Raw genomic sequence first — 72,089 nt, forward strand, 5'->3', positions numbered from 1 at the left:
AGTTTCTATTTGTAATAACTGCCTTTGTAAATTGGAAACACTACTATGAAAAAGGAGAATATCATCTCTTAGTAAAATGGAATTAAAATATACAACAGTTTGTATTTCACAGAATATAGCTAAATTTCCAATTGCTTGGTTAGTACTTTTTTTTTTTACATGAACAATAATGAAGACAAACTGTATTTAGATCATAGCTGCCTACCTAGTGTTCCATGTTATTGCAATATGGGACTATCAAGTTCATTCATGCATTCATCTTGTCAGTGACCTGTTCAAATCAGTTTTCTTACAATGGAAAGGCTTACCTTACTTCAAACTCTATAGAAAATACCCTTGCAGAAGATAATTAAGGGCCAGTGAGAGAAGAATGAAAGCAATTTGTTCTGGAGTACTTGAACTAGTAGGATACTTCAAGAATAAACAAACAAACCAACCAAAACCCAACAGACCCTTTCTGACTTGACAGTAGGTACATTAGGTCTCAACTTTGCACTTATTTCCAGGAGGTGTGACATTTGTGTGCTACTTGGAGTTAATAGGGAAAAGGGATGTTTCCTGCATTTCTAAAACAAAAGACATTTTTCCAAGTACTTTGTGCAGTTTCCAGAAAACAACATATAAAATATTAAATCAGTTATACTGAAAACAAAAGCTTGTTGTCCTCTCACACTACAAAGATGTGGCACGTTCTTTGGAGATTTTAGTGATGTCAACACATTTCTCTGATGGGTTCTTATTAACTTCGAAGTATCAGAGAGGATTGTTTTTATTTGGTTTATTTTAGAGGTTAATAGAGGCTACGAGACATCTTATACAAACTACATTAAGCAGGTCAAACTTGTGGTAATGTTTATAATAAGAAATATTAAGTTTGAGAAAGAAATGTTGCAGCTTAAAGAGATGAACTTTCAAGACACTGAGTTCTTACTGAAAGCAGCCTATTAGTAATAGACTAATGCTAGAAGTTATGCTGAAACAGGTAGTAACTAGTGAGAGATTCAAACGAATAAAGCTACTTGCTTGAAATCTTTTGGGACAAAGGATTTAGAACACTGCATGTGATATATTTATTATCTTCTACACATAGAACATTGATGATATTAGAATAATATAGAATAATTTTATTGAACCCTTTGACTGAGAAGAAGAGAGACTGTGTCGCTGTATCACTCCTGAACTGAAAACTTGGATTACTGATGATGGCTTTTACTACCTCCTCAGTTCCTTGAGAGATTATCCTTACATTATTTGCAGTAGCTATATGGTTACATCATAGTGTATCACACAGTGACTTGTAACAGCTTTATGCTAATAATAACAAAGCTTGATTGTCAAGATACCATTCTTTTTTAATTTAGGAGCTTGCTTAGTGTACAGTAACATTGTGAACAGTAGTTTTAATCTGTATGGCTTATATTGACTGTCTATGAAGTGACAGATTGATTAGTATGTTGTTGATCTTAAAGCCATAAATGGTGCACGTCATGTTTATATCAGAGTTCCCCACTGATTAGTAACTGCACATATGTCATAATGTCTTTTTATACTGTGTTCTCAGTTGGTAAATGACCATACTTATTGGCAGTAGGAAAGTGATTGTAAAAAAAATATTTTCCCCTCATGTCTTCCCTTTCTTTTTTGAAAAAGAGTTTAATATTTTTCTGTTACAAATACAATTATTAGTTCTGCATTCAATTGTTTTGATTTTGCATAGAAGAGAATTTTTCTGAATGGTTTTTCCGATTTTAGATCATAGAGAGGTCTAAGTCATATTTCCCTTCAACAAAGATCAATAAAATAATATAATTTGTTTAAACACCTGGCAGAACTTAAAAGCAAAGACCTAACGAGCCAGACAAACAATACCCTTAAATAATTAAATTCAGGCTAGCATTTCTGCAGACTACAAGGTTTTGCTCATACTTAATCAGTAAAAATTGAAACCAGAGGAGCAGGAATTTTTATGAAGTCATACAGTAAAACACTTGTTTCTGAGACATGCAGAACAAAACATTTCCTAGAAATGTAATTTTATCCCTCAAAAGAAAATCAATATTAAGTTTGAAATTTCACCTTGGAAATTTCATAAGGATTTTTTTCATTTTGAGTATATTTAAAGTTATTTTAAGACAAAAGTTGCTTGTTTAACCCACTTGGAAAAATGCTGTCTTAGAAATGGGCTCTTAGAAAGTCAAAATGCACCTCTTGGCTTTCTACTCTACGCATAATAGTATGCAAAGCACCATTTGTACATACAAAACTACAGGTTGCCTTTTTCTGGCTCTGCTAATCCTTCTTGATAGTTGGCAGTGTTACTCTTCATAAGGGGCAGATTTTCTGTAACAGTCGTAGTTCTATAGAATTTCTCTTCATAAAAATTCCATGAGTTTATACATGTGCTATATCAAGAAAGTCTGCAGATTTCGTAAGTAGCCAGGGAAGGAGCCGAGGAAAACCGCCCCCAGCACACCTCGTTCCAAACTCTCATACCAGCTGGCAGAGATTTAGAACAGTCATTGCTTCAGCAGAAGGGAAGTGAGTTTGCAGAAGGGCTGTGTTACAGCTGTACCGCATAGCTGCAGACTGAAAAGATGGGTGCTGCAAACTGGCAGGGTAAGAATCACAGGATGGATGAGGTTGGAAGGGACCTCCGGAGGTCATCTAGTCCATAGTAAACCTTAAGGGAGAAGAGAAAAGTTGGACAAGATTTTCTAAACTTTGGAAAGTGCTAGGTATGTGTTTCTCAGATCTCTTAAATAAGGCATCCAGAATAAGTAATAATTTTGGAAAATCCTGGCCCTAGCCCTTTGCCAGCTTTCTTCATTATTCAAATCTGTTGGCAATTATCTTCCCTCTCTCATCTGCCTCAGTCCCTGACGGTAAATAATAGGTATATTTTGATGGGTTGAAAAGACTTGTTAGTTTGGGCAACTGATTTAATAGTTTTGTGTACAGCAGAAGAACAAGTATGATAAAAGGTCAAATTCCACACTCTCGATAAATCTGTAATTATTATGAAGCTTTTCTACCTCTTCCATTTTACGATGTTGTATTGTGGTCCTTGATTTTACCAGTAAGTAATGAAATAATTAATGTAACAATTGGCTTTTCTTGAGCACAACAGTTTGAAAAATCAGGAAAAATACCTCCGATTTTACAAAATGTTATAAAAATCAATATGAAATATTTTTACACTTCTTTGCATCTATCCACATTTTTTCCATTCTTTTGTACCTTGTTCTTGACTTGTGACAGGAGTTTCTGTTCGAGTCATGTGTTTGAGCTTACTGCTGCTGCACTAGTGTCATCACTTTCAAGTCCTTGTTCATGGGAGACCCTTCCCTGTTGGCTGTAAAGTGGGTATTTGCTACTTTTTATTTCACTCTCATATTCTGGTTTCATTTTGAGGGTGACATTGTTCTTCCTGTTTAGCAAGATCTTAATCAGACTTACTTACACCAGGCTTACTTCTAACATTCTTCTTCCTTGGATCTTTTAGAAATGCTGTGATTTCTTCCAATTTTGGCATACAGCTTTGTAGGTGGGTTGCAATCTTAGCACAGTTTCCAGTTATTTGAGGAAGCAATTGCATTTAAATGTGTCAACACTTTCCCCTAAGTGGATCATCTCCACTGCCTCCTTTAGTAGGAAGTATCAAAAGTAACTGTCTTCGACTGATTTGCGTTTGCTGGGATTCAAAGTTTTCTTTTAAAAGAAAGTTGAACTTCCCTGCAGATTTTAAATATAGCTATTTGTTTTTGTTTTTGCAATGTTCCTTTCCATTTAACTTTGACTTCTGTTAATGCTGGTGCTGTGTTATGCAGATGTTTCCTGGAATATCTCTTTTACAAAGGATGGACTAATGGGAGTTCTCTTGAAGCACTGTTTTCAAAACAGTGTAATAAAAATATTCAACTTCTTGTTCTCTTTATCTGGCCTCGTATGCAGTATAAATACACAGGCTGAGTACACAAACTCTGAAGACCCTGTAGAATACAGTGTTTGGGTAGAGAGCATACAGCTTTTTTACATTGGAGTTTAGTTATCAACAATCTGTCCATATGCAGATCTTATTACGATGTTTTCCCCAAATGCAGGCACTGTAGAGTATACAGTATTGATATGAGCTTATAATTACTTGACTTTCTAAAAAACATAATGTCAGAATAGACATCAAATATCTTGAAAAATATGAGAATATATTCTTAGCTTTCTGTACTTAGCTTGCTTTTTTTGTTGTTTCATTCAGCATATGAGGATTTTTCCTATTTAGGTCAGTGATCTTGGCATTGAGGACCTCTGGTCCAAAGATATCCCTGACTTTTATCTAATAAAAAAATTTGTTTTTTCTGGTCTGCCTCACATCCAGCAAAGATCTACTTCATTAGCTCTTGCTAGTAACCTAGTCCTTGCAATACTCCTGGCTTCAGAGTCTGCAGACGGTATCTTTCTTGAATTATTCTACAAGAAAGTTAGATGATTCCTTTTTATTATTCTTTGCTAGGCTTGTGGGAACAGAGAGAGATTTTTCTAATAGGCTTTTCATACATGCACTGTACTACCAGCTCAGGGCAAACAGAAAATCATGAGAAATCATTTGATTTGTCTCTTTTGAGAGGAGAATAAACATTACATAACTGCATGAATATATTCCACGTGCTTAAATTCTTAAAAAAAATAATAATTACTGAGTTATTAACTAGAAAATCTGGACATTTGGAAATGCATTCGAAAACTCCTTTCTATAAGGTGTTTTGGTGGCAGATGAACAGGGGAGGCAGCTGTAGCTAAAAGTAATTTTTGAAGCCTATTTAAAACATGGTTTGTGACAAAAAGACAATCCTCAGTTTCTTCATAAGAAGGTAGTTTATGACAAAAGTAACTTTAAATCCTCAGTTTCTTCATAAGAAGGTAGTTTATGACAAAAGTAACTTTAATTTGATAATTCAAATGTCATATTAGGTATTTACACTTGTAATCTTAAACTTATTTTAAACATCTACTTAGACTCTTAATACATATCTTTCAAATCATCTGCAAGTTCAACATGTTTATACAAACCTTTTAAAATGATGCCCAATTTCCTGCTAGATGCCAATCTACCACCATGTTTAGTGCAATTTCCTAACCTGATCCAAGATCTTCCTCAAAAGCTCACACCCATTGAATTGAATGGAGGTTTTTCAGAGAATAAGGACTTCTTTTTCCTCAAACTACTAGCAAGCCTCCTGTGGGATGAACAATTAGAAATCCCCCACAACTGCAGGCAGTGATACTTAGCTGTTTTGCTACCGAACTGGAGTTGAGATTTCTAGAAATGTATCTCGTTTTCGTAACTGACAACCGCATTAGTTTTCCTTGGCTCTACTGCAGCCGTTAGCTAAATATCTCAAACACTCGCTGGCATGTCACACAGTCACAGAACAACAGGCTGGAAGGGACCTCTGGAGCTCATCTAGTCTGACCCCCTGGTCAAAGGAAGTCCAGGTAGGGCAGTTACACAGGACAAAGTCCATTTGGGATCTGACATTCTCTGAAGAAGGAGGTGCCACAGCCTCGCTCAGCAACCTCTTCCCACCTCCTTGATCACCCTCATGGGGAGAAAGTTTTTCTTACGGCTAACCAGATTTTCCCATGTTCCAACCCGTGCCTGTTGCCTCTAGTCCTATCACTGGGCACCTCTAAAATAGCCTGGCTCTGTCTTCTCTGTACTCTTCCAAAGGCAGCAATGTGATCTCCCTGTGCCTTTTCTTCATAAGGTTGAACAAATCACATTCTAGCAGCCTTCCCTCGTCCATCATATACTCCAGTTGCCTGACCCTCTTGGTGGCCCCAGCTAGACTTGCTACAGCCCTAGAAAATCCTATTCTTTGGAGATTTCCAACTGTGAGGGGGAAAAAAATGCTATTGTGGTGGATATTTATCTAAATGAGTCCAAATATATTAAATTAGGAATAGTAATAACAGGAAAATTTTACATCTTTTCACATTTAGAAGTTTGAACCCAGTCAGAGATACAGCTAAAAATACGTTAGAGATTTATAAAGAAATCACCAAGAAGTAAACACTCACATTGTATTCACTTTCAAGGGAACTTAGTTTTCTTATCAGAAGATAGATCTGAATGGTTAAAAGCAGGTATGTGGCATATCTAGGTATAAACATGGCACAGCTTTATGCCACATACCTGCTGCTAATCATTTCAGGCCTGAAGTTTTGGATTATCAGATCACTTATGCTGCCCTAGTACAGCACATTGAAATTTTAGCCGGAATGGTAACAAGCTGTGTGCAAAATAATCTACTTATGCCCTACCTGATACATATGCTGTGCTGACTCAAGCTGACTTTTTGAGCAAGACAGTCTCTTCAGCAAACATCCAGTTTTACTATTTTAGTTTTAGCTAGATACACTTTACATCTGCCAAAACATGTGCTGAGTTAGTAGGAAATAGAGTAATTCACAAACAGAAGTACTGTTTGTACATCCTCAAGTAAAAGTCAAGAAATATGCTTTTGATGATATCTTGGAGTAAAGGATGACTTCTGCAAAAGGGATTTAAGGAAGGGAAACCAAGAGAAGCTTTGTGACATGGTGAAAAAAAAAATGGATTAAATGTATCAGAGCTGTTGCTAAGAGGAACTGACAGAGCTGCTGAGATAGCTCAATGACCTGATTAAGATAGTAGCGAGAAACCATGTTCTCTGTCCATCTCTACAAGATTTTATCATAAATTATTTTATTAACTTGGTATATAGAGACTCCCTCATTAAAAGAGATCTCAGATTGCTGTGTAGGCAATCCTGAGGAATGTACATAGATACCACTAAGTCTCATTACTTTTATGAAGTTGAAAAGAATAACATCCATAGGTGTGTAGGCTGAAATTGAAAAGTTAAGAAACATTAAACTAAATATTATATAGTTGTAATACAAGAAAAAATACCCGAAAAATTTGTGTCTTCAGAAAATGCCAGATTGTTCTAAAAGGTCATCATTAAAGTGTGGAAACATCTTACACTGACTTCTGGACATACAATCATCTCTCTTACTCAATGGCCAGCATTTGCATTTATCTATTCACTCCCTATAAATTCTTTAATATCCTTGTTAAAGATGTTCAAGTTTGAGAGCAGCTTATTTTATTAGCTTATATTCTCAACAAGGTTAAATTGAAAACCCCCTATTAAACTCACAAACAGGCCTTTATATTCCTTCTTCTGAATATATCTTCTAAGAAGTTGAACAAGTTTTCTAGTTTCTATCCATTCCTATAACACACGAAATGAAGTCTTTTAAAAATATGTTCCTTTAAGAACACTCACAGCCTGGTATTCTAACACAGAAATCCTTCTTTCACTGCATTCTCAAGTAAATATTACAGAACACAGTTTGTCTTAGTGAAGTATTGTTAAATAGAATATTACTGTTACGGTTTGGGATGTCTGTATGTGACAATGTGGCAGTCTTTGCTGTTGTGTAAATCACAGCGCTGGGAAGAACAGCGGCAGAGCAGAATGGTTCTTGCCTTAGAGCTGCTGAGAGCCAGAGTCTGGTGTTTGAGCGTAAGCCAGCCTTCGCTGAATGTTCAGGCGTGACTTTTACCTGAAACAGCCAAGGCACATGCGAGTTCTGACAACGGCTGCGAGAACAGTAACCCATAGCAGAGGACTGGGGTCAGCGACGGGAAGAATTACGCCAAAGCATTGCAGTAACGCTTGTAGGGCTTGTATTTTAGCTCCCACAAACAGTGCATTTTTTCATGTAAGAAAGGATTCTTATCTGCAACCAAATTTTTCTTTTTCTGTGTGTCATGGACACTTAACCCTACTGTCCAAATCACATGTTAAAGGACATTTTATTGCAATAGCTCAGCCGCAATATTCTATACAGCAACAAAGATGCGTTGGCTTGGTCTGTCAAATATCTTTCCTCAACTTCGTCCTTTCTGCCTTTTATGGCCAACACTTTCTTACAGGTTTTCTTTTGTACAAAGTCTTTTCTTTCCCTCTATGTCTCTAAATAGTATAATATCGTTCAACTATTTCACTGTTCTTCGCTTGTCCTGTAATTTATGTCACATGCATCCAGTCCATGACACTGCATATCATTTGCTTCAATACCATGAACAGGATAGGAGCTTGACAGCCCAGCATAAAGGCTGATGAATCCTTAGTCCTATCCTCTCATTTTACTTTTTCTTTTCAAAACTCTACTTCACATTTCTCTGTTTGCATTATATGCAGCCAAAAAAGAAAAGAAAGCAGGTTTTAGTGTTTGAAGGTTCAACATCCCATCAGTAGAGTTTAGTAAAAAAAGAAGAAAAAAATCACAATGCAGACAAAGAAAGTTAACATGGAGGGGCTGAAGAGGAGAGGTGAGAAGATGTGTTGGAGAGGGGTACCCTCCTTTAGTTCTGAATCCTGTTTTACTGACTCTGTGTTACAGCTTTTTTTATTTCTGCACACTGCTTATGGTTGTATAGCTCATCAGTAGCGAACTGTGGAGAATATAACGTAAGAAAAAATATCCAGTCCACTTAATTATTTTCAATTTGCATGTGAACACATTCTGTGTACATTATTTCAAAATACACAGGGAACAGTTCTCACAGCCCTGCCTGTTAATGAATGGGTGGGAATGAATATACATCATCTATTAAATTTGCTGAAAACATGTTACAGTGTACACTATCAAAAGAAAGGTGTTTTCTAAAAAAAAAAAATCACACTCGTTTCACCGCCCGTGAGAAATTAAGAGCAGGATGGCAAAGGGTGTTTACACAGGCACCTAGCCAGGAAACAGCGTGTTTTCCACAGATACAGTCATTCAGGGAACACATCTCTGATTTTCACGAGCTCCCTCCCGCTGTTCGCAGACCTCTGTAATTATATCGAGAAATCTAGCTGTAGGTGAGAAAATACATACGGTTCCACGCAATGTATTCAAATGCTGCCTCTTTCCTTTAGGTAAGTGCTACCACACTGAGGCCATTTGTCAGCATTTTACACAGCAAGATAAACAAATGCAAAGCCCTTAAGGAAATGCATGAACTGCAGGATAGTTTCACAGTGAATCGTTACCAAAAATCTGCATAAGACGACTATAAAAGAATTCTCTATAAATCTTCTGTGAAATGCAGCGTTGTTTATTAGCAGGCTCGACGGAGAACCTCGTGAGATAGAAAGTCTTGTCACTTTATTTGTATGTGCTTTCCTGCATCTTAAGTTGCAGCTTAGGATCCCTTAGGATCATGTGAGGCTAGGTTATATATTAGAGAGCTGTGCTATAGTGCTGTGAGTGTGTAAGCCTAGCAGCTGGGTAGTGTTACGGTTGCTGCTTTCCTGTGCTAAGCTGATTTACTTGTTTAAGGTCTGACCTCATCATCCTGTCAGTATGGATTCCCACCTATACAGTTAGCAGCAGCTTAGCATCGGCTTGAAGAGCTTGCAGTATATTAATCAGAAGAGAGAGGGAGAGAGCTACCGGTATTTGTTCTTTTGTTGCCTTTTCTTAAGAAGAGGAGTTGAAACACAAGAGATAACAAAGAATCCATTTCCTTTCTAAAAGAATAGGCTTTTGTCTTTTTTTTTTTTTTTGTTTCCTTGAAAAAAATGTCAGTATCTGGAAAGAAAGAGTTTGATGTGAAGCAGATCCTGAGGCTCCGCTGGAGGTGGTTCAGTCACCCCTCGCAAGGCTCCACAGGCACGGGGGGCTGCCATCAGCAGGAAGGATATGAGCACAGAGGGACACCGGTTCAGAACAGGTTGAAGAACCACTCTCGGGACAGAAATGGGCTGAAGAAAAACAGCAGTCCTGTCCACCACAATATACTGGCACCCGTGCCAGGTCCAACCCCGGTGCACCACCGATCTATTCAAACCTGGCATCAACAAAATCTCATAGAACAGCTTCGATCAAATGAGGATTTTCCCAAAACAAGCACAGAGGAGAACGGTCTCAAAGAAGATTCAAGTAAAACCGCACAGGAGTTGCAGATGATCACAGAAGAAAATTCAGATGAATCTGCAGAGAGGTAGGAGTTTTAAAGTCTGCGCTTAGAAAGCCGTACTTCTATCCAAGTTATTCCCTAAAACTGTCTTTGTTTTTAACCAGAGTTCCTTACTGCATTAGTCTCACTTTATAAATGTGCACACCCACACTCAAATGAATAGGGACACATTCACATTAAAAAAATGAACAGGAACATTGTCATGAATTTTTGATCTCTGCTTAAGATACATCATTTCATAACTCTTCCATAAAAATAAAATCTGCCAGTTTGTCAAATATTCTCTGTTACAGATTAAGCAAATTAATGGTCTTGTCTTGATTTAGTATGTTTAAATGTAATGAAAAAATGAGCCTTCTGAAATATTGTCCTCATTCTGACTTTATCAATGGGTGCAACTTTGACAAATGGGGACTGCTGGAGGTGCACAGTCTGTGTGGTTGCCATCGGTCTGTCAAATTTATCACTGCTTTTTTTCACTGCCTTCTTTACAAGTATAATTAACCTTGAACTAAGTGGAAAGGAAGCATCATTACTTGCTTTTTTTATAGGTTTAGATGAAATCACATTACTTTCACAGCTTGTTCAGTATACTAAGAGACAAATACTTTCTGCAAGGTCAGGTGAAAAAACATTACAGCTATGAGACCTTAAAGGGGTAAGCACAAAGGAAGAGCTATTTTTAAGCTGTTAGTACAGAGAAGAAAATGTTAATATCAGTTACTTTATTAAGCATGCCTTTTAATTTTTTATGATTTTTTTCCAAAATTGATGTCAGTATTATTAGCTTATACAGCAACAGTTTTACCCCACCGTGGACTCAGATTATGCATTTATAATGTGATTGTTTGCACCATTTGATGAGATTGCCATCAGTCTCTGGCAATAATTTAGATTTCTTACATTCTATTTAAATACAAATCTGTCTTACTGAAAGTTATAGTTTCTCTCAGTAAAAACAAAGCTGACAGCCTGTGTATTTTTAACAATTATTATTTTTCAAGTTGTACATCTGGTATAGGGAACATCTGCAGACTGAAGAGAAAAAAATGCATTCCAAATTGTCTTTTTGGAGACAGTACTAGTAGTCAGTGTGTACTACATAACATCATTACAGAATAAAATCAGTGAGGTAGGAATGTGGGAGTTCTATATGTTTACCAGTGTACTAGTTTGTAATGTGTAAGAAGCATACTCTTAGTACAACTTGTTTCAAATGACAGTACAAATTTCCGGGAGGGGGGCGGGGGGGGGGGGGAGGGGGGCGGAATTTAGGCACACCTTAGAGAGAAAGTCAATTTAATTTGAAGAAAAATATGGAACACTGAATAATCAAAATAAGATTCTATATCAGGTGAAGAAGAAAAAAAGCATAATGAATTCAGTCTGGAAGGTAATAAAGCACTGTCTTCTAAAATAAGATGTGACATTTTCTCCAGCTACATATAAACTTTCTGCTAAGACCTCATGAAAGGTCTTTTGTGCCTTCCTATTCATTCAAATTTAAGTTCTGTTGAGCTGTTTAAATTTGCAGCTTTTAGAAAAGTTTTGGGAATGTGTATACCTTATAAAGTATTGTTATATTCAAAGAAGTGTATTTTCCGTAAAGTTATCAGTAAAAGCTTTTTATGTATCTTGTAGGTTAAAACCTACCTTAACGTACACCTTGAAAGGCTGAATTTGTAAGAAATTGTTTAGAAAGTGATTCATGACTGTAAGTTTCTCTATAATTAAGATTTTATTTCAAGGAAATTATTTATTTCAAGGATTTTATTTCAAGGAAATAAAATAGATCATTAAAGACACCTTAACATAACTCCAATTTCTTAAATATGTACCAACGGAAATCATTAAGTAACTCATCATTCTCTTCCCCTATAGCATCCAGCACAGGCCACACACAAATTAATATGCTAATTGATTGGGGAGAAATGAAATACTGAGAAGAAGAAATAAAGTGAAGCAGCCTTCTATCTGGATCTAGTTGTATCAAGTTGCTGGATATATTTTCATCTCTTTAGAACAATGCCTCATCTTATACCTTTGAAATCATCCTTTGAAATCATTTTAGGCCTCCTTTTTCTTTAGAAGTTCCAAATAGTCACAATCGATTGTAATCAATGGGATCTGCAAGAAATTAACACATCTGAAACACATCTGAAAAATCAGGCATTTGCAGGATCCCCTGACTCTATCTTCTTATGCTGTTACAGCCACTGCGTAATGAGCTATACAATGGTTGCAGCCATATGCTCTTTCACATTCATACCTGAGGACACCAAAGACAATCTCATACACATTTGCCTTTTATTCCCTAAAAGAAATTGTATCTTCAGAGTGGTTGTCTCTAATGCGACGAGTTCACCTCTACCCATTTTTAGCAGGACTTTAAAGCAGGACACTGCTACATGTCACTTGGACATTGAAAATAGTAGAAAAGGATAGAAAATCAGGCCTATACCTCAATCTTGACTATGAAAGCAATTTCTACTAGCAGCTTAATGCTTCCTACCAAAAAGCTTTGGAAACATGAAAACAACATTCTCAATTTCTTCAGAAAAACTTGAGGTGTCTCTCTCCAGAAATCTCAGGACTTAACGCTTTCGGTGATACAGACATGGCACCCTGATGAAATAAGGCTTGTTTATTGAGGCGGAAAGGTAAATAAAAAAGTTCCAAATAACAGTTCCGGTATCATCAATACACTTGTTTCTGCTTTCCTTAATCATTTTTGGTACTCCTGTACCCAAATAAAATTGCGCCTAAAGAACCCCTTCTGGCCTACAGGGTTGTTCCTGAATGATATCCCATGACAAATGACAGACAAGGTAAATGAGAGCCTAAGAGACCAAAATGCATTAGTTTTGTAGTAACAGTAGCCAGTTAAGACGTGACCAACCAATAAATGCTAGGTGCGTAACAGATCAATAAATTGCTTATTGGCACAAGGCTATTTAAAGCCTCCCAGCTTGCTGGGGACTGTCTTACCCAATGTTGCTAAGGCAAAATACTCAAAAGGTATCAAACAGTCTTCTAGAAGCACCTAAACTGACGGGTCTTGACCTGTTATAAGATACTTATGGAAATTGCATCTATAGTTTTGAAAAAAACATAACACTGGAAGATACGCTTTTCACTGACCTAGTCTGATTCTCACCAATCTACTCCTTGAATGAGGACTGGGACCTTTCCAGAGGTGAAAAACTGAGAAACTAGCTAAAACCTGAACAGGTACCAAGTTATTTTGTTTATTTGTATACTGTATTTCCCACTATAAAATGTTATGGTATTACTGGGATGGTCATAAGGCTAAACCGACAGAATATGGCCATGCAAATGATGAGCAAAAGCCTTCAAAGATTTTAGGTTTGGCTTAAAGTAAGAAGGAGCTTAAGTGAGCTCTGAAACAATGCATGGTAAATAAACTGTGAATTGCTTCTGGTTCAGAAGGCATAGTTGTGTACTTTTGTGCACTTTAGCTAGTTGATGATCATCCCTGATCTCCACTAACTGTCTGGACTCTGTCGAGGTTCATGCTCCTCCATCAGGGAGACCTTGAAGTGGTTCCATTTCTTTCAAAGAAAGTGATCTGGCAGTGGTCCAGAGAAATCAGCAAAAACTCGAAGGATTTGATAGCTAGATTTTGTCTGATGCTCGACAAAAACTTTGCTCTTGTGTGCAACACACAAACGCACACTTGTGCACAAACAAACTGAAAAAGCACTGGTACCTCCTAATAAGAAGAATCCATGATATTGAATTACCTTGATTACTTCCCTCGATAACGTTTGGACTCACAGACATGACTGTATTGACCTTTCAGTATGAGCACTATGCCTAGTATTTATTAACATTACGCTACTTTGCCACATCAGTTTATGCATGTTTGCAGGGAGATGTATTATGATTCTATATGTATACTGTTGAAGACCATGTGTGCTGGTAAAGCATGCGTGTACCTCTTTTCCTAGTTGCCCAAAGGCAGTTAGATTTCAATAATGAATGTAGCATCCATTCATCATTTTTCTCTTACGCATTTTTTCTAATTATGTGGCTGAAAAATTGCAGAAAACCCTTAGTTTTGTTGACAAACCCTAGTTTTGCTAAAGATATATGCTTTCTAATTTCCCATATGAGGCAAAATATACTTCTAATTAATTTTAATAGAATCTTTTGATATCCTAATCCAAGCAGTCGGCACTGATGTACATGGAAAAAGATATTCAGGAGGAGTATCCTCTTAATTGAGGCAATGCATTTTCTGTAGTGACTATTTATGACGTTCAGTTATTTTGATAGCTCATCTTAAGACATGAAAACTCATCTAATTGTCTTTTTTTTTTCCTTGTCAGCTGTATGGAAATAAGTAACAGACCATTTCCCTTACTGTCTCTGACATACACATATATACACACATACCTAGACATGACTCTTTCAGATATTATCCCCTATATGAGGGTTTCCCCGGAGTTCTATTTTTATTTCCAGTAGCAGATAATAGCCTTGGCTCATATTCCAGTGTGAAATAAAGGTAGCACAAGGAAAACATATCCCTTTCATTGTTGCAATATCCCAGAAGATATTGAACAGGTGGAAATGAATAAACCAGCGTGCGGTGCCAAACCCCAATTTCTTGCACATACGATGCCATTTTTTTGGTTAGCTCATGTGGCACAGATCAAGGACACATGCTGTCATGTTACCTTCTGCTGAGCACTTTTTCGGGGAGAGCCATTACACTACACATTCATCATGTCCTCTAAAGTTTGTAACAGATGACTGAAATGACTTCTGCTTAATTTTTCAACACAAAAGATCATTTCCAGAAAAGAAAACAAGTGATAATTTTCCTGGTAAATGGAACATATGAATTATTCTATGAAACCACTGGCCAGACCAGACTGAGGGATTTTTGCCTTAACAGTACAGTTCTGGGTATCCAAATAAGCAGAGTCCTACCACTGATTCACAGGCATGACTGATAATGAATGACAATGCATCTAGTAAATAGGACTACGAAGTAGCCTATGCAGAGAAGATGATGAAGTGCTGCATCCGGAGTAGTACATCATGACACTATTTTCCCCTCATGAGTAAGAATTCAGTTTCATGAACCATCTCTGATGCCTAAGGCAAAAGTTTAGAAATGATTCTTCCTAATATCACACAGCAGCAGCCTTTATTTTTAAATGAAAACATAACTGCTCCAGTTTTATTTTCACTGAACTTCCAACATTTTGAAAAAAAGCTTTCAAAAATCTTAACTTTAACAAATGAAACGTTTGCAAACACAACAAAGAATACTGGACATCTAGTCAGACGGCATGTCAATCCCTCTGTGACAAAGTTGGCTCAACTATATTTAGGTGCTTCCTTGGTTATCTGTAGCACAATTTAAGCTCGTTATTTCCTTGATCTTTCCCTCATGGATATAGATAGCACATTATTCCGTTTGTTCTTATTCCCACACTATTCTTCTTTACAGCATTTGTTTGTGTATTTGAAAATTGCTATAAGTCTGAAGAGCTGCAATTCTTGCCATCTTTTTTCAGAAGTTCTATGCTAGACAGCAATGATCATTTTCAGTGCCCTCCTGACTTTCTCCAGCATGTCTGTCTGTACTTGCAGTACTGTGGTCAAATCTGGATATGTTCTGGTTAAAGCCTGCCAATTCCAGTATAGAGGGCAGGATTACTTACACGTCATTTTGACTAAAACCTGTTTGAATATCCTGCTCAGTGGTTTTTTTGTCGATAGCATGATGCTATTGCTCATGCCCGGCTTGTGATTCATGTGAGCCTCCTGACCCTGTACCAAAGACCTGTTCCCTAACCATCTGTACGTTTTTGCAGTTATTTGTTCCAAAATATAGTACTTTGCACAAATAAATTCCATCTTATGTTTATCAGATAATGTCTCCAATTTTCGGAGTTAATATTCAGTTCTGATCCTATTTAATGTCTCCAATTTACTGATTTAATATTCAGTTCTGATCCTATGCTCCAATATACTTGCAGCTCTTCTCAGCTTGGCAGGATCTTCCATTGTAATAAAGTTCCTATCAATCAAAGCTTTCTCTTTATTTCCTCCTCCCTCCAAGTAATTTAGAAAATTTATGAAAAGACATAGTGGAACTTCAGTGGAAAGTTCCTTAGGAACCCAGTTTGATTTAGCTTCCTATTTATCAGTGAACCATTGATAACTACTTTAAAAGCATGATTTCAAACCAGTTTCACACCCATTCCATAATGGTTTACTCCAAACAGTACTTCAGGTTGAACTTAGGACTATCTCATATGAGACAATGTCAAAGAACATTCTCACGTCCAAGATATAACTAACAACTACTTCTTTTCTGTTCTCCATAATGCCTACTACAATCTATTAATGAAGGACGTCAGTTTATTTTGACATGTTATTCTTGCCCAATTGTTGCTGACTGTTAGTCTTCTTTTTTAAGTGCTTAGAAATAATAATTATATTACTTTTACAGAGCATAATTTGGCAAGAAGTAAGAGCTAGGAAAAGAAACTATTTTTCTATCTTGTGGAGAATTTTGCGGTTTCTTTAATACTTATAACAACTTAATATATATTCCGCAGTGTATTTTTAAAAGGTGATTTTATTCCAGTCTGCTAGGGATAGCCAAAATGCTTCATTGCTACCTCAGGGACAAGCGAAAACTAATTGTCTTTTAAAGACAACCTTTAACTAAAGGTCAAAATAAGAATCTGAAACTGGAGACATTTGAAATGGGTTATTTAAGATAGTGTAGCTGATCTCTCAGAAGCGATGCTTGTGGCCTTTCAATGCTTTAGCGCAGTGGAAGAGCAGTTTGCAGCAGGGAGCGAGGGTGACATTCTAGGCAATGATGGTTGATGAACAACCCATTGGCATCACTGAGATGCTGCATGTGCTGGTGCCAGAGATTAGTTTAGTTTTACTTAGGAACAAAGGCACCTGTAGCACATGAGGAAATTAGTGATGTTAAGCTGAATTTTAATAGCATCTTACCGAAATTCACTCACAATTGGTTGAAAAAAAAGTTCGGTGAGAGTAACCAAGAAAATTTTCCTTTGATATCTAATGTTTGCTAAGTGTAGAAAATTTGTGAAGTTATAGTAAGTGGCATCTGATGCAGGATTAAAATCTAAGGGCAGATTCACCTTCTCCCCAAAAGTCGATAATTCACAAGGAGGGATAGGACTTTTTCGGCAATTTGCGAATGTAATAAACAGTGACCAATGAAGTCATTCTGACTAAACAAATGCTGTTGCCTCATACAAGAGCTCTTGGTGCACAAATTAGAATCAATATGTCTCAAAGGCATCAGCAGCAGATTTTATTCCTACTTACTTCTTCTACCATGACATCTCATGAGAAACTTGAAAAGGGAAAAAGTATGTAAAATTAAAGTGGATTGAAACAGTTATTAAAGAATAAATTAAGTAGGTTTGTATTTTGAAATTAATTTTATATTTAGCCTCTGGAAGGAGTGGATATTTATTCAAGATTTCTTTTTCATAGCTGCATAAATAGATTAATAGAATAATTTAAGCTGAAAAAGACCTCTGGATGTCATCAAGTGTAACCTTGTCCCTGACCCCCACCAAGAAGGCTATGAAAAGAAATAATATGACTTACTAAAACACACAAAATTTTAGACTTATGTTTAACGTGCACAGCTTTCAAAGATGAATTATTATAGACAAGGGAAAAAAATACCATTTAATAGTAATTTAAGAAACTAGGGCAATTCCATGCATTTCAAAACAATTTCTTTATGATGCAATTATCTTCTCATTTCCACTCCATACAGCTTGCTCTCAGCAAAGACAGTTGTTAAATTACTTTTTAAAGTGTTATTACTGTTCTTAAAATCACTTCTTAATGTCTCCAGAAAAAGTTAAGGAGATGATTAAACACACGCGACCAATGCAGAGCAGTTTTTACAGACATACTGAGCATAGGCAATTGTAAAATCAACAGGGAATCGTATGGCTGTTGAAGCATTCTTGGAAAACGGGAAGAGAGTTTGCTCGATATGAAAGTTACAGCTAGACAGCAGTCTGAAGGAGATGAACAATTTATTTTTACCATTGTTTTGTGGCTGAATTGTTTACTTGGAACTATTTGAAATACTGTAATGACAAGCTTTACTAAAATCTTTCACATTTAAAGAAATAAAGAGGTATGTTTGTTATAGTCAGACAGCTGAGTTAGCCCCATATATGCCAATTTGGTTTAGCTCCTTTCATTCTGTTAGAATAAAATAAAGATCCTATATTTAGAGAATGACTGTATCAGGGGATAAATAAAGAATATGGTTTGTGTGTGGCATACCTGTAGGTATGCAAGCTAAATGAATACAAAATGAAGCCAAAGTAATGTTGGGATTCAACGAAAGAGCTTAAGGTAAGTATAGGAAATAAACTTAAAAAATAATCTCTGAAACAAAGCTATAACAAAATTTCTTCCTCCTCTGTGAAATCAGACTCCACCTCAGTGACTCAATCATCAGATACACTGGCAAGAGAACTTCCCGCACGGCTCTGATGTCTCCCAGTCCACCCCCTTTCTTCCTTTTCCAAGCAAATGCTTAATAGTCAAAACTCAATTCAAAGCTAATTAAAATAGATAGTACAAGACCTTAGAGCCTGGCTCTTTCCAACAAGTCCGCCCACTCAATAATTATTAGCATAAAACATCTTTCACTTCATTCTAGTAACTGTTTCCATTCTATAGGATAAGCCAGGATATTTCACTAAAAGTCTGCCTGCTGCTCAGAGGTAACAAGAAGGAAAACTAAAAGTATGTAAAGGAACACCCTACCTTGTAGCCATTACTTCATTTGAGGGTGACATATATGATATGGTATCTAAATACTACAGTTTAAAAATGTCTTGTCAGGAAATACGTACTGTATTCTCATGCTGTGTTCTACTGTTGCACAAGGCTGCCTTATTTAGAAATGAAACAGCACACGAAGAGTACGTGATTAAACATTTTCTTCAGTGTTTTCTCAGCTAACACCCATTTAGGCTAAACAAACATATTTGCTGGAAGAGAAAGCAACGTCTGATACCTGGTTCTTTCTTTGGTTTTGCTATGTATATTTTGAAAACCTTTGGATAAGAATCTAGATATCTTACCTGTATATTAACATTTGATTTAATCAAATTCAAGCCCTCTCAGCCAGATTCTAACTTTTTAAATGTATGACTTAATGACTAGTTGCATTGGACTTGATGATCTTACAGGTCTTTTCCAACCTTAGTGATTCTGTGATTAAGATCTGAAATATCAGTATCCATGGCTTCTTTCTCAGATTTGTTGCGTGCTTCTTATATAAATTCAGGGAAATCGCTTGGACTCTTGGTATCGCGGTTTCCTCATGTTAAAGATAGCATTTGATACCTGTTTTCCTAGGGACACAATAAGAACTGAGCAGTGTTTTCAAGCACCATAATTTGCCTACAAACTGCTACTAAAATGCAGAGTGGAATGCATGTACATTATCACTGAGGCATTGTGCAATATAGTTGCATAGCTTATCTTGTCATGATAATAATATCACAAAGTCTACTGCTTTAACTAGAAGTTTCTTGTTACAATAAGCAGTAGAGACCACCAAGACTCATAATAAAATGTGTTGAACAGCAAACATAAAGAGAATATGTTTGATAAAGTGGACAGCCACTGTCACCATTTGCTATACTTCAGTTTACCTGATGGATTAGAAGTCAAGAGGAAGGGAGGCGTTCTTGCAAGAAATGAGCATTTTCAAAGCTTGTTCGTTTTAATAGAAGTTGAGAAAATGAAGAACCTTTTTGAACCGGGCAAATATACCTTGATTTAAATGGAAATTGTGAGCAAACCACTAAGAAATCCTAGGAGCCGGAGAAAAGCTATTTTAAGCTATTACATATGGTTTGCGTTGCTAGGGAAACCTGTTCTACAGTGTTCATTTAGCACAGATGCTCAGGAAAGCTCTGTGACTCCATGTCATAGCATTTCAGAACGCTTCAGAATGTGAAGAGAGAGAGATGCACATATACACACATGCAGACAAAAATATCTCTGTAATTTTATCTTAGTCATGTTCTGTGTCTTTGGTGGAAGTTAGTTCTTTCCATTTCTGCCATGACCACGGTGATAAATCAAAAGATTTGTAATTAAAAACCTCTGTTTCCAGACTGAGGATATTTGGTCAAACGTTACCTTCAGTTTTGATCCATTTGGGTTCATATTTTAGATAGTCCTCTATTTAGAGCAAAAGATTTGCCTTTGCCATACACATAGTGAAAACGCAAGGAGAAAGACAAGCTCTGGTGACACCATTTCTGGCCCATCCTTTTGACCCTAGGGCAGATGTGACTTGCCAAAACACATACAACCTGCTCCATGGAGGTTTTACTGCCACAGTGTTCTGCATTCTCCCTTCACCTCTTTAGCGCCCGGGTAGGTGACAGCCTGGAAGGCAGTTGCAGTCTGCCATGATCAGAGACACCCCTGCCTCGCTGTTGAGCGGGCAGGAGGGCTCAGACCCTGAGCATGAAAATGTAGGCTGCCTTTTCTTTTCTTTTTCAGAGAGCAACAGCTCCAGGAGAGGATTTGAATTATTGAAAAAGGATTACTTTTTCAAATTTTGCAGTATTTCAGTGTCTCGGTTTTAAGAGACCTTGTTTATAATTTGGGGAATGGCACAGTGTTACTGTATACCATTATCCACTCTTGGTGCACTCTTGGATCCCACTACAAAGAGGGTGCACTCTCACTGTCTATCCAAGCAAGGTACTTCAAAATTGCATTAAAAGTACACATGAATTCAGCTATGAGAATTGTAACCCCTGTGCAGGATGGACCTGCAAATAAATGCAGAATCACATTTTGGGGACACGTGTACATGCAGTCACGTAATAGGTGTCTAACTGGTCTCACGAGTATGCTGCAAGCTCAGGAAGCAGCTTTTGAGAGTTTTTTTTATTGGACCATATGGTATGCCAGGAACCGATATTTTGAGTACTAAACTTCTACGGCCTTGAAAGTTTTACTTACAGTTTAACAACGAGTTGTAGTTTGAACCCTCCTCAACAAGATTAAAAAAGCCAACAGAAAATTTTTTCAGGAAAACATTTTTTAGAAAGCTAAAGATTAAGCCCATCTATGGATGTGCTATTGAAGGCACCCTGTAATACGCTATTAAAGGCACTTGACTTTTATCTATTCAATCCAAAATACAAAGAATAGACCAAAAAGATACTTGCTGATAAAGAAGAGAATAAAGATATACTCTGAACAAAAAATATGGTGTTCTACAGTTTGAAATTTTGTTTATAATGAATCTATATTGATCTAACCAAACATTAACAGCTGTAGAACCCAAACTTGCCAGCATTACCTATTTGTGAACCATACTGTTATTTACCTATCAGAAAAATGGATAGCTAGCAGGTTAGAGATTAGTAGAGTCCTTGCACCACTAAAATACATTTAGACTAGGTAGGAAAGAGGCAGAAATTGATTCTTGCTACAAAGTAATTTAATTGGAGTAATGAAACCCGTCAGTTATTTTGGACATCACAACTACAGCTTTCTGCCGAAAGTTCTCTATTTTGTCCAATACACTGGAGAATTTTGTGCTTCTTTTCTGAGTCATGCAGTGTAATTCAAAACATATGTAAACACTGAACTATGATTGTATCAAGAGTTTTAAACCAAACATACATAAATATCTTTTACCACAATACTTTGTAAAAAGCATTTCAAGACTGAAATGCTTGTTCCGAGTCATGATTTTCATGACTGTCTCACAGAGGATATTCACAGAAGATTGCCTTCAGTCTATCCAGCTGGTCATTCAGTTTACAGAAAACTACATGTAAAGCCAGAAATTCCCTCCTATGCCATTACTTACACCCCCCACCTCCCCCTTCTATGTGCTAGTACAGTGGCTTAGGATACACTTTTTGATCTTTCTGTCTGAGATGCTTGACCTAGTAAAATCATCCAGCAGTACGGCCAACTCAGTCTCTTGCTATATCTTGTCATAGTGGATTTACAAGCAGTGTAAGACAGCTTCCTGGGAAGTTACAGCATTGTGATCATGTAGGAGCCCAACTGTTCAATCTGAACACAACGAAGCACAGAAAGGAACAAGGTTGTAAGTCAGGACTAATTTTTTTGTCTTAATTTGGTTTTTTTTTTTTTTTTTTTTTTTTCATTCACTTAAAAGATCCCAAATTAATCTATAAAAGAAATTTAGAGGGGCTTGGTGTTACAATATGCCAATAAAGTTGCTCAGCATGAAGATCCCATGGGGTGCCACAAAGCAGTAGAGCTCATATGTGCCTCTTACTTTGTCATTCAATATGTAGCTCAATTACTAGTCAGTTCTTTAAAGGTTCCTTATACTTTTTCACTTAGTGTTACAGTGAATTTGAACCTGAACTTAACACAATTAGTAAAAGAACAAAGTCAGGCCTGGAAGGACAGTTTGGCCTGTTCAGTGGAGCAATAAAGCTCTGATGTGTTTCCTAGCCAGCTATTGAGTTTTATTCTTCATCTGGAATCCGGATTTATTTCCTTATCTATTTCAAACAATACATCAGGTTGATACTTCATCTTTGAATTTTCACAAGTTGTTTTCTTTTAAGTCTCTGCAGTTCCTAAAACATCCTTTGTTGTTCCCCATATGTCAAGCCATTAAGTGAAAAGGCTGTTACTTCATTTTTACTGGCTGCTGGTGTGACATTTCATGAATCAGCTGATGATAAAACCCACAAATTTTTACCTTTTCTAATAAGTAGCTTTCAATCATAACCATATTTTAAAATAATTTTGGAAAATAACATAGCTGAAATGTGAAGCTTCTAATTTCTAGACTCACAACTTTCTCTGCTGTTACTTTTTTATTCTATAAACTGTTGCTGAGGTCTTTTGGTTTTGCTATACCCCAAATACTCTCTCTCAAATGGAAGACCAGTTTGTAATGTAGATTATTTGGACTTGCAATATATTAAGGTGATCTGTACACTCATGGCAGGATAGAAAGATAAGACCCCAGCAAAAAAGGGGCCTGACCCAGAAGCAACATAAACGTAAGTTTCAGCTGTGCCTGTTCAATTTAATACATCAAATTTCACATTGAATTTGGGGGAATATCAATTTTATTAAATAAAGAGACGTTCAGCAGACAGTCTTTAGCAAAAGGTGATCAGGAGAGGCTGACCTGCCCTTAAAACATTTGATTAGTTCTCATTTGATCTTCTCGCTGGTGGAAACATGGTCAGTAGGAACACAGTAGAATATACGTTATGATATTGCACAAAGATTAAACAACTAATAGCAGTTTTCTACAGTCATAAGAAAAAACTGTGTGAGAAACTGAGCAACTTCCCAAAAGAGAAGCTAGATCATAATAATTTCCAGAGAGGGATCAATGCTTTCAGGACAACCTTAAAACATTTACATGCTAACAGATAAATGTTTACATTAACCTACTTAAAGCGTTTTTGCTCTGCAACTGAAATCCTCATTAAGTATATTATTACCTCCTTCCAGTTTTTCAAATTACCAGGAATCAAAGATTTTAATAGATCATAAGATGACAGGATCATTTGGGTTGGAAGGGATCTCAGGAGGTCGCTAGCCCCATCCCTGCTCAAAGGAGGGTCAGCTGTGAGATCAGCCCAGATTGCTCTGGGCTTTATGCAGTTGGGTCTTGAAAACCTCTAAGGATGGAGACTACATGAGCTGGTGAATAGTCTTGAGGCGCACCTTGTACCATATTTTCACTGAAACAATACAGATTGCAAGGAACCTAAATAATCAATTCCTTCTGCAGGAGGTGGCAAACAAATCTAAGGAAAGATTTGGTTTTTCTATCAAGATTAACTATGATCGCATATTATCACATGCTTCATTTAGTTATTGTTATATTACAACCTCAGCCAAAGTTGTAATACATATTTTATTGCATAAATGTGATAAAATTGCTCTGTTATTCTTTGTAAGATCACATTACAATGCGATTTTGCCTCCCTCCAGCCTAGAATAGCGAATAGTACAGGCACTCCAGGAAAAAATCTGTCATAATAATACTATAAACAATATTTTCTGCAGTTCATATCAGTTCCATTTGTACTTTTCAGCCTTTCTTTATATTTCTTTTGATTTCATATACTACTTTTATTTAGATTTCATGTTTTTATTCCAATTCAATTACAGCGAGCTGACGTTGACACAGATCCTGGCTTGTTGGAGCAGTTATCGCTATTATCTGCCAGGATAAATGCCAAGTCATCAACGGCATCAGAAGTGCAGGTTTTCTTAAGACATATTGTCAGAAATAGTGTTAATTACACTTGATACCATCAAATAAAAGTAGACCTAATAGCCTATCTGTAAAGGTTGTAAAGACAACTCTCTTTCTGTCTTACAAAGATGCTACGGACTCATGAATAGAGGTTTCCTCGATAAGCAATTATTGTAAGTTGCTGTCTCAAACCCCCACTTTTCTGAGGAAGCATACTAGATGTTCAGGGGACAGTAATTTCTGACATTAGCAAAAATGCATATAATAATGACTACTGAGATATTTCTCAGGTATTATAAAAGGAAAAGTCAGTGACCAAGGATAAGAGCAGGAGATAAAGCACAATAGTCTACATAATGTATAACATTAACAATTCCTTCCAGTCTATATGGAAGGGTGTTCAGTGTATGCTGTATTTATTGTACTGAATTCAAAGCAAATCCACTCAATTGAGCCAGCTAGGAACACAGCAGGCTAAGTTATTTTAATACCTTTCTAGACCTGGGATTGAGTTATGTTTTCTGACCCAGAAAACCAGAAGATAACTAGCTGGAGAATACTTTGGTATCAGGATATCCGTACCTATGAACACATAGAAATATTTGGCTGTAAGAGAGGGAAACACTCAGGGTATAATTACACAATTAAGAAGAGGGAGGAATTGATGGTGGATAAAATTATGTAACTAACAAAACCTTATAGAATAGAGAACCTCACTCTACGTCTCAAGTGTGCTTCCTGTCTGTGAGACTGACCATACATTTATACACATTCTCGCTCACTCTTTTCTAATAAATCTGTGATTATGATAAGCTAAAAGGAAAAGTACAAAACCAAAAAGTCTGAGGATCCCAACATGAAACAACCTCGGGTCAGTAGTAAGAAGAGTCTCACCAAATAAGTAGGTGACTTTGGTTTCAATCTCTTCGTTGTTGTATCCTCTGTTAATCCTGAGCTATAGATTAAGAGAGTAATAAATGTTCCCTTTCCCCTTAACTTGGAGAGAAAGAAAAATCAACAGTAGCTTTGAGACTGATCTGTTAACTAGTCTTACAGCCCACCTGTTTAACAGGGCACACTGGCTAAACAGGTTAAGAATCAGACTTTTTTTTCCTATTGCAGTAGTGTTTAGCCTTGAATGAGGTATCCAGCAGATCAGCTGAATCAGGTGAGGAGATATTTTGGAACAAGCCCATAGAATTTTACATTACTGGGGAAGTGTCATGTAAAATGAAGTGAAATTTAAAGTGGTGCCTTCAGCTGAAGTGGGGATTATCACATTTTCCCATTTAAGTGAGACATAAGGCTTGTTATTGCTTAGTTAGAATCTAAACAGATGAACGTAGAAAAGAAAAAGATGCAAAAATTGAAATGGTCATGGCAAGCACAAGAATAGAGTCCCTTTGCCTTTGGTGAAGGACGAAAAAGAAGTGAGAAGCATGTATTAAGGTACTATGGTAGTGGTTTGAGTTTTCATAAATCAAGATGTCTTAAAAAAATCTCACAGCAGTATCCATATCTGATTAGCTGCAAGACTCAAAACGATAGGGGCAAGGATAGTTGCTGTTGAGACTGTTACTCTCTGGCTTTTCAAAATTCTGTTCACTGGAGACAGAACCACTTCACATTCATTTTTTCTTATACTTCTACCTCCCAAGCTCCCCTTTGTTCCACTTTTGCCAACAACAGTGAAAGGGGATAGCATAAAGCAGGTCTTCTTCCCACAATCTCTCCTATCAGGAGTCTTTCTGAAAGGTGCTTAATGAAGTAAGAAACATGGACTTAATCAGTTTCATCTGGCAATAGTCGTGCTTGGATTTAAAACAAATTTTTTTGCCGGTGGCTTGTACTTTTTGTGTGTGTCGTCTAAATAAAAATGCCACAAGCTCATGTCCAGCATTTAGTCATTATTTTTCATTTTGTACATTTTGACAGCTTGAGACAGTGCTATAGCATGCCTTCTGGTCATGCCATTTTTTGTTCTTTAGAAAGATGCTATTAAATTATCTAACAATATTATCACTAGCTACAAGAAAGTTGAGCAAGAAGTAGTCAACCTCTCTGAATTCCTCCTTCATGACTTTTAATTTCCCTCCAACATAATCATGTAATATAAACATTGGATTAGAAATCGTGCGTTGCAGTGACGACTGCAGAATGCTTCTTGTACTGTTGGAGTCTGTGTTAATCAAGACAATGAAGTATTCCTCATAGCTCACATTGTATCACGCCTTGCACAGTAAATTTCAATGTACAGTGACTCAGTATTGATTTTCTTGTTTGTCTTAGGAAAAGTAAATGTTAATTAAAATATAATTTTGTTTAAAAATGAGTTATACAACAATATTCACCATACCAGACATACAGTATTGCCATGCGGGGAAATGCTTCCTTCTTCTACAGGAAACGGTTGAATCAGCACATTAGTGGTTAAGCGTGCTGGTTCAGAGAAAAGGATAGGCTTTTGGTTGCTATAATAAATAGTAACTACAGGTCCTAATCATCACTGGTATAAACAACATCATGGCTAATGTCTTCAGTTTCTATGAAGTTGCAGCTTCCTACATCAGTATTTAACCTAATATTTTCTAATCAAACTTTTAAGTTAGTTCAAAACCATCTATTGATATCAATATGGAAATTGATTCTACTACTGATGAACCATAGTTACAGCGCAAGATTCAATTTTTGTGATTTCCTTGTCCTTATGTGGCATCTGCTTAACCCCGTGTAGTTATCAAGGTAGTTATAAAGGAATGGCATGCAGACTTTACATCTGATTAATTCTAACGTAATTTTCAGCCGTTACTTGTAATCTCAAAATACCTACTTTAAAACTTACTAGCTGTGAATGGTAAGATGATAGCTTTTATACACATGCAAACAAAGAATAAAAAGTCAACTCAAGCATTGTTTATGATTTGAGAAAAAAGGCACTTGGGTATTTGAGATAAGTATCTGCCACTACATTTGGCATTATCAGAACAAAGGTTAATTTTAAGATGGTAATATACATACTCCTATCTTTTTACCTGAAACTTTTCACTAGTTATTATTCTCTATTATGTAACGTAAATGAATACAGTGTTAATTCTCTGGGAGGCTAATGTTCTTGAATGGTGATGTAAGATGGCATTAATTTAAATGATTTGTCCGAGACACTCACTTCATCATTGAATATAGACATATATCTATTGTAATAAAACACTCATGAACGTACAGGCAGTGTGCTCTCCAGACTGATTAGATCTTGCTAGAGCTCCAATTTTTAAGAAAGTATCTTATGCTATGGAAGTAAGTGTCCTTCAGTCATGCTGTTATAACATTTATAGTAAAGTTTCAGACTCAGATTAGTCTGAATGAAGAAGAGAATCATTATTTAAATTGAAAACTCCTGCTATATTACAAATTTTAACACTGACAGGTCACTGTGATAAAGTCCCTACTTATACTGTGTAATCCAATGGCCATCGAATATTAGAAGTAAGGTTTGCTGATTTTTGCTCCTACAGTCCTTTTAGTGAATTCTACAATTTACACGGGCTCACTAGAAACTTGGCTCTTGGGCATCTATCGCCGAGCTGTGGATTTTACTCCCAGTGGAGCTGCACTACAGCCCTAAGTCCTTTTAGGAAGGTGGTCTGGGGTGCTGCACGCAAAGCCTCAGAGGCCAATGGGACTCGCCTCTGTGGCCTTTCCCAACCTATCGTTCTGATTTAAGGGAAGTGGAGGCCAGCTGACTCCCAGTTTTAATGTCTCTTGAAATTTGTGAATGGGTCTGCAATAAATTGCTGAGCAGTTTTCAAAACTGAGCCCCAAAACTCAAGAACAAAACCCCGTAGACAGTGACTCTTGAATAGGCATTTATATAATAGTGAAATTTTTATATGTCTGTCTTCAGCAGTTAAACAAAAACAATTTACATAGTGCCACCGAAGAAGATCTGGACCAGATCTTACTGTACTTTTACACAGTAATAAATTACAGAAAGTACTTTCTATGCAGATGGGAATATCCCATTTCTTAATTATCTGTATAAAGCAAATTGTGAGCATAAAACTCTACCGTGGACACAAGATGCCAATAAAGGAATGCACAAAGCTTTCAACAAACTATCTTCCTAGCAGCAAAAGATCAACAACTGAGGGAGTACATGTGCTAATAAGAACAATCTGCACTGCAGTGAGCCTGGAAAACAATTTTATAATTAACCTTCTCTGTTAAAAAAAATAAATACACAATTTCCAAAGGAAAACAGCTTACTGGGGAGAGTGTTTAGATCTACCTCTCTTTGTAACATGAAATCATGATTTGCCCACAGCTGACACCAGCATAAAGGACTGTACAGGGCTCAGGGGCTCTGCAGGCTGCTTGGAGCCTCTGTTTTCCAGTGAATTACCCCACCGAATACGTGCTTTCCATTCATAGGAGAATTCAAAATATCCTAACCCAAATTCATCCTGATAGGAATCATACTGGCATTCATCTGTATATTATCATATCTGAGGGAAGAACAAAACTCAGAAGAGCTACAGTACTTTCAGGGGTATGCTGATGCTCCTGTGTCTAATGATATGCACACTTATACTTGTAATCCCAGGCGTGAAAAGTTATTTTAACTAATGCCAACTGAGAAAAGTGGCAGGTTTATGTTAATACTAGCAATAAAAAATTATTAAAACCAGACAGTTTCAAGAGCTCCAAGTTCTAAAGGAACTGTCAATATGAACTTTCAATTTAGATAGGTTAGAAGTCAGCAGTCTCTCAATCTGCTTATAATTATACATTTCAATTGCTTATTTCTTCGTTTGCTACATCATTTTCCATCATTGTTACTACCTCAGCAATCATCAACGTATAGTACAATTTTCCATACTCTTTTGGATCAAAGTTTTTTGCCCATACCCTAAAAACTTCAACACAATCTTTAGCTGTTATATTTACTAAGAATAAACAGTAACGGAGACAATCGCAATAGAAATGTTAAGCAAACGTTTGGACAATTACTGATGTGGCGTAATTATATCAGCAAGCAATTACTACAGGTGCATCAGCTTTATCATTATCTTATCTGTGTTCAGAAATTTCTTCCTAACGGAAATATTTTTCTTATTTCTCAGCCAACTGATGTGGTGTATCTCTAACAGATGCTACGGTCCTATGATTTGACCTAGGAAAACAGCATCTCTCAATCTCCAACCCCACGACACTGCCCAACGGGCAGAGGGTCAGAGCTCAAACAGCTGCGTGGGACAGAGTCCGCCTATGTGGGGGTTGACTGCAGTTTTCTTGAATAAGCAGAAACAAATGAGAGAAAAAAAAATGATGAGTTGCATTGTAAATATTGCTGCACAAACAAACTGAATTGATGAAGTTGCAGTTTTGTCTCATTCCTTGTCACTGCTAAAGCACATCGAGTGCACCGCAGAGCTGAAGTCACATTGGTGTTTTCAGCTCTGATAAATTCCTTAGGATGTCTAACATCTCTAACTGGTATCCAGTTTGCTGCTGCTGGCTGGTATGCTTTGCAGTGCAGAGGTAAGCTGATCCAAAATCAAAATCTGTGACACTGATAACTGAACTGTTACTTGATTATACTAAATTTCACAAATATTCTAGCAGGTTAAGTAGGTACATTCAACAAATATCCAAAAGAGAAGAGGTCACCATGAAAATATAAATAATAGCCTTATCACAGAAAAACAAAATTAAAATACTGCATTTCATCACCTGGTTCTCATGCAATACTATGCTTCTAAGCTTCCTTATCATCAGGTTTACTTTGCTGTTTTTGGCCATAGGCACACCTAATGACACACCTTAAGAACACACTGAATTTTAAAAAGGACATGGCAAATAAATGGCATTTATGTTTTATCATGTTCTAATTAGATAAGGAGGAAAATTGAATTCGTCCTTTCTATACGGATTAATGAAGAGTGCCGTGCTGATTAATGAAGAGTACTTTATGAAGACAGAAAAGAATTTTAACATAATTCAGAAATTTAAAGAATCATAGGCCTGGAATGAACCACAAAACTCATCACAACAATTCTCCTGACCAAAGAAAAGATGAAGTTTTACCTCCACAACACCATTTTTGAGTCACATCCTGTTTGGGGTCCAGTATAATCTAGCTGTTAACTCAACCATCATTTCTTAGCCTGTGTTTCATTCAGGTAATTACCCACGTGCAAGTGTGAGCAGGTCTTTGAAAAGTAAAAATTTGCCTGAAGTTCAAAAAGGACAAAGGCAAAGATGGCTCTCTGAATTTAAATTCTGTTCCAAAAAAGTTTGTGACTTGCTATCATATATCGATGTAACAATTAAACCTCACTTCTGTCTTCTGCTTGTCTGTAATAAAAACATGGAGCAGCATCTGAAGCAGAGTTTGCCTGGAACGCAATCAGCACATTGTCTGCCTTTGAAAGTGAATCCCTGATAAATTTTCAAGAGTAGCTATACAAGTTTTTCATATCTCTTATATTTATTACACTTAAAACATGCCATCGTAGCTCAATGTTGAAAATGTCATGTGAAATAGTGTCAGAAGTCATCCAGAAGTCAAGATGACTTCTGACAACTAATGTAAGCTTTGTTATCTTGTCAAAAACAACAACAAAAGAAGTTATGACATGATTCATTCTGAACAGCCATGCTGGCTGGTATTTATCTCCTTGTTATCATCTAGATGCTTAATGCTTTTTGATTATTTCTTCAAGTTTTCAGTTCATATTGTCTGTTTCAAAATTTCATGTTGCTTCTTTTTAAAAGTGGTACTATATTTTCACTATCCTTCACAAATCCTTACAGGAAAAGTCTGAAATTATGTCACTTGGCTCTCTACCTAAGATGAAACTCACAGAGCTCAGCTACTTTGGAATCATTTAAATATAGATTTATTTCTGCTTTCTCTAGGCTAATCCACGTTCTTAAGCCATTTTTACTAATGCTAATGGTGTTAACACAACTCAGCATCCTAGTGAACACTAACGAAAAGATGACATTAAGCAATTTGGGTTTCTGATTCTTCAGAACAGTTCATTGATAATTTTCCCTCCCGACTGAGTGGAAAACTAATTCCTTGGTCATCGCAGGGCTAATGCACTTTTGGAAACTTTTATTACCCCATATTCAGATTTTGTTTGTCCAAACTTGTACACATTTTATAAAAAACAAATATTTCTCCATCTTCTACATGCTTCCTTTCTGAGCACGTTCACATGAACCTTGAGTTCTCCCAATGTGTTGTTCTCAACACGTTCAGCCATACCACGTAGAACAAGACATGACAGGTAGACATATTCATACATTCGCAGCTAGCTTGCCCATCTTTGTACTACAGTCCACAGCATTCCCTATTACAATTCAACATATAAAGGCATCAGACTCAAGGTTATTTTTACTGACTTCTTCTTCAAGGTACTTTAATCTCTGTCTTCTTTAGTTCACTGATCCCCAGTACTACATTCTGAAGGTCAATATTCGAGTTCTCTGCAGGGATAGTCATCACTAAGGAAATACGTAAATGCTTATCTTTCAATTTAATTTTTCCTGTCCATAATAGACTATAGCTACCATTTTGAATCAGCTGCTGAAGATAAACTAGCAATTATAATATTAATATTAACAAAGTTAATGGAGCCCTTTTTTCCCCTTCCAGTATTTTTCAGTCTCTGAAGACCTTTGTCTTTGAAATAATTCATTATGTTAGTGCTATTTCTGCTGTAGTTAAAGGTCACTCTACAAAACATGTGAAAAAAGTAGCCAGGACTGAAGGAAATTCTTAGACTTTAAGTCCCTTTGGAAATATTTGCAGCTTAAAAATGATTGCTCTACCTGCAAATATATACACACTATGGGAAATTATTTATTTCAAGAAACTAGTACTATGCATTTGCAATAGGGATGGTTGAGTATTATTTTAGTCGATTTCTGCAAACATCAAGGATAAGTGCAATTTAATACTTAAATACAATACTTCGAGTGGGTATAATGAATCTGAAAAAAGATATTTTTTAAAAAAATAATTTTCTGAAAAATGTTAAAGAAAGCTTAAGAGGTAAATAGCAAAACATGAATGTTACAGAGTATGAATTTGGCATCAAGTAGCTGATGCAAAACTAATGAGCATATAATCCAATTTTGCAGCTTCTTCATTTTCAATGAAGCATTGAAGGAAAACAAATAAAGTAGTATAGTCATTAAACTCACTGAGACAAATTAATTTTTGTAAGCTGTAAACTACAAAGGATACACATAGGTGAACTCGATTTGCCCCTTTTTCTTTCAAAAAAAAGAAAAGAAAATGCATTTTAAATTGTAATAACGAGCTTCAGAAGAAAGCTAGAGAGTTTATTGCACTGATTTGGTACATCTTAATGTGTTTGCAATTAGTAGTATAGTCTGAGGTTGCCTAGACAGAAACACACGTGCACATACTGTGCACACACGCAGTGCATCTGAGGGTTTCAGATGCATCAGGTCTGCTCTTTCTCAGGTGACATATACATACACCTCAGGGCTGACATACCTCAGTTATACCAGAAATAACGTGTCTCTGCGGACTGTAAATGTTCTAACGTAGCCAGTGGGTCTGGCAGGACCAGGCCTGAATGAATATGTTGAACTCAGGTGCATCTGAAAGGCATCAAATACACTGGGGAGCCGAAGGCTTTTGACATACCAGTGCCCAAAAGATGCCATATTCCAAATGGGCTGTGGGATGTCTATAAATGCAATACAGAAATCCAGAAAACAGACTGATAGATTTTCAGATGGAAAAAAGATATACATCTGGAAAAACCCAGACACACAATAGCCATACCAACTGTGATTTTGCTCTGTACCATCCTGAAAAGCACTGGTGTACAGTAACTTCCTTGTATTGCAGAGGGGATGGAAAACTCTATCGTGTCTCAATTCAATATCACATTATAATTTGATTTCTAATTATTGCCTTTGAATTCCGATTAGCTATTTAACGAGGTACGGTCTTTGAAAATGTATGACCTAACTTATCTCTATTTTCTGATAATATAACTCATTCAACCTGATTTAGCCATTTTTATTTCTATATTTTCTGAACTAGATGTTCAATTGTGAATGTAATCCAATATTCTGCTAAATTTAATACGTTAATTTCATGAAGAGATGTTATCTCTCCTAATCATTTATGAATATGCATTAACAGTATCAAAGACAACCAGTAAATTTAGTCAGCCAGCTGCCATTATTTCCTAGCTGGGCTTGGAAATTTAAAAAACAGGTGCTTTACATTTTAATAATATATGATATTAAACTGAGAAAACATTTTTCTAAAAAAATCTTTAACTAAAATAGTGTTGAAGATTGCAGCATTTTCAAGATACAGGATATACATGTATAGCAACAAATGCATTACTATTTTACTAAAACCAGATGAATATAAAAATAAATATTTTTCCTAAGAAAATATCAAAAAAGCATTTCAGTCTGCATCATAATCCATATTAAAAGGCAGTAGGAATGATGTCTTAAAAAAACCACTGAGATAAGGGAAATTGTGTATGTAGTTTTTATGGGTATAAGTGGGACAGCTAACAGAATTCCAGAGTGGGAGGAATATATATATAAAAATGTATATTTCCATGAAAAGGCAGAGTAATTAGTTGGTCCTTATTTTTTGCATTCAGATTCTAAAGGCTATATAATGTTCTGATTTCACCAGCTTTTAGTTTGGTAGTTTGTCTAGAATTACACGGTCCTTGTCAAATTGTCCTCTGATTCATTCCCATTTAGTAACCTAACTTAATGTACAAAGTATGAAGAGAAACAGAAATAAGACCTAAAGACATGTAAAATCCAAAATTTCATGCCCCAAGTTATTTTAGCTATTAGTATTACAGGAAAATAAGTTTGGTTTTTCTGTATTCTGCTTGTGAATGATCAGGAGGCTGCATTTATCACATATCAACGCTGTGCAAACTGTGCATCATTGACACAACACTGATAGGAAGTAGAAAACTCAGTAGCACCACAATTTACGTGCAGTCTTACAGATGAAAACTTGCAGATACCAAACAGAAAAATAAATGGAAGAAGGCATATTAAGACCAGGATCATAAGAGCTTTATAATTTTAAATATTTCTGTAATGCCATTTGGACGTAATCACCATTTATAATGCTACACTCATCAGACCGCCTCTTTCCCTTGCAGGCTGTCAACGACCAGCAGCTCACTGCTTGGAATGAACACCAATGGCTCAGATGAGTATTTCCAGTCTACAAACCACGCAGAGCAAACTTTCCGCAAAATGGAAAATTATCTGCAGCAGAAGCAGCTGTGTGATGTTCTTCTTATAGTCGGAGACCAAAAGATTCCAGCTCACAGGTACATTCCCCAGTATTGTTTACATGGCTTCAAAGCCTGAAATTTCCAAGTGTTAGGTCAATTTACGCCTGCCCTGTTTAGTTATGAATGAAAGGTTACTATAATTAGGACATCAACTAACCATAGAATAAAATTATGTGATCAATGTTTCATATTCCTTATTTCAAATAGAATGAAATTCAAATACGAGCCATTGATACTGCCCATCTTCCCTTCTTGCTGCTGTCAAACTATAGCGAGATCAGTGAAGAAAATCTGCCCAAACAAGCACTATAGGAGAAAATTAGATTAGTAATTACCCTTTTAGCTTTATTGCTCACTGCTATAAGATTTGAATCCTATGCAAAAGATGTTTCTATTGCACACACAATTTGTTATATAATAATACTGAATTTCATGCTTGCTATTGAGATTATGAAGTAATTTGCAGTCCTTGTAAAATGCTTTTATTTGAAGGTTGGTTCTCAGTGCAGTGTCTGATTATTTTGCTGCAATGTTTACTAATGATGTGCGTGAAGCAAAACAAGAGGAGATCAAGATGGAGGGAGTAGACCCTGATGCGCTGAAAGCTTTGGTGCGCTATGCCTACACAGGTAATTCTTTCTCCATTACCCACATCATTGTTGTAAAGGAAGATAAAATCTATTCAATGCATACGTAAACGTCGCTTCTTCCATTTCATATTAGTACATAAATACATGCATAAATCATGCATACGTTATGTAAAGCTTTCTCTAGAGAGGGTGAAGAAATATTACTGTTTTATATAACTTATTCTAGAAGATATGCAGAAAAGTTAACATAAATTCATATTGGATAACTGTCTCTAACTAGATAGAAATTATTTTCAGAATTTTAATGGGAGAAGAACATATTTTGCCTGTTGCCCACCTCATGTAGTGACATGGAAGAGTGTACTATGAACCTCCCTGTCATGGGTGGCTGTAGAAATGGTCTGCCTGGGTAGCAGTTATTTGGCTCACTCAAGACTCTTGAGTAGGAATAACCAGAGGAAAACAGGAATACGATCACACCCATGAGTAGGGCAACTTTTAACAGGAGAAAATGCTACCACATTCTGAAAAAGGTTTACTTATGTTCTCTTGAAAAATTATAGAGATTTTATCTTAATGAAATGAAATATTTTATTTTAATACCAGAACGCTGTATATGTATTTTTTCCCTAATTTATTTTCTCCCATTTTCAACATTTACCCTTGTATTGCTGAATCCGAAATGGTTGAACCAAATAGCCAGAAAAACCAAGTCAGAGAACTGTGAAATCCCTTTCATCTGCTCTATAGCGTACAGGGAAAAAATGCTGTAGAACACGACCGCTATGTTAGTATATATTACAATTAGAAACATGCAGATCATTCAAACTTACGGAGATTCTGGAAGTCTGCACTTTCTGGTATTTGGCAAGCACCTCGATGCAGATGGCAGCTACTCCAGCCAGAAAGGTAAAAGGGAAACCCTTTCCCCCTACCAAGTTGTGCAGTTCTCTGACAAAAATATGCTCAAATCTCAAAAGGAGAAAATTACTCCCCCAGGAAGTAAAAACACCTAACTGACCAGAATAACAGCTTCCTGAATTTATGGACATTTGCTCGTAAACTGATCCATCCCCTCAGTTAACAGCTATTATCAATAACATTCCCTAAATCCTTGTCACCTGATGTCCCACGCAGGACAATTCTTGTTTGCTTTTGAATGAAATAACACAATTTTGATACTGAGACAGGGAGGTTGGAAGATGTAGCACAGATATCTATCGATATTTTTATAGTACTTTAAAAGGGCATAGAAGAATTTTTTTTTTTAAATCAAAGTAAAACAAAGACCTCATTATATTCACCATATTGGCATTAGCATAAATGTTAAAAATAGGAGACTTCTTCACTTGCTAGGTCAGGCACTTTGTAAATCTGGACTGTTGCACAGACAAATCTCGATAAGGATAAGCAATCTGCAACCCAAATTGGAAACATAAGTTTCTATACACAAAATAGACCCTGTTTGTGGGTACAAACAAGGGGATAAATACAGAGGGCCAGAGGGAATGCTGCATAACATGTATAATGCAGTGATACTGTGGCACTGAATTAGCATACATTACCCGAGGAAATAGATCAGTACAAGCGCGAAGAAGCTGGATGGTGGGCTGCTTATTATCCACATGTATCTCAAAGTCCTCCCACTTGATTAAATTTCATCTCTTTCAGTTTACTAAATGCAAAACCATATGAAAGCACATATATAAGACTACAAAAGCAAACGCCAGACCATGAAATAGTGTAAGTTTGCTTGTGAAATCAGGATTCCCTCTTTGCTTTGAGGCTTTATTTGCAAGAACATGTACCAATTTTGCTATATACATTCAGTAACTATTCTGAGTTGTACAGTAAAAACCCAACCCAAACAATGCCCCATTCTGCACCCTGCCAGCCCTTCCTCATTTCTTGCAGAAGTTGAAAGGTTTTATTTAAATTACAAAACAAGGGCCATCAGGAAGAGATGGGATTGTGCTAAGTTAAGACTGCTGAAGGCTGCTGTGGAAAACTGAATTTTCCTACGGCCTCTGTCACAGGTTTTCATGGGGTAATAACCTAGCCTCTACACTGAGTGCTACTTTTTTCCCAGGTAATGAAATAGAAATGTGACTGTCATAGAGGAGAGCTATAACTTTCAGAATTGTTTACATATTCTACTGAAATAAATCAGAAGTGAACTTTGGACAAGAAACCTCTTACCGTTCTACTCTGATGAAAATTTTAACTGTAAACTCTCAATACCACCCTTCTCCATCTGTTAAATGGAGATGGTGTGTATCACCCTTTCACAGAAGAAGCTAGAAAATAGATTAATGTTTCTGAGGCAATTGGATGTTGTAATGATAAATGGAAAAAAAGGAGTCATAAACCCCCCCACAGTTCTTTTTTCAGAATAGGGTTTTAGTGCTGTGTAACAGCTAGGGAATTGATCCATCCACTGAGCAACAAGAATGGAAGATCTTATTATAATAACACCTTTCAGTCTATCTATGAAGATACCAAAATTCTCATGTCAGGTAATAATTTTATTAAAAATTTAAATGCACAAGTACACGATGGAAGAAATCAGGTTTCCTGCACTCACTGCTGGAATTTCCTAGCTTTTGATACTGAAGTTCTTGTGCGTAATATCAATTTATGATGTATATTTTTTATGAATTAATATGTGAACTTTAGGAAAGGTTTTTCTCTAATCACACCTTTCCTTTTATTTTACTTTTTTTTGGGCAAAATCAGATCTAACAATGTTAAAGCGCCAATAAAAATATTCATAGAATCATTTAGGTTGGAAAAGACCTGTAAGATCATCGAGTCCAACCATTAACCTAACCCTGCTAAGTCCACCACTAGACCACGTCCCCAAGCGCCTCATCCACACGTCTTTTAAAAACCTTCAGGGATGGTGACTCAACCACCTCCCTGGGCAGCCTGTTCCAGTGTCTAACAACCGTTTCAGTGAAGAAATTTGTCCTAATATCCAGTGTAAACTTCCCGTGATGCAACTTGAGGCCATTTCCTCTTGTCCTATCGCTTGTCACTTGGGAGAAGAGACCAGCACCCACCTCACCACAACCCCCTTTCAGGTGGTTGTAGGGAGCGATGAGGTCTCCCCTCAGCCTCCTCTTCTCCAGACTGAACAACCCCAGCTCCCTCAGCCGCTCCTCATCAGACTTGTGCTCCAGACCCCTCACCAGCTTCGTCGCCCTTCTCTGGACACGCTCCAGCACCTCAATGTCTCAATTCCAGCACCTCAGTTTCTCAGCACCTCAATTCCAATCATTGTATTTAAAATCCACCAAATCCTTTCAGTCTGTTAAAACATGTGTTTAAAGAATCCTTCAGCGAGAAAGGAAAATGAATTTGTGAATCCCGAGACACTTCTTTTCAAAATTTTTCGGAGGAGAAAAACTGGGGGCTAGGAAGCTTTCAAGTAATAAAAATACAAAGAAAATGACTGAAAACATTTTTTTTTCCCCGCTATATGCAAACTGCACAGGTATTCTAGAGTTAAAGGAAGACACTATAGAAAGTTTGCTTGCTGCAGCTTGTCTTCTCCAGCTATCCCAGGTTATCGAGGTATGCTGCAACTTCCTCATGAAGCAGCTCCATCCTTCCAACTGCCTGGGGATTCGCTCTTTCGGAGACGCTCAGGGCTGCACAGAGCTCCTGAAGGTGGCACACACATACACCATGGTAAGATGAACAATCTAACTGCTTTGCAATTATAATGTTAACACCAAGTGTGAATACTCTCCTGGAAAACATATGGGCTTTGGCTAAGCAGAGCCAGCTGAGCGGGGCTCAGGGCTGCTGCTCTCTGCAAGACCGATGCAGTGGCTCTGCTCTTCCTATGCTGACAGGGTCAGTTTTGTAAAGTCCCTGACATCTCTGCCCAGCTTAGTCTCCAAAGGGAAATTCAAGAACTGTGACTGTTACGGAAGTATTGGAAGGAAAGAAAAGCATGCTTAGAAAAACAAATATTCAGTTCTGTTTCCCGTTTTGGAGTTTTGCCTTGTAGAAGGACATACTTATTGAACTTAAATTTGCAGTATGATTTGTACGCATTTCTTCCAAAAATGTAATAGGGCGTTAACATGGCTAGTGTCAAGAGGCAAACAGCAATGGCCCGTCCTTATGCTTTTGGTTCAACACAAATAAAATTCTCAAGCTGATTTTAAGGTGAGGCACACATAAAAAGAGACAAAATAAAGAACGTATGGGGAAGATTTGGAATGCTAAAAAGAAGCGCATCCCTGACTGGAGCATAATCCTCCTTTGGCTCAAAGCAAGAAATGAATATTCAGAGCGTGGGAAACAGAGAAGCAAGATAGCTTGCTGTGAAACCAAATCAAGGGATAAATATTCAGGGCAACAAGATGTGCTATAGCAACTTTAAACACAAAAAGAATAGCAACTGCTACAGCTAAATAGATATAAAAAGAACTACTTGTTAGGAGACACATGGCAGCTTTATGCTTGAAATATTAGCGTAGTATGTCAAAACCAGTTTAGAGGCTTCATAATGCTGAGAGCATTCCAGAAAGAGATTGTACCCTTCCGCATGCTGAAATAAATAAGAGTGGCATGTGCAGATTGAGGGCACTGGTTGTGCTCCTTCCTGTCATACTAATGAATGGTTTGTTTAGCAGCAGTCTAGATTCCTTTAATATTTTAAAGTTTGAAAAAGGGCATTTAAGATAGAGGTTCACTCAGCCTCTATAAAATAGTGTTGTCGTTGCTGCTGCACACCATTTTATACTCAGCCAAAATCAGGAATTTCCCCCTCTGCTGTTGCCTCTTTTCTCCCACCAGCCCTAGCAGATGAGCATCAACTTTAAGCATTTAAAATTCATGGTCCAGATTTCTGCAAAATTGAAACAAAATCATATGGTTAGACACATGATTTTATGATGTCAGACAATAAGAGAGTCTTTTTTGGTTAGATTTTTTTAACCATTTGAATCCTCCAGTCTTCCCTAGGAGTTAGACTTCTACTACTTTTTAAAACTGTGTGTCACAGAAACGACAGCTGGGTCTTTAAGAATACTGTCTAATGTGAAGGATCATAGCGAATCTATGAGACTCAGCAGTACTGTGCATATAGGCTTTACGCTATGTCTTCTTGTAAACGGCTGGGAGCATTTCCACCTCTAGAACCACCTCCTGGTATCTTGCGTGCAACACAGATTGAGAATGCTGCCATGAAAGGGGACCTTGCGTGTCATAAAACCAGCTACCAAGTTTGCAGCTACTGACAATTTTGAGAGAGAAGAGGAAATCTGCACCTCTTTGAAATGACCTTAAAGAAAATTTTCTTTTAAACCCTTGAAGTGGTATTAAAAAACTTTGGAGAATAAGAGATCATAACAATGCATACATACACAAGTGTTGTGGAAGAGGATAAATAAAACATTCTGTTTTGTTTCATGCCAACCTCAACCACTTAAAAATGTGTACCTTAGGGGAAAGGCTATAAAGTTGTACTGTAAATACAGAGACCATTCAAATGAACTAGTAGTATTTTCAGAAGATAATCAGCTATAAACACCACATCCATTCAATAAAAGCCGACACAAAGGAGGCCTTCCCCTTCAATTACTTTAGCCATCCATGCAAAATATTAACAGTTTCCTGCCTGGTATTTTTTCGTGCAGATAGAGCTTGTTCTGATAAACATCTCGTGCTATATTTGTAACTAAATGTGGACTGGCCTTCCTGTTCCTATTCTCTGAATGTCACAAAATATTAAAGCAGGATATGCATAACAGAGCAAAGTTAACATCTCCTTTAATCACTGATACTTCTATATTTACATCCTTGATACTCTTGAAAAGAGTTACAGAAAGCTAAGAAACTACTGAAAACAAATAATACAAATATCAGTTATTAAAATTTCTTCATCTGTCCTCTTTCAACCTGGTTCCCAAATAAGATATATTACTTCCACGTACATAAATGGAAATTAATATTTCAAATGCAGATGTGAACTCCTACATGCATTTCTTTTCAAGTAACATAAACCCCCCCCATCTCTCATAATAAAACTCCTTTTTTCCTTTGGAATTAGCACAAGTAAGCATACTTAATATATTTTAATATCCATTCTAATATTGTTGTAGCTTGACAGTACAATATATTATTTTTATGAAAAAGAATTCTTTGAAAGATTCTAGGGGTTTAATATTCGTGGCTATTTCTGGAGCTGGTGAGTTTTATCATAGCAATAGCTTAAAGACTAAGACCCCTTTGCTGGGACTTGTCCAATTTTCTATTGCCCAAAAAGTACTGTTAGAAAAGGGAGTTTAATTTCCATTGCTGTATTTTCTGCTACTAAGAGCAGAGACATACAGTCAACACCTTGCACAGCTCATTGCAAAAGGATTGGAAGGTTTCAATGCAATTTTTCTAAAACTTTTGGCTCTGATTGTGACAGAAGTTACACAGTTTATTTGAACGCCCACTTGGCATTCTTCAGATACACATTATATCTTCGAACTGTGTTTCCATTAAGCATCAGCATTAAGGTCGCATTGATGGACAGAACTGCCGGTGGCAAATCTCTAAGACAGGACATACTGACAAGAAGCCCGACAAACACAGCTGTAAGCATGGTGGTGTGAAGATGAGCACTAGTCTTCAGTTCTGCAAGAGCAAGGCAGCAACAAGCAACCAAAATCTCCCTTAAGTGGTAGAAGGAGATTCAGTGATCTTTAGAATATGTATTGCTTTTCCCTATACCGTAGAAGAGAACAGGAATGAAATATGTGCAAAGCCTACATTATCTAAGAAAATGTTACTTCAAGGTGTGAAAATCATCAGTGCATTGAAATCTTTTTTTTCTTTTTAGGAACACTTCACAGAAGTAATAAAAAACCAGGAATTTCTTTTGCTCCCTGCTAATGAAATTGCAAAGCTCTTGTCTAGCGATGACATCAACGTTCCAGATGAAGAAGCCATATTCCAGGCGTTAATGATGTGGGTGAGGCATGATTTGCAAAACCGGCAACGAGACCTAGGAATGCTTCTTTCTTATATTAGGCTGCCTCTACTTCCACCCCAGGTATGAATGTGAAGGGCTAACAGGGAACTTAAGTACCAGCTGAGATGCTTGCCTCGGGCATCATTTAGGCAGAGAAAAGAATTCTGTGGAAAAGTTCTGGTTTTGGCTGGGTTTTTTTGGTGGGTTTTGTTTTTGCCTTTTTTTATCTACTGTAGAGTAGATATTTTTATTACTTGTAAACACAGATAAAAAAAATATCCCACAATGCCAGTGTAATTACTAGGCTCAGAATTACCTCTATAAAAAAGTCAGTCTAACGGTATTACAAAAGTACAGTGCTTCTTTGTTGGGTAGCAATGGTAGCAGTTTTCCTCTAATAACAGGGTAACTTAGTTACCATACAAAAATATTTATTTACTTTTACCAAACTGCAGGACAGATAAGGCACAATACTTATTTCTTTATTACCACAAAAAGTAGACAAAACCAAAAGGGTCTAGATCAGTGCTGACTATTCTGAGCATCAACATTTCTTGTCCTTTAAGACTGAAAGAGACACTTCATTGAATAAATTGCAGAGATGGACATACTGTTTTATAGTAAGCTGACGCTGTTGTATCTGTGTCATAGAAGAATCTATATATCTCATGAGAAAAGCTTATATGAATATCAAGAATGTCAGGATACTACAGCTACTTTATGGATCTCCATGACAGAAGCTGCAAATATTCAACTTTGGATTAAGTGTCAAAATACTATATACATTTAATTTTAAATATATGCCTCATTTAATATATTCTAATATTCACAGAGATGTCCAGTACTATATGTTAGATTTGCTTATACTCACATCAAAAGGTGTTTTGCATTCAGAGAGAGCAGTACTATGTCTGCAATTTTAACCTTTTCTAAAGGTTAAAAGAGAGTTTTCAGTAAAAATAAAGCAAAGACATCATACTTAAAGACTTTTTTTTCCCCTACCTTTATATTGTTTTGCTCGCATTAAAGCAGAGTTTGCAGTAAAGCTTGGGTGAGAGGTGAACTGAAAATGAGCATTTGTAGTTACAAATACTTTAATTACTAAAGTACATACAATTTTAATGATTGAGATATACATAAGATCCTCACTTTCCATTTCTTAGTTACTAGCTGATCTAGAAAATAGTCCAATGTTTGCAGACGACCTAGAGTGTCAGAAACTTCTTATGGAGGCTATGAAGTACCATCTTCTACCAGAAAGACGGTCCATGATGCAGAGTCCTCGAACTAAACCTAGAAAATCTACGGTGGGTGCACTTTATGCTGTAGGAGGTATGGATGCCACTAAAGGTAAGTTCAGAAATTAATGTAATTGTATCAATTGATTGTAGTACAGACACACAGAGAATATATGACAATTATTTAAAGATTTCTGTTAGGAAATAAGCAATTTAAGGATGAAAAGAGGAAAAAAAATTGCAGAACACAATCCTATGTGTTAGATGTTCTTTCTTCTTGCAAGAACCATATGTTTTTAAATGATATACATACATCTTGAAGTGGAGACTAAAGAAGTTTGATTCAGACGGTAATTTTAAAATTAAGTTTTGTAAGAATTTGTTCGAATAGTTTGACTTCACAAATCTTTCACATCTGCAATCAGCTTATAGCTTTACACATTACACTATTCTATTTAGTAGGCACTATATGAAATCATTTTCTACAGGAACCTTAACTTCAAAACCACAGCTTGGAGCCAAAAACCTATAATTAAAGTCTAGCAACTTACTGAACAGTATTACTTTTAGCTGTGTAAGTTCACTTTTAATAGAATCACAAAGAAGCTAATCCATTTCAGGGTTTGCAAAAACTTGCTGATGACTGATTTTTCCTGTGTGAGAGATCTTGCAGTGCTCCATTACTGTCTCTATGCAATTAAATCGAGTGCAAAATACGCTTTCATTGCCATCACAACATGAAAACACTCATTCCTAGGACAGTTTAGCAAAAGGAAGTTAAATTGTAACAATTAGTATAGTTTCATTAGTGATGCTGATTGTTTATGAATGATAAAAAACAACAAGGAATTCAAGGTAATCGTTAAACTAACTTCTACGAAAATAAGATTAAAATTTTCTAATAGGTTTTTCTCAGTAAAGGTTATGCAAAGAAAGGGCTACTTCAGTCAACATCTGTGCTTCCTGTTGGTGCCTCTTTTACTTATTACCTTGGAATAAAGCCAATTGTTTGAACTTTTGCCTTTTGATGGTTAAGAAGAACAGCACTTCCTCTCCTCCCTGCTGTCCTCTACAGCTCTGACTCATACTTGGAGCCTGTGCTGGATTGTAAGATAAAGGGAACAGCACCTAAGAGACCACGATGCACTGGAAGAACAGCTCTGAGAAGGGAGTAGCTACCACCTCTGGCAATAATATGCTTTCTGTGATAAAGAAAACTCTCAGGGAACGCCAGGTTTGGCTTTGTGCTTATCTCAGGTGGTATATGAAGTCAAATCTCAAATTGAAATGATCAAAAGAAGATCAAAGAGCTACTTTTGGGCTGGTATTTTGAAAAATGTGAATGTGCCTAAACCACATTAACTTTCAAAACCCACCTTCCAGCCCCTGTAAAAGTTACAGCCTACAGGGTATGTAGGAACACACTGTTTACCTTAATGTATTTTTCCTGGTTTTTTGGTTAGTTTGCGAGATACTCCTTTTGAAGTGGAGAACTTTGGGGTACTCGCATATTAGCATAGAATAAATGAGAAGGAATCAAAGCAAAGAAGAGCAAACAGACTAACAAAATGGAAAGAACAGTCAAATCCAGTTGCTCAGAATAAAAGAAGACAGGAAAGTTTCTTTCCCAGTCTATGCATCTGGAAAAGCATGTAGAGGAAAGAAAAGATATCATGAGATAAGCTCTTATGTCACTAAATTTGTTTGTTGAGTATAGCAGATGATCTCTAGCAGATCTCTAAACCAAATGTTACTTTTCTTTTCTGTTTTATTGCGTGGTTGCTTTGCTGTTGTAAATCATTCCTTAGCCACTAACTGCCTATTATAATTCTCAAAATACTACTTCTCTAGTCTCAAATCTCACTCAAGGAACAGGCAGGAAATCAGCTCTGCTTTTCTCATCTGGTTGCCTTCAGTTGAGCTGAAGCTGAGCTCCAGGGTGCACTGTATGTGCAACTGGCAATTGCCTCTTCTACCTTGGCTGTTACTCAGCCATCTCTCCACTGTGCTAAATCAGCTCTCAAAGGAGCAATTACAGCTGCTGAGTGACTGACAGCAGCCAGCGCATGGAAAAGTGTCAGTTTTGAATGGCAGAGAGCTAGGGCCTTATGAATAGTTGCAGTAAAAACATTACTAGAAGTTCAGTGACCTGAAAAAATTGAAAATACAGCTTGTATATTACAGCAGACAAGCAGTTATTGCAAGGCTGCTGCAAAGGTGAACCTCAGGGAAGCTACCTGTGAGAACCGAGCGTGTACTCACACACAGCTCAGTCTTCTGCCTGTCTCCATCATAAGAAGGAAAATATTCAAACTAATCACGAAGATGCATGCCCAAGTCCTAAGACAGTCAAACACATGGATACATTCTCTGGTTTCGATACCGCTGATGGCTTAAGTATAAACATGGTTAAAGAGTATGTAGTTGTGAGGTACCATATTCACAAGGAATATTAAAAAAAACCAACCAGAAACCAAACCACAAAAAACCTACTCTCATGGTATTTAAATGAGTAACAGATTTAACATCTCCAAAATTTTCAGTATTAAAAAAATTTGCTGGCATTTAAGTCTGCATCTTCTTGCCCCCAGTTTATTCTCAGAGATTTGACAGTCATACACGCATGCGATTAATGCAGCTTTCTCACTGGGTTCACATTTCCTAACTGAAGTTCTCCGGGGGCCACAGTAAAAGTCCACACACAGAATTTCAGTGTTTTACAATTTAATAATGTTTTGGGTTGTACCAGCTACGGACTGCTGGGTACTGATCAGTTCATGGCTATCTCATAATACTTGTTTTTAACAGGTACCACCACAATTGAAAAATACGACCTTAGGACTAACAGCTGGATACAAATTGGTACCATGAATGGTAGACGATTACAGTTTGGAGTTGCAGTAATTGACAACAAGCTCTATATTGTGGGAGGAAGAGACGGTCTGAAGACTTCTAACATTGTTGAATGTTTCAACCCTCTCACCAAAGTTTGGACTCTAATGCCTCCTATGTCAACACACAGACATGGCCTAGGTAAGAGGTGTTCTTTCTTTGTAAATACCTTGGATCACATACAATAAATTTTGATTGACGCAAACACTGTTGACATAACTTTTTAAAGCATTTAATAACATGCAGCAATATTTGTAGACGATATTTTTCAGAGTTGCCTATCGCCATAATTTTATGACAGTGATATTTATTAGCATTCACCTAACTTGCACAGTTCTTCCAGAGATAATTTTGCTTTTAGAAAATTCCACAATCTAGGCAACAGTGAAAATAATCAACTCTTTGTCCAATTTAGTGGTCAAGAGATATGTTTGCAATACAATAACAATCTGATTTTCAGGATTTTTTAAAATTATGACTTAAGTTAAGCCCATAGGTATCAAACACCTCTGAAAATCAGATCAGAGAATTACTCACACTGAAGACAACATTGCGGTAAGGAAATAAGTACGACTTCACTAATGTTGTAATTACAAGAAGTTTTACAGAGCTCTGCCATGGCTTAGTATATATGGGTCTTTACTGTACAATAATCCTTAATATTATTCACAGTGAATGAATATTATGAATATGAAATCTAGAATTTATCTCCAGAACTATAAAAAAAGTAAGTATAAGTTTACAGTTGAGGAGACTGTAAGGGAGGGAATGTGATGATTTCTGAGTGATTTCTGTATCACAGATCTTATGAAAGAGCTGGCTACTCTTAAGTTTACAGAAACAGGTATTGCTCAAAATCATTGGTGAGTTCAAATGACACAGAATATTTTTATTTTAATGAGTAATAGAAAAAGATTGATGGAGAATTATTTGGCAAACCTTTGTGGCCTGTATCACCTTTTCCACTGCTTGGTGGTAAAGCACAGTGCTGTGTTCTTACCAGCCAATCTGTCAAATTTATAAAAGCAAATACTAGTAGGTAGCAAAGGGAAAGAAGACAAAACAGATTAAATAATTCTCATTGAAGTCGTTATAATTACCAACTGCAGGGGCATAATTCTGCCCAACAAGTAGGTCACAGCGGTAAATTTGAGTGCCCAAAGTTAGGCTTCTATCTGTGCATCAGCCGGGTTTGCAAAACTGCCTTACACTTACAGCTCCTATTAGCTTCAGCGTGATTTTGTGGAGAGTTAGCACTTTTGAAAAAAATCAGGCCATGTATATTTAGGCCTGAAAAGACAGATTTAGAAAACTTTTAAGCAGCCAGAATCAAACATTTTGCCTTGTCTAACAAAGGAAGCAAACGGCAGCAGCAGCCCCCCAAAGGCGAGGCACCAAAGCCCTTCTCTCCAGAGGACAATGACACAGGATATGTCCACACAGAGCTTTGCAGAGACAGCCAGGTTCACTCTCCTGTGCCTCAAGGACAACAGATACAAGCCAGCTCTTATCCAAAAGTGTGTTCCCCTCACAGGCATTAAAACGTTATGGTATTTTAGCTAGTAAGGACAGCCAGCTACCCACCCACTCAGGCTTCATGCCGGCAGGACTACAGAGCTTCAGCTGGCTCAGAATAAGGATAGGTGGTTGGTTTGGGCATATTTTTCATTGCCTGCCTCAACCTTTGCCTTTCTTTAAAAGAATAGCATTGTTTCTCATTTAGGGGCTCAAATTTGCTTCAGAACAAGGTCAACAGAGGTGGAAGAGATAGAAGTCCAAGAAAAGAACATCAGAACTAAAGCAGCTTTCCTATAATCTTTTGGCAAATGATAATGCTTATTCAGAAAAACACTGTGTATGAAGTATTTTGTTTATCGTTGTTTATTCTGCCAAATGACAAGGCAGCTTTCAGATAGTTTAATACCAACTGAAATTGCTTATCTGCATACAGGGAATTAAAGTATGAAGTTAATGCAATGTTGGTCACTGAAATTATTAGATACTGTAGTTTGTCCCCAATTCTATCTTTTAAGGAGTAGCAATGCTTGAAGGACCAATGTATGCGGTTGGTGGCCATGATGGATGGAGTTACCTTAATACCGTAGAAAGATGGGACCCGCAAGCACGGCAATGGAATTACGTTGCTAGCATGTCAACCCCTCGAAGCACCGTAGGGGTTGCAGCATTAAATAGCAAGTATGTCAACAGGAAAAACTCTCATTGGTTTTTCATTTGCTTCCTTCCTTGGAAATACAGTTTCTTGAATTTTCTTTTCAATCTTATAGTAATTAATCACCTCAAGAAAAAAAGGAGAAAATATAATCCACAAAAATAAGAAAGGAAAGCTTTTCCTGTCTTGTGTGGTAAATTGTTTTCAAACTTGCAGTCATGTTTTAAACACATTTCAGTCCTTTTAAGTTATAGCAATTTGAAAATGTTATTACATGCATATCAGGTTTTTACCGAGAATATAACTTACGGGGATCTAAGATCAGCTACTTAAAAAAAAATATTCCAAGTTTATATTTACATTTTAAAATCACTGTGTCTAAGGAAGCACCATTTAAAAGAACGTATACAGAAACAAAGTCATTCCTCTGTCATTTTACGCCTCCTGCATGCATCTACATCTTTAACATACAAGTTCACAGTCGAGAGAAATTTTTAAAAGGTTAAAGGTATATGGTGTGTTCAATGAAAGGAAGACCAGTTTAATAATCAGGTATGGAATAAACAGCCTTGTATAAGTCTTATCCTACCCAGATTTATTCTGCCCCTCATATGGAGAGAGGGGCATGGAGATTGTGTGTTCACCATACATTGGTTTTCCCAACAAGACTTTCAAAACTTATTTTAACATCCTCCTAAAACACTAAAACCACTAAAGCACTTTTACACGGGAACAGACACACATATGAATCTACTGTGTAATCTGTAGTGAACAGTGTGTTACACCTTGTTGCACATTCCTATTTGAAAGTAGTTGTATTTCAGCAGGAGGAAGAACAATTCATCAATTAATGCCTAACAGAATTCTGTTGTCCTTCTTCAGCAACATAGTCTGGTGCTGGAAATACAAAAGCCTTGTAAAAAGTTATGTTGGAGAGCATGGCTTGAGCCAGCCTTCCTTCTTATTTAAATCTGTGGAAAGCTCTTAGCATGACAGTTTGTAGGGGCTGGGAATATTATAGTTGCAGGCAGACAACTGCATGTTATCCTGACACTTTATCACTGGCCTCCCTGTTCACTTCTTAAATTCCAGAGAAAGAGAAGGATAAAGAGCGGAAACAAAGACGTTAGCAAACAGCTATTTGCAAATGCAAAACTTCTTCACATACAAGTCGGGGTTTTGCATTCAAACATGACATGATTTTAATCATTAACTCAAAAGTCCAAGAGAGGCAGAACTGCGCGTTCAAGTCCCTGTTGTATCTCAGAGGAAATGTTCTCAGCACAAACTTCACCAGAAACTCCTGTTGGTACCTTCCACAGCGACATGCAGGAAACCACTTTGTCAAAGAGGAAATCCAGCCTGATCCTGACTCTGTTCTCAATCACTCCTGATACAAGCTGTCTCCAGCCTGGCTTAAATCACGTCTGTTAGTCTAGTGATGTAATCTGGCATACCAGGGGAAGCCGAGATCAAATGTCCATCATTCAGTGCTACTGCTGCGGTCTAACCAAGCATAATGCTTCTCCTTTTCCTGTTTCCCTAAGTCACACCATATTTTTTTCTATTTAACTCCACCAGAAAAGGCTTTAAGTTTCTGTGGAGCGACACTTTTTGACCAATAAATGGTCTATTGAAAACATCAGTCAAAAATGGCATATTTGTTCTTTTCTGTAGAGAATGGGAGACACTACCATGTTTCTAGGCATGTTACGGAAAACGAAATATCCCAACCAATCTGTTTGTATACACAGTGATTTCCTCTCTCTGTGAAACCTGTGTAAACAAGTAGACTGTATCTAATGGCATGATGTGAAAAGAAAACAAATCAAATCCTCAAGTTTTTTAAGGGGCAAGCAACAAACTGCACAACAGAACTCAAGTCTGTCTTCCATTCACAAACATTAGAAGAGAGAGCTAGAAATTTTGTATTATTCTAACAGTAGTCAAGAATTTTCTAGTTAAATTATACATCAGAATGGTCAAAAAAATTTTCCAGTCACTGGAGAAAAACAGGCACTTCTCAAACAAAATTCAACTGATCTGTTTTAGGTGTCTTGCTCTGGACAAGTCCACGTGTTCCCTAGGTCTCTAATTAGCTGCATTGAGTAAATTCAATTTCATGGCAGTAAGTAATAGCCAGGATTTTAAAGGAACCTGAACAATTGGCACACTCAACCTCTAGACACATCTGCTATTATATCCAGTATGCAGACCATCATATTCTAGCAGCATCCAAGTTAGCTTGAAATACAAAATAAATTCAGGCTTTGTAAAATTCATTGACAAAAAGCCACAAAACCCCCATGCTTCTTAATGGGGATTTCCACCATTTCTTCTTACGTGTTGTCCCAACACAGCTGGTTTAAATCTCCAGTTGTTTGCTAAGTGCCTTTAGGCTGAACAGACAAGATGACATACATGTACTGTAACTTCTGTCCAGCAGATTTTCTTAAATACAAACACTGAGGAAAATATATTTAATATATTTTGATATATGTTTTTGATATATAATGATGTTATTAAAGTTCTTGTACATATTAACAGTATAGGAAAAATGCTTACTGTGATACTAAGATGTCAAATACTCCATAAGCCTGTCATAGGGAATAATACCCATATATTTCAAACATATGTAGCATCTTTCAATTAAATTCCATCTATAGCTCGCATTTCAAGAAGCTGATATGCATTTTTAAGCTTAATTTTTATATGTGACTGCTTGAAAATTTACACTGCAAATGAAGAATTTAACTTCCTTCATATAGCATACAAAACCCTTTCTGCAAAGAAAGTTCCAGAGTGCAGCTGTCAGATAGCAAATAATGGGCATAATGGTAATTTTAAAGTGGTCTGAATGAAGTTAACGAAATAAAATTCCTGTTAAAATGAGACGCTAAAGACTGAAATTGTTGGCCTTCTTGTGGGTATTTATCCCAGACTGTATGCTGTTGGTGGACGAGATGGGAGCTCCTGCTTAAAATCAATGGAATGTTTCGATCCACACACAAACAAGTGGAGTATATGTGCTTCGATGTCCAAGAGAAGAGGTGGTGTTGGTGTTGCAACGTACAATGGGTTTTTATATGCTGTGGGCGGTCACGATGCACCTGCCTCCAACCACTGTTCTCGACTTTCCGACTGTGTAGAAAGGTAAGGAATTTTATTTTTTTTATTTTTTTTACATTCCAGGAAGGAAATATAAAATAATGTATAGAAGCAAGGAAAATCTCTTCACAATTAGAATTTTATGTTTGTAAAACATATTATGCTTTTTAAAATAATATTTTGAGCAGAATAACTGATCTCCAATGCTCTCGTGATAACAAAACAATTAACCCGCAGAAGTGAATTCCTCCCAGCTCCCCCTTCTATTTGAGCTGTCCAGGAGCCAGGTAAAGACAACTTAACAAGTAAGACAAATTCAACATGTGACCTTTCTATTTCTCAAGTGCCAAAACTCAGGTTTAGGCTACTTGTGTCATATATTGTAGGAACTAAATACTTTTCCATTGTCTCTTTCTCCAATAATATGGCTGATACTGACCAAAAGGTTAAAAATATAATAAATATCACATATTCACACAGGCACTAGTCACTACACAGGTATTTTCTGATGGAGGAGACTGATAGAAAGAGCCTTGTTTCTGTAAGAAACTATGTTGCTGTAGAAAATCAGGCTAAAACATAGGGTAAGGATCCGATTTAACAAGGAAAAAAAAAGTAAACATGCACCAAAGCAAACTACTTTAGCTTGAATTCACACTTTAAAACTAAATAGCACATTAATACTTTGGCCTAATGATTTTGGTAGCGCACAACAACTGTAAGCAGTGAAATTTTGGTTTTATATCCATTTCTGAAAGTAATTACCTTTCTAAATGAAAATACTGCTTAGCTGGTCCTTATTTAATCCCATTTTTGTGTTCTCCACTGACGAGCACAGTTCTTAAGAAAATGCAAATATTGGACATTTCTTTTTCAGAAGTGGAAGTATTGTGTGTCAAATGTTGCTTTGCCACTGTGGTGGCACGTGGCACAATGTGGGAGGACAAGAGAACACCTGAGCCCTGGGTGAGAAGGGAACATAATGAGTGGGGACAACTCCTCTGGCTGTTTAATGGGCCGTAGGTATCCATTGACACTCTCGTGTCATTTGGGGACAAGAAAGGAAGACTGAGCAAGTATTCAACTCTGTTGTGAATAACAACGGCTAAATTTTGTTCTCAGTTAGATGGTGTAAAGCTGGAACTACCCTGGAATTCACTTGAATTCTTATGGGAAATTGACTGACTACATATCGGAAATAAAATCAATGCCAGTGTAAAGTACTGCCACACATTTTGTGTTACAAACTTTTATCAACTATATGAGATATTTAACTTCTTTTACAGTGAAATTTGCTGAAAACATTAGTACTGACAAGAAAGAGAAAACAAAAATCTTTATGGAGAAAGAAAAAAGAATATATTGAAATTAACTTTGCTGAATCAGCTGATGGCATTGTTATCATTCCCTCAGGCCTCATGTATGCTCAAAATGTATTGATTTTTTAATCAAAAAGTGAAAATATGGGCTTGAAGACCCCTCTAGTGGCTAAACTAAATATTTCATCATGTTGTTCACAATTCTCTATGCTAGTTCATGGTGTAAGCTGAACTACAATACAGGAGAAAATAAGTAATAGATGAGAATCAGTAATTTAAATTTGAAATGTGATTCTACAATGTACTTTTTCTAAATTTTAATCATAAAACATCCTAGGTATGATCCTAAAACAGATGCTTGGACAACAGTGGCCCCCTTGAGTGTACCTCGGGATGCTGTTGGAATTTGTCCTCTGGGGGACAGATTATATGCTGTTGGGGGCTATGATGGCCATACGTACCTGGACACCGTGGAGTCCTACGATGCTCAAAATAATGAGTGGACAGAGGTAATAGGAAGAATTGCCTAATAAATAATAGGAATTCTTCCTGCAGCTAGGAAGAATTCTGTCTGAATAATGGACAAAACAACAATGATTATGTTGCAAAATTATCACTGGTTTTGTGAAAAATTATGTATTAGGATGCAGCAATACTGTAGTTGGGCTTGCATAAAATATTGGTTGCCTCTCCTGGGAAATAACTGTATAAAATTTTTCAGACTAAAGGGTGGAGGCAGCGCATGGGCAAGTGAACCAGGTCGCACAAATAATTTTGTGCTCGAATTTGCGGCTGTTAGCGCCGGCATGCCTTTGCCACCAATGACCTCTACTGGGGGCACTTCAAGTTTTCACATTTATGACCATCATCATTGAGACCAAGGGGAAATATTTAAAACTGTCAAGATCCTTTTGTAGCTACACAGTCCATGTTTTTGGAACACAGGATATGAAGATCGTTTACGAAAGTTAAGGGGAACACCACCAGCCTACATTCCTGTAACTCTCAGAAGCTGCTAAAGCCTTTTCCCCAAAAGCCAAAACTGGGTTTTCAGCACCCTAGTTAGATCTAATTTTTTTAGCAGTACATTAGTTTGAATAAACAAATTGCTTTCCTTTTAATCTGCAAGTAATTTCTTCTAGTCCTATATGTAGGAGTCTACTAAAAATGTCTCCTCCATTTTCTTTTCCTTTTTTTTTTTTGTTTGTTTGTTTGTTTGTTTTGTTTGTTTTTTGTTTGTTTTTACCTTTTTAGGAAGTTCCTGTCAATATTGGAAGGGCTGGAGCATGCGTTGTTGTTGTGAAGTTGCCCTGATGACTATAAATATTGTGAAACTAAACTTTGAGTGGAGTTTCATGAAGATAAGAAACCTTTCCAGCAAGCAGTACAGACCACACACATCTTAACAGCCCTCCAGTATAGAGAATACTTATCTCTGAGCCATTATGCTATTAGAGCACAGAAGTGTCTTCCTGCATTACAAAAATCAGAGAATTTTGCATACGTGAATTATTTTATTACGCCTAATACATAAAAATTCAATCATATGTTTAAATGGTTCAGGTTTGTTACAGAAGTGTGTCTCTTATTTATAAAAGGCAGTTGTAAAGTGATAAATGGGTGTATAAGATTTCATAAACTTTTTTCTTTTCTACGTTGGCAGTAATGCTAATGTTTATAAAAAGAGCTTTTACATTTTAAGTAAATGGAAATGAGTAAGAGAGAAACACCTTCAACAGAGAACTGCACAGAAGGAAATATTTGCCCATAAATATCACTGGCAACAGAACATTCTCTGCAGAGGTAACTTCATTTCTATATTCAGAAATTAAATTACTAAATTAACTTTAAAATCAAAACAGAGAAGTATACAATTTGGTTGCTATTCAACCTCTGGCATTGCTAGTACTGTGACAGAATACCCATTTTTAGCAGTATATTAAATTGAACCATGCAAGTTAAAAAATACGAGGGCTAAGGTATCTTTATGTTATTAAGTACGTGCCAACAGAAAGCAATCTCTTTTGTCAAAACACAATGCTAATATAATTTGCAATCATTTTCACAGTGCATAGATATGCAATATTTTAATGCTGATCAGCGTGTCAGGTTACTCATGGATTTGCCTTTGCCCACTAACCATCTGTCAGTATGCGTTAAACTAATTTGACTATCCTTGGGATAAGCACCATGCATTACATTTTAAAACAATCACATAATTACATTCCTTAAACGTAACTTACAAAATGGAATTTTTATATCATATTGATATGACAGTCTTTGACCGCAGCTGAAGATTACCAGCTTTCTCTCATGTACAGTAGAAATATGGTAAGAAACCCCCCACATCTACCTTGTAACGTTCGATACCATTTATATAAGCATGTTTACGTTTTATTTGAAATTAAGGGAATGCTAGGAATCAAGAATAAACAGGAAAAGAATCACCTGAAAACTGCACATAATATTCCACATGCATGATATTTTCTTTTTGTGTGCCAATTTCTAACGAAGGTTTTGATTTGTTTTGCATTAATCTCTTTTTTTTTTTATAATTTCAAATGCTGAAAGTGTATTTTAGAAAAAGAATGTACGTAAGATATTCTACGCTGTAAAGCACAATATTTGGACAGTGTCTACTTTAGTGTTTGTTATGTTGTTGTTTTGTCAGTATCAGAAAATTCAGGACAGAGATGAAAATTTTCTGAATGTGTAGCCTAACTTTCCTGATAGAATACTGTGTTTTCAGAACTCAGCAATATGCTATTTTAAAAAATTTATAGTATTAATCCTATTGAATGCTTCTAAAGATGAAATCTCATAAAGCATATTTATAAAAAGAAAAACATTTTTAACTTTCAAAATCAATTATGTTTATATATAGCATGCTACATTCAAATAAACTTCACTTTCTCTGCTAAGAAAATTTAGACTATATTTTAACAACTTTGTGGGGTTTGTTTTCAAGAATAGAAAGCACAGAAGTATCAATCTCATTTTTGTACTCTAAAAGGACAAAAGATCCTGTCTTAGCATCTGGTCCACATAAACTAAAATTTACCTTCCTTCTAGCACTTCTTTTTAGATAAATTTCATCTTTTTTCTTTCTTTATTTTTCAAAAATAGTTACCAATACCGTCATGTCGGGAAGCCCTTTCTACGGAAGGAGCTCACACACCCAAGCCCTTGGCAACCTGGGTTGATTGCCTGCAGAGGGCTGAAAGTACGCAAAGTTTTAAGATGATTTCTTTTTGGGCCATTACATGAGGCTGCCCTACAACACAAACTTATCAGTGTATCAGCTTAGAACAACCTTCATTTAGTTGTGAATTTCTAGATCAATACACAAATCCCTTGCTAGCTTGGTGGGCCAGGAAACAGACTTTATTTCATTGCTATTTTCATTTTGTATCTACTTTTGTGGAGGAAAAAAAACCCACCCCACAAATAAACCCTACCAACCCAAAACGACACGAAGAGCCAAGCAAATGGGGAACAAACCCTAAACCAGCTAGTGGGTCACGGGTTAGAGAACTCACATCAGGGAAGGAAGGTGTTTTTATTTCCCACCAAATCAATAATCTGAAACAAATGCAAGGGGGCCAACCACCAAGCTTGACAGGGAATCTGCATAATAAGACATTTGTGAATGTGAGGTAGATGTTGATTTTATCTCTCTCTCCCCCCTGTCCTATAGGTAACCCATCTCACCACCTACCTAGAACATCTTTTTGCAGCAAATATTAACTTTAAAACATGAATAATAAAAATATAACATTTTTGCCCTATTCATGGCCATCCCAGCTTTGGTCATGCAACAGCCATGTGCACTCTTTTGTATAAATGAAGACTTGTGTGGATCAGAGGGAGAGGGTCGCTATTGCTTATCATTCAGGTTCTAAATCATGCTTTTCTCATGCTCTCCTATAACAGCACATCACCAGTAACCAGTATAGTCTCATTTATTCTACTCCTGTTTGGAAAGCACCGGTATTGAATGCACATTTTTAAAACTCTAAAATTCAAATTATACAATATGCAACTAATGTCAAGATATGTGCAAGAGGCACATCAGAAGAGACACTGATAAACTGCAATACCAACGGGTCTTTCTCACAGAGCCTTTGCATGGAAATTGAAGTTTGCTTGGGGTAAAAGAAAGCACACAGCCTCAAGTGAGAGAAAGCAGGCACGGGTCCTTAGCTGGTAGAGTGGTTTACAAAATCTAAAGCCATACCTAAAAGCCTAATCAAGTGTACAGGAAGGAAAGAAAATTAAGACTAGAGCATAGAAGAGGTCAGGTTTGAAGAACAGAAACTGTGGGTGAGTACCTTAACTCAAACACACAGGACCAGCCTTTGAGAGCTGCGTGGCTTGAAATGTTATGACTGCAGAGATGACGTAGAATTCCCCTGCCTTTGTCCCCTCCTTCAGCTTGCAAATTTTATTAAACGCTTTATCGGTAAACAAGGCATGAGACACTTAGGAAAAACACTTAGATACAAACAATCCCCTTAAACATATCTTTACATATACTACCATCTCCATAGTTTAATAAAGTCTCAAAAAGAGTATTAGAAGAAAATTACACTTTCTGTATTTCTTTACTGTTCTCTAAAGAAATCGTGTCATGAGGTTCGCTTATTTAAGAAATAGCGTAAGAAAGAAAAATTCTTTTAGCTTGCAGCTACATTTATCAGTTTGATAAATTCAGTAGCTCTTCCTACCTTGAACCACAACCACTGAGACGGGGTATGTGAATATTTGCATGTGTGTTATGTGATGAGATAGTCTACTAATTTCTATGGCAAGGCTGTGGTAACTAGCACACTTTCTAAATTTTAAGTTTAAGGCTGTATCTTATTATAGAAACAACATAAAGATAAATAGGGTTAAGGGGAAATGGGAAAAGATGGGAAGGGTATGAAGCAGACAGAAGTCAGAGAGCAATCTGAATGCAACCTTATAAATTAAAGTGGTTAGCCTGGGGAAGAACGGATTTAAAAACCATGTGTGGAGAACTAATTCTGCATGTCCCTCTCCTGGAGTGGAAACTCAAACTTCAACCTCCATCTGAAGAGGAGGTATTGAGAGGTGCTATTAAGGTACCATGGAAAGCAGAAATGATGAAATATCTTTACACCGAGTTTACACCAAAATGTTTCTTTCCGATGAGTACTTTTATGTGCAACTGTATAGCTGGGAATCAGGTTGTGCACAGACTGTCGACCCTGTTTGGAGCTGTTGATATGAAAGTTCATTTCATCTTGTAAAGAATAAGAGCAATAGTACATGTTTTAGGTTTTTTTCTTCCATATTATTTGTACAGCGGTGAAAAATCACGTGAAAGGAAACTAGCAATTCGCAAAAGGAAATTGGACACCTAACAGGAAGATAGAAGAAAAGCAAACTGGAGAGAATTTGGAGATGTTTAGACATCATTCGGTGAGGGGAAATGCTAGAGATATTCTCTGATGAGGTGTCATCCCTTCACATTTCCTCTGTTTCCCCAAACATGAGTAGGTGTAATAGTTACATGGCATCTTTGCTTATAAGGTACCCTGACAGCTGCACGCACAGCTGGCTCGCTTGCAAAGCATGGGAGGGAGCCATCCTCTCGTATCTCTGACCTTGTACCGCTCTGTGCTTTTTTATCATGACTCTCGCTGGCAGAATGATTATTATTCGTGCTACTTCTTTTTTGCCCAAATCATTGTGTTTTCTTTCTTTTTAAGCCCTGGCCCTTAAACCACCTTTTCCCTCTTTGGACTGGGTGATAATCTCTATGTGAACCAGACCAGCAATGAGACTTTGTATAATGTAATGTACGGGAAGCAGGGATACCACTTACCCCATGAAATCAATTCTGGGAAAGACTGAAGGTTCAGCTTAACCACTGTCATGTCTCCATTTACCAGCAGGAGATATTTAGTCAAAGCGCGTAAGAACCAACTAGCCCAGAAAAATCCCCTCCATTACTTCAGCAATATTACTTTCAGTAATGTAACTGCATTACTGGAGCGTTCATCTTCATAACACATCTACAGGGTAGGAAAGCAGTACTATAGCTATTTACAACCGTCACAGAAAAAATAAATTATTTCTCTGACAGCATAGCAGAAAAAAAAAAAAACCCATTAAGGGAACGAGTTAGACCCAATTAGTTCAACACCCAAATTAGCTAACAGGCTATCCTGTTCCGGACGGTATCTCCGCTAAGCCAATAAGATTCATAGAAGTTCAAAGCTTATTTGAGCTACCTAGTCAACTAGCTCATGCTGCCACCTTCTCTTTTTTTCTGCCTTCTTGGTTATGGAACTTACAAAACCAGCTTTTCTACATGCTGAATTGATTGAAGAGTGAAAATAAACCTTTTAACATGAAGAGAGACATTTGGTTGTCCATGCCTGGAAGGAACGGGCAGGGTAATTTCCTCAAAGAAGGAATCAATGAAGTGTCATATGAGGCTAATCCTATCTCTTTCTACATGTATATGTCTGTACATAGTTATTACAACATGTAATTTTTTTGTTTCCCACCTGACCTAGACTCATTTAGAGATAGGGTGCATGATGCTAAATACTGAAGCCCAGATATTTAGCATTGTATCTGACTCCTCAAAAGCAAAATCCTGCACTGAAATTAGCTCATTTTCTCTGACCCCAAATATCATAAAAATTGCACGCTGAATAAACTGCAGTGAATTTATTTGTACATTTCAGCATGAGTCCTTCCCATGGGGAAATTTCATTTTATTGATCAGAATTAATCCCTGGGGAGCTGAAACTGAACTTCTATAACAGTTACCACCAGCATAGTATTTCTAAGAGGTTGTACGCTACGAGTACCTACAGTTGATATTCAAGCTTCTCTTCTTATTCTCTATCTCCTCTTACAAGGAAAGGGGGGAATTTTATCATAACAGAAATCCTTTCACTGCCACTTCTCCTCAGAAAGATGGAGGTCTGCTTTTTTCACAGTAAAACTCTATTCTATTTATTGTTAAGATCTCTGCTGACCTCATCTCTTGACAAAGGAACCTGACAACAAAATGCTACATTCAACCATTCCCACTTTTCAATAAAGCTCTGCTACACCATTTGCACATAGAGTCATTAACAGTTGCACACCTTCTCTTCCTCATGCCCACATCTCTGAGGACGTTTTTTTCTCCATCACAATTCTACCTGTGCAAAAAGAATTAAAAACTCTGTTCTCTTGCACATGAATAATCATATTGATGGAGTGTACAGAAGAGGATAGCACTACACATAATCAAGATTTTGACAAGCTGATCATATATGACTGAGAAGAAAATATATCCTCCACTTATTGCTTGGACAACTTACTTGGGAAAGACTGTCCAGGAATGATCTTTTAATATGGTATTTTAAATATAGATTCTACTTTGTAATTAATAATAGAAAAACTATATGTGAAAGTGAGTTTGCATGTTACTCCATCAGGAAGTTTAATACAGGACACTTTCAGTTCCACTTGTCCATTTTAGTGAGAGAATTAATCTGGTTTAATCAAACTCAATGTCCAAAACAAAATAATCTCAATTTACAGGAATTGTTAAGAAAATACTCCAATGTTTAGCCCAAATTATTTCTGCATTTTGAAAGTTACAAAGAGTGTTGAGGAATGGGGAGTCGATATGAAGACTAGGATAGTTTTGGGCAAGACTATGTGCGATTGGATACAAAAATATCATCTAAGTGACTAAGAATTTTGGCTTTTCAAGGCAGGATTTCTTCATCTTATGTTTACTCTTTGTTATCCCTTCTTTTGTCTGTAATTTAGGTGGCATTCCCTAATCCACTGGAGAGGCAGCCTCTCACATTCTCTTCTTCATTAGATGTAGGCAGAAAAATATATAGAAAATAAAAAGCCCCAACCTTGGTTGAAATAATCAATTAGAGTGCCTTTGAATTTTCAGGTGACAGACTGACGTTCTGTTAACAGATTATTGCTTTATCTTCTGTTCCACAGATAAACTTGGTAAAAGGAGACTGTCCCTTTCCCTGAATAAATTTCACAACAGAAGTTGAGTAAATTCCAGTAAATCACAACAACTAGTAAAAGTCGAAAGAATCAACAAAACGCCATCTAACTTTAACTGCAGTCATCTGAAACTGAAACGTCCTCTGTTCTCCTTCTTTGAGAGTGAAGCATCCTTCAGAGAAGTTGTGTGACTGGTATATACATACATTATCAAAATAACACACTTGTAAGGCTTTCGTCTCTAACCAGGCTTTCTCTTTTCTTCTGGAAATATACCTCTCTTCTGAACTTTACAATTTCGCCTGCATCTTGTTTTCAGTTTTTATGTCTATGAGGCCACCTGAGGTAATTTTCTTGCACATGTTTTCTGGGTTTTTTGCTCTTGGTTTTCTATAACCCCTTCAATTTGTATGCACTTACAAAACTGCTACCCTTTGGCCACATCATTTTCAACCTTTAAAGCATCATAAGCATCTCTCTATTCCATTGCAAAATAGATGATTAGAAAAATATTGCAATATCCCTGTAATGTATTGCCAAATATATAGCCCAGAAAACATTTTGTGATGTTAAGTGCAATGCAGAAAATATGAAGAAAAATAACATAGGCAAAAATAGAGGATAGTTTTTCATTTCTTGCATAAAACAGTTTCTCTAAACTGCAGTCAGCGCTAGGTGCCTTAGGATTGCAGAAACCAAGGATTGAATAGCCTACAGTCAAAGCTTATAGGAACTTTGCCAGCGTTCCTTCAATCTGTGCAGTGACGTGAGATCTTTTTATCAACAGGGTCACATACACTTCATTTTCTACATAGGATTTTCTCATTGTGACTTTCCTTAGAGTTACTTCATGTCTGTCAGTGAATTTTTCAGTCAGGGAAGACATGAACATGTTAAACACATACCCGCTGCTTAATAATCCGAGTCCTCTTCCTCAGCAAACTGGATACAAGTTTGCTCATAATCTAGTGCTTGAAAAGTCAGGTATTGAACACTGAGGTTTTCTCATAGTGCTTGAGCGTACAGTGAGAGTTCAGTTTAGGCTTAACAGTTTGCAATACAGGGTGTGCTCAGGAGATGGTGCTGTGTGACAATTTTTAGAGAATCCTGGCTCTTACTGGGAGAATGTGAAGCTACCTTGTAGTAATTTTTATCCTTTCACAATAAATAAACTCTTCCCTATTTCATAATCTCAAGAGCCTACTACATTTTTTAGCGACACTGTCTTCCACTCCTCCACTTTCACCACGTGCGCAAACACACATGCTGCTGACCTCTTAAGTGCAATTTTGGAATCAAAAGTTGCAAAGTTGCAGCAAAGCACCTCTCGTAAATATTGCCAACGCAGCAGCTGGTATCGCTGTCCTGTGCCCGTCCTGTGGTTTTGGCACATTGAAAAAGTTGCTTGTTTTTTCTTTTGCTGAGCACAAATCATGAAAACCATTTCTTTACTTGCAAAGGCTCAACATGGAAAGCCAACGACATAGGGACAGACTGAGGGAGAGAAGCCAGTATTTTCCAGCTGGCCCATTAGCCCACATCAACTAGCCAGCTAGCCCACACCACCTTTCCCTGACTTAACCCAGACACATTTAAGATGCAGTCCCTGAGATGGGGTATAATCTATACATATCTGCCTTTTAGAAAAGGGACATGTTTTCTAAGCAAGTCCATAGAAGACCATAAATATAATATAAAATATTTTTTCTTCTGTTTCCCCATGTTCCATATTAGGAGAGTCATGAAAAGGGGACAGAGGTGAATACAATGCGTTTACGTGAAAGACAAGGAAACTGCACACAATCCTAACATTTCTTTCTATAGGGTATAAAGCAGGGCCTCATCCCTCCTCTGTAGCAGTGAGCAGCGAGACTGCTCCCAGATCTTCGATGCAATTTTTCCAGGGTTCTCCACCAGTCTCAGCTCATCTCACCTCTCTGTAAAACTAGTGAGCTGCAACTAAACTATTTCTCCCTATCACGTGGAATTAATACACAATTCAATGATATTACTTCTGGAATTCAGGAAGAGGTTCTGAAGTACCACAAGAAAATAGGGCTTATGAATTATTTCTTTCAGAAAAGAGAGACCAGTTCACAATCAGATTTATAAGACAGCTTTAAATAAAAATTTTTAAAAAGTATGTGTTGGGAAAAGTGAAGTATAACACCACTTTACTCTGCCATACTTTAATCAAAGTGATAACTATTCTTTACTGACTGAGCTCAGAGAATTTTGACTATGCTTTCTCTGGGGAAGTTAAAACCCAATGAAAGTATTAATAATCTCTTACGAACCACCAGTATTATATGGCAAAGTTTGCTTTTTTTGGACCAGCACACCCCCCCAAGACATTGCATCAATAATTACAACTGTGGGGCAATAGAAACCCCAAAAGGACTTGATTTCTGAGGTACAAGCAGTAGAGATGGAAAGAGATCCAAAAATCCAAATGGATTCAATGCCTCAGCTTCCCAAACTGCTCAGTCTCCATCTAGTATTTTAAAACCTAGAGCTAGTATTTGGACGCAACTATTGACATGAACAGTCTCTGTCACTGCCTTTCCCTCCCTCCCTCCCTCTCCACTCCTCTCTCATCCCCAACCAGGAGCTTTCTTCCCATTTCTTCCAAAATTTGGAAGCATCATTTCCCTAAAGAATGGCTAGGCTATTCTGCTCGTTACCTGCTCTTTATTCTCACAGACTCCTTAAAAACAAATATCCTGCCCTCAAATTCACCAAACCTCTATATGCCAATTGCCCGGGCTTTCCTACCTTTGAGTTTTGCCTTCGAAATATTTAGTTCAATAGTTATGTGACAGTGCTTACATGTCAAATCATGCAAGATAAAATAATGCCAGTTGTCAAGAAAACAGTCCAAGTAGGAAGAGTTTTAATTTCAAGCATTCAAATGTAAGTTAATCTGTCTTAAAATAAAGACAAAATCAGCACTTCTAGACAAAAAAAGCCTATGTGTACAGCTACTGAACAACTGATGATAATTGAAAAACCACATTCTGCCCAAGACATTTCTGATAAGAATTGATTATCAAAGACCTCATTAGTTTCTTTCACTCTACACTGTTTGTATTGAACAATAGTAAATAGTCTTGTGATAATTGTGTCTTTACAACTTTAAGTATTACACTGATACTCAGAAAAACATATGCTTGTCAGATTCACAATTGGGAAAAACAGTTCACCGTATAAAGAAAAATTCATTTTAATCACACCCAGTAATCAGATTCTTTTGTGAAAAAAGGGGCCTGCAGCTGCTAGATGGAATCAAACACACTTTAAAAATTAAAAAAAAAAATATCACTGTGGCATGTTTTTCCCAAGCAACATTGTACACACTTCATTAACAATACTCTATAAAAATGGGAAAGATTTGAGAGAATAGGTCAGGAGCCAAAACAGACACTAAAGAGCAGGGGAAAAAAAAAAGGAAACTAGAGTGAATAGATTGGAACTCCGAGGAACCTCTCAAGCTCCATCTCATCTTTTAAATACAATAAAATACAATATGAAAGTCTTATTTGATGATTTATCACACCAAAGTAAAAGGACCATGAAGCAAAGCAGAAGCAATGAAGCTATAGGAGTATTCAAGAGTATTCGTTACAGACTTTTTTCCTGTTTTCTTCCTGCCAACTAAATAATTTTGTCAGATCAGAAAGCAATGTGGTGTTTGGAATCTGTTTCACTCTATATTTAGTAACTTAGAGATGAAAATTGTATATATATTCATATTTCAATTATCTGACATGCAGACATAGCAATGGAGTTAAAATTCATAGTGATTAAATGCTAAGAGGAGGTTTTTATTTTATTTAGCAACAGAGCCAGAAAGCCAACCGTATCTTAGGCTGCATCAAAAGCAGTGTGGCCAGCAGATTGAGGGAAGTGATTCTGCCCCTCTACTCCGCTCTCATGAGACCCCACCTGCAGTACTGCATCCAGCTCTGGAATCCTCAGCGCGGAAAAGACATGGAGCTGTTGGAGCAGGTCCAGAGGAGGGCCACAAAAATGATCAAAGGAATGGAACATCACTCCCCTGAAGACAGGCTGAGAGAGTTGGGGTTGTGCAGCCTGGAGAAGAGAAGGCTCCAGGGAGACCTTATAGCAGCCTTCCAGTACTTAAAGGGGGCTTATAAGAAAGATGGGGACAAACTTCTTAGCAGGGCCTGTTGCGATAGGACAAGGGGCAATGGTTTTAAACTAAAAGAGGGTAGATTTAGACTAGATTGTAAGGAAGAAATTTTTTGCAATGAGGGTGGTGAAACAGTGGAACAGGTTGTCTGGAGAGGTGGTAGATGCCCCATCCCTGGAAACATTCAAGGTCAGGTTGGACGGGGCTCTGAGCAACCTGATCTAGCTGAAGATGTCCCTGCTCATTACAGGGGAATTGGACTAGATGACCTTTAAAGTTCCCTTCCAACCCAAACTATTCTCTACGAGTCTATGATTTAAGGGCCTTAACTGATTCTTGGTTAAAAACCAACAAAATCCAAAATGCGATAAAATTTCCTTAAATTTTAAACATCAGTCTCAGCCTCTGTGAATTTCACTTTACATATTTTTTATTTGTCTGTTAGCTCCTTGTATTTGTTCTCTTTTGTTCACAGTCAAGCCTTTTTTTTTTCCCCCTTTACTAGATTGTCATCATAAAGCCCTTATAATTCTCTCAGGACTGTCAAGTTTGTTCAGCCCTCAAGAGACAGATATAATGCAAGTTCCACTACGTATGCTGGCATCTTGTCATAAACATACTGTAGCTAGAGATGAAAGTAAACTTTTGCTACAGTTATTTCAGGAATATTGTTTGGAAACTGATTTGGTAATTGTCACTATCTTGAAAGGTTTATAGTGTTATCATTTATTTATATAACTTTTTTTTATTATTACTTAAAACAAAATCTTCCCAGGGAAACAACCTTGAAATGTCTTTATGTAGTTTGATCACTTATTTTCCCTCATAGTAACTACTGAGGCAACCCACCTTTTTTTCCACATAGTACATGTTCATATAATCTCAAAATAGTTGGTAAAATGGCATTTAATGTCTGTTAAGTAAACAGACATACAAGAAAAGAATTTGCTATGAGCCCCACAATATCTCACATCCAGCCTTGACCAGTGGAGCATGTTTTAAAGAAAGATAAAAAGTTAATGAGTAACCAAACTATTGTCTATTTGTTTCTAAATGTACTGCAGAGTTACAGATTTTATTTAGACAGACTCACAAGATGCACTGGAAAAATCTCAGCAGAAATTCTCGTTTGAGAACAGACACTTGTAAGGGTATAAACACAGGATCTTGTAGAATTGTGCTTGGATATTGTTTGATAACTACAAGTAACAAGCTGTTGATTTGAGTGTGCTACTAACGTCTTGTTTTTCAGATGCTAGAGTTATAGGCTTCCAGAGGAAACTGTTGAGTACATCAGAATAAAAACCCACCCCACCACCAAAAAACCAACGCCCCCACAAACCAGTCTGTAATAAAATACTGCATTCCAAATCTTTCCCTATTATTTCCCCGGTGCACATTTTGGAGATGCAACATCAGCTACATCAAATACCGCACTTGAGCACAGCGAATGAGCAGCAGTGCAATGTGATAGATGTAATGCCTCCAAAGGGAAATAGAAAGCAACTTCTTAAAAGCAACAGTTAAAAGCATTTTTTATACCTTACATATTGCCAGAATCAGGACTTAAAGGGTCATTGCAACAATCTAAAAGTGATTTGCAAATAAAAGTATACTTTCTGTGCACAGTATTAAAAGTTTCTCTTTTCTGCTGTTAAAAGTTCATTTACTCTTCTATTATAAACTGCTGTTACGTAAAATAAATTCAAGCTGTATCATTCAGGGAGAAATAAATCTCTCTTATAGACATCATACCATGCCTTACCGTTTTGGTAAACAGATTTTATTTTCTAAGTTTCATGAACTATGAAAAGTACAGATACACTTCATAAAACAGTAACTTAATTTTAAAATAAAGTACCTGGCAGACATGTGTCCTAATGTGGTGATATTTTTATTTTTTTTGCAGCCTACTGCCAGTCCCAGTACTAGGCATTGCAGTAGTAAAATAAGGAATTTGTTTATTTATTTATTTTATTTCTCAGTTTTTCAAAACCTAACCCACTAAGAAGATAAACTTGTTAATACTATGACTGGAATTGATTACAGACCAAAACTCTGCTCCCGTATCTAAGTAGGTATGGGGCTCATGTTTCCAGGTTTGAGGTATGGGTAGATTGTAGGTGTTAATTATAACCAATACTAAAATGTGTCATCTTTACTTCTGTAAAAAAAAGTTATCTGCCTATTTCGGTACAGATTAGCTGATAATAGGAGAGGGTTGTTTGGTTTCTGTGGTTGTGAACCCGAGTCATGACAACTGAGGTCTTGTGTTGTCCTTTTGTGGGGGGCAGACTAATTCTTTCATCTAATTTCCATTATTACACAACAAAACCATGCCAATTTAGTATCTTCTGGAAATTTCATATTAACTTAGGAAAACTTGAGATACTTACTAGCTTCACCTCAGTGCTTTTGAACCATGAACTGAAACAAGCAGAGCTCAAACAACATGGAAGTTTCTAACTGATCTAAAACCAAAGACTAAATACTGAAGAAACCAAATACTAAAAAAAACATCTTTCTTTAAACTGGTCATGTAGCAAGTACATACCCAAAGGGGAAGTATTTGGTGGCACTTCCTAGAGTTTGCCTCACAGAAATTGGGCGTATGTTAACACAAGGAGCTTTTCTGCCCCTAGCCAGCCTTTCTTCCCAAACGTGAGAAATTAAGTCACAAAACCGGTCTTCCAATAGCAGTGTTAAAGGACCTACTATTTTTACTAGAGCCCATACCAGTAACGATATTGTTGGAAATAATGATGTGTATGTGAGATGGGGCTGAATGAAAAGAAAAGGGAGGAACCAATAAAGCAAAATTAATGAACTGAAACAAATGCACTCCGGGTGATAAATTACCTGTATAATGTGCATATATACCTATATATTTTACAGTATAGGTCAGCGACTACATGGCACATTTTACACTGTACCATGAATGTTTGTTCTTTGTTCTATTTACTACTCCAGCATTTTATACCCTCAATATTTCTCTACTACAATCTCCTCCTCCTCTATGGAATTTTAAACACTCTTTTGAGCTAAACTTACAGTGTCATAGTTTCTATACAGATATGGAAAAGAAATACAACCATATTTTTGAATGTTGAAAAACTGGTAGTTAGATGCTATAGTTCAGTTTCCTGATTTTTCTAAAGTTAGTTTCTTTGTATTCTGATTAACATATTTTCTTTGATTTCAGGAATTTCAACCCTTCTGCAGTTTTCGTAGGAAGTGAGTGGACATTACTAGAGGTTAAATGAGGTATATTACTTCTCACAATTGTCATCAGCTTTTTCACCAATATCAAGAGCCAAAAAACAGTGGGGAGAATAAAACCTGTTTTAAAAAAAACTGTGTAAGCTCCTAAATTAAGATTATAGGCCTCTGAAACTGTGACTGCCAAAGGAACAGAAAAGTGAAACTCAGTCTTTCACTGTGGAGAACTAACAAGGATCAAACAAGAGCAAACAAGCAAACAAATTCTTTGAGAAGGATCAACAAACACAAAAATATGATATGCCTTTTGACTTCTAATCTTTTCATAAACAATACTAGAATAACCAATCATTCAAGCTGAGATAATGAACTCTATGACTGAAAGCATTCAATAAAAGCAAGAAAACACTCAATATATGCCGTAACCCTTCTGAATGAACGACCTTGGGATTTGCTTGCATTGGAGGCTTAGGAAAAGTTTGTATTGCATTAAACATTATATCTTTAAAACTCCCCACAACTTGAAACTCCTGGCATTTCATCTCTGTCTAAAGGCATGCACAATAGTCTTGTAATTCAGTACAGACAAATTTTATTTTTAGTCTGTCTCCCGCAGGTGATATCTCAGAAAGTCACACAGTCTAGCCAGTATATCTGTAATAGCACTCCAAGCTATTTTTACAAAGCAAAACAATTTTTAAATATGGTATTGAATTACAAGATCAGTAATTTAATTTCAACTTGAAAAAAAATACCACAAACAGCAGGCTGTTTGGCTGAGAGCATAAAGGAAGGGAGAGGGAAAAAACTGCATTTGAACACAAGAGAAACTGAGGTTTGGATTATATAGAAAATTCAAAATCAGTCTGAAGCAGCATTTTAAATGAAGGAAACAAAAGATACACTGTATCCCTGACTGCATATGCGTTACGTTTATGTTTTTTTTAAAGTTTAAAAGCTTGTTATGTGTCTCAATAGTTACAGATTTAACAGTAGGAAATGATATTACTGGGAAAAAAATAGGTGCATCCAGCTCTTACAAAAGGGAAGTACTGTTGGTGTATGGTAATTTTACAGTGGACTCCTATTTCTTTGAGGGAGGAAAGGGGTGAACATTTACTCAAAATGCTAACGAGGAAAGGGATTTCGTCAGCAAGATAACCCATAATAAACTTGATATGTTAATTAGGATACTGAAATGCATAACAATTTTAAGAAAAAGCGGTTCTTTCTACTGCATATTTATTTATTTGGACTGACTTCCAGTAACTGGATAACGATGATATAACTGACTAAATTCAAACTGTCATGAAATCTTTGTTGTGTTTACTAAGTGAAATTACTTTTCAGTTACCTGTTAATAGGAAAAGTATTACTATGGCACTGGGCTATGATTCTAAGCATGCTGTTCATTTATTTATTTTTATACCTGCTAAGAGCTGGAATGGCCACTGGATTACAGTAGCTTTATGTTTTGAAAAGAGAAAAGAAAAATGATTGGTGGCACAAGACAGAAGGAACTTCAGGACTGCAAAAAACTCAAATTCTTCTAGGGAAATTCTTTAGTTGTCTTCATCACCACTATGTTCTTACATTGTACGGTACAAGGATACAGTCTTTATGGTCTTAAAGAGAAGGAAGGGACAAAAGGAAATGTTTTCGTGACTTCTAAATAAGGGGGAAATACCAACACAATGAATCAAATGGGAAATGAGCCATGGTGGTGTTCTGCACTATTTACCAACAATTGAGGTGAGCGTTTTGTACTATTCATCTTCAACATTCAGTCTGCATCATAAGATAGATAACTACTAAAGGAAAGCTAAAAACTCTATTATAAGATGGCTACCTGCTTTAAACTCTTAAAAACACATGCAATTTTTAAAGCTCAAAAAAATAAATTGTTTTGAGCACAGCCCTGTGTTTTAGACATCCCTAGAAAAAATTCTTCCATCAAATGACTTTCTAAGTCAACATACCAATCATCTGGGAAAAGCAAATAAATCAATGGTTTCATTCTAAAACACTACTGCAAGGTGAAACTTTGAAAAGGTCAGATACTGCTAAAGATCAGCTTTACAGTCACAATTAGGGAGTTTCTCAGCACTGTTGGTTATTCAGGCTGAGCATAGCTATATCAGTTCACAACAGCTGAAGACTTGGTGCAATAAGCCTCTTCGCAAAACAAAGACTACATATCATGTGTGACACCAGCAAAGCACTGTTCTGAAAGAGTTAAGTGTGCTTCAATATCCAGACATAAGCAGTACTTAAATACTGCTTGTCTTTTTAAATTCTGTGAATAACTTGGGGAGCCTATAATCCATAACCTTTAATTACTGATAGCACAGATCAGGAGAGAGAGCTGGATGTGGATGATCAGTCCTTAGAGGCGCTTGGGAACAGTTGGGAAAGTTCAGGAAAGGCCACATTAGCCTTTACGTTTGTTTTACTATGCCTGCAGTGCCAACAGGCCCATAACGAAGGTGCTTGGGGACTACGTTTAGGTCTGCTGTATCTAATGACATCAGTGGGAATGCAGGAGGAAAGGAGCCAAACCTGTTCTCTCTGGGAAAGACACAAAGACATGTTGGACAAAGCTGGCCCAAGGCATACTGAAAACTTAATTTGTTAGCTAGCACCAACTAGTGGCTGACACAGATTTGTGTAATCAATGAAACAAATGTGAAGAAAGGTGGTATTTGCGTCCATTAAGAAAGGTGGTATCTGTGTCTTATGCAGGCTGTCCAGGAATAGAGGAGGGGAGTCGGAGAACCATTGAGGTTGGAAGGCACTTCCGGAGTTTGCTGCCCTGCGCGAAGCAGGGTCAACTAGAGCAGGTTGCTGTGTCCAGTCAGGTTTGTGAATATCTGCAAGATGGAGATGACACAGCCACTACAGGCAACCTGTTCCAGTGCTTGACCATTCTTTCTGAAATTTATATGAAAAAACTTCTGTGTTGTATGGTCGTGTCCCTGAACAAGCTGATCTAATTTCAGAGTTAGGTCTACTTTGAGAGTCTATGACATGAAATGTTCTGTTATTGCATTTTTGTTTTTTCCAGAACAACTCTTGCACTGGACATGAAAGCTGCTTTTTTTTTTTTTTTTTTTCTTTTCTTTTTGAACAAAACTTGCTGTCTCTGTGCATATTGGAAAGCATAGGAGAAGTTCTGGACTTTCAAGACCAACATACTTACCTGGAAATTTCATAGGGCTGGCAAGGAGCTATAGCTCCTGGCTCAGAGGTAAAAGCAAAGTGCTCTAATCTTTACTCTTTCAGTCTTTACTTCAGAAAAGCAGCAGAGGATCTAAGTTTCAGAGATAACTCCATCAAGACATTAAAAAAAAATAATAAAAAAATCCTAATTTAAAGAATTTTCACACTCCAATGAATGTTTCTTTGTTCTTGACCAGCATTAAAAACATTACAGCCTCCAAGGAAAGGAACTCTCCCAGCTCAGTGATGTCATATCATGATGTCACGCTGTGCTGCTACAGGTTTTAATACATGCGCCAGAAAGAACCAATGAGCTCTAAAATTAGTTCCAGTAAAATCAGTAGGATCTGACCTCTGATGTACTAAACTCATAAGTGGGCATACATAACTGGACAGAAGGATTGGAGCAAGTTTAGTAGCTAACTCTTAATTAATGCCTCCCCATCCTTCTGTATTAGGATTGCTCCTTTTGTACACAACAATAACAAAATCACAACAGCTTTTAAATAAACCTATAATTTATTCT

At 36.8% G+C, this 72,089-nt stretch overlaps 1 protein-coding gene across 1 annotated transcript; it reads left to right on the forward strand.

Moving 5' to 3' along the window:
* Positions 1-9,617: 9,617 nt before the first annotated feature.
* KLHL4 (kelch like family member 4) lies at positions 9,618-54,466 on the forward strand. The gene is made up of 11 exons (XM_059824358.1): positions 9,618-10,039; positions 34,532-34,705; positions 35,162-35,298; positions 38,756-38,952; positions 42,107-42,319; positions 43,402-43,588; positions 46,285-46,509; positions 48,402-48,564; positions 51,479-51,691; positions 53,303-53,474; positions 54,220-54,466. The coding sequence occupies exons 1-11, from the start codon at positions 9,618-9,620 to the stop codon at positions 54,277-54,279; spliced, it is 2,163 nt and encodes a 720-aa protein (XP_059680341.1). The 3' UTR covers positions 54,280-54,466.
* Positions 54,467-72,089: the final 17,623 nt, after the last annotated feature.

Source organism: Gavia stellata, chromosome 14 (assembly GCF_030936135.1).
Source record: "Gavia stellata isolate bGavSte3 chromosome 14, bGavSte3.hap2, whole genome shotgun sequence".
Lineage (NCBI taxonomy): Eukaryota > Metazoa > Chordata > Aves > Gaviiformes > Gaviidae > Gavia > Gavia stellata.

What these genes read in the sequence shown, in the direction of transcription:
- KLHL4 (XM_059824358.1), top strand. Translation starts at nt 9,618, where the DNA reads ATGTCAGTATCTGGAAAGAAAGAGTTTGATGTGAAGCAGATCCTGAGG. An exon ending in GGTGCGCTATGCCTACACAG is followed by an intron (nt 35,299 to 38,755) that starts GTAATTCTTTCT and finishes CAAACTGCACAG; the next exon opens with GTATTCTAGAGTTAAAGGAA. An exon ending in AGGTATGGATGCCACTAAAG is followed by an intron (nt 43,589 to 46,284) that starts GTAAGTTCAGAA and finishes TGTTTTTAACAG; the next exon opens with GTACCACCACAATTGAAAAA.